We start from the raw sequence: 51,973 nt of genomic DNA on the forward strand, positions 1-51,973 counted from the left end.
TGGAAGGTCGCCTGCGAGCTGTAGATTTTTTTATTATTTTTTTTTCAGTTTTTAAGTGAAAGGCAGTTTGAAGATATTTGGAATCTTAATCTACATATTGTATTTTTCTCTAAGAAGTAAAAGCGTTTGGGTACTTCACATCGTACACTTAAACACTGCCAACTTCCCCCCCCGCCAAACCTTCATAATGACGTTTGTTCCCCTTTGAAATGTGGATTGTTTTGCACGGAAGCACCATTAAAGACCGTTTTTAGAATACAGCCTCTCTGTGATCAGCACTGCTATTCGAGGAAATTGGAATTGAGGGAAGCGTATTGCCTTGTATAACAATATACAGTGGCACCATCAGCATCAATATTTACACTGTAACATACAAACCCAAATTTAAAATACACACTCTTAAAGACCTTCATATTAAGCAACTTCTCACAAATGTAGAAAACTTGGGGTGTGAAAGAGCATCTGGACCAACCGTAAATACAGCATTATAATTAAACACAATTGTCCTTGTTGTTAATGTAGAAATCTTAACCATTATCAGATTACCTCATATTTCAGATTCCTTTCTCTTTCTCTCATTTTGCAGCGATGGACTGAAGCTTGAAACTGAAATCCTGGATGGAAAGCCTAGGCTAATTTTAGCTGCTTCTGGTATTTTTTTAATCATTTATCTCAAGTAATCTTTAAAGCTTCTTGAAGTTAAACCTAAGATCCAAGCAACATGAAGCACAGCATTAATGAAATACATTTCAGATTAGGAAGAATATCAGTACATTGTTACTTACAAGTCCTCTTACTCAGCAGCTTGATATGGAACAGTGGGTTGATAATGAATCTCTGAATAGTCTGTCCACTGGTGAACAGCTGGCAAATAGTCTTGTCTTAATTCTAACTTGTCTCTCCATTCCTGTAAAAAAAAAAGTTAAGTACCATTATATGTTGACTGGCATAACTTGATAATTTTCGCAACTTTATAGCACCTTCATTACAAAGGAAAAAGAGGTCGAATAACTCTGCTTAATTTACAGATAATTACATCATTGTAGTCATATTTCTGACTTTAAAGCAACTTTAATATTTGGCAGTTGACATTTGTGATTTTTCAGTAAGCAGTTTATTTAGGCCAGATCTCATTACTACCATCTGAGATAGACTGTTCCAGTAGATACTCATAATTAAGCATTAATAAATTCTCATTTTGTGATTTGTCAGATGTATGTTTCCATACAAGCACAAGTCCACTTTCCCTAAGCGTTCTACATAGTATTCAGGGTACAGAAATTTTCCATTTAATGCCCTCTAAATTACATTTAATTTTCTGCATTTATCAGACAGTTGTCTAGTGAGGTGTTACAGGGTATTTTGAGTCAGTAAGGAACATCAGGAAACAAAACCTTGCAAAACCTCTGAAATGGCAGTGCTGCAGCTTCAACGTTTTACACCCATAGTTAGCATCATTGGCTGGATAGGGCCAGTGTACTTCCAGAGTGCTCTGAAATAAATCATTACCTTTGACTTGGAACTAGCCTTGAACACAGCCTTCTCCAGGAATTAACATGTTTATACATCTGATATAAACAGCACTTCCTTGAATTGAATTGTGGTTTAAAATGTTCATCTAGGTTGGCAACTACTAATAGGGTGGTTTTGCAGAACAGTTACTGTTCTCTAGAGTCTTTAATTGGTAATAGACAAAAAAGGTATAGGTGTCACCCGTGCAAAACGTGCAGCCACCACCGCCAGAGCAGCAGGTGCACAGTGCAACAGAAGAAGCCTTGTTTCTGAGAGATGTGTTCCACTAAAATATCATCGCTACCATTTTCTCCCCCTTTTCCATTAGCCAAATGTGAAGAATTTATTGTGTTGTGTATCATATTACTTCTATTAATACAAGACTTTATTAATAACTATTATATTAACATATATTTTACTTAATATTATTTTTGAGATCGCTGTGCCTCTAAGCATCCTCTAGGATTTGGGTGAAAAGACTGAAGAGTATTTTGGGGCATAGGTAATGAGAACAATAATGGTGTGATTATGCAGGGGAGGATCAGACTGGCACAATATTTTTATTACAGCTCTATAAAACTGGAAATGGTTACTAGAATATATCTTTTTTTTCCCAACACACTTTTGAACTATGTATGCTGAAATAAAAAAACCTCACAGCAATAAAATAATGTAATTGGGGCAGATGTCATGGGGAAGCTACTTTCCCTCTGCCTTACAAAAATTGGATGAATTTAAGAGTTTACTGATTTCTCAAGATTGTTTTTCAGGAGGAAGTTGTTACTAAGTATTTCTCTCATATGTTTATGTTTGTTTCCCAAAAGATAAATCAAAGCCTGCAATGAAGGTAAGTGTTAAAAATTACTTTTTTTAGAGTATACAAATTAAGTAGTGATTTTTTTAATACAGAAAGTTGAGAATACATTTGAACTGTCTAAACATCTGTAATCGGTGGTATTTATGAAAAATATGTACTTGGGGGTCCCTTCCAACTTGAGATAGTCTATGATTCCTCAAGTTCATAACAGATGTTTAAAAGGATGAACTAAAAGTTTTATGACTAGTTCTACCTTTGCAAAATCCTTTAGTTTACTTTGGCAAGTAGTTACAGCAGCACAGGGAATGGTCTAAAACAGAACTTTCAGAGACCTTAAAGAGATTCTCTTAGAATAGAGAACTGAAGTGTGGTAATGTTCCGAGTTGTACAGGTGGCCTGTGAGTAAAGTGGAATGCACTGGCTTGGGGAAGGAAAGCAAACAGAAAAACACCTCAGTACATAGGGGATAATTACAAGCGTACATAAGCACCTTGAAAAGGATAAAACTTTACTACAGAGTGGAAACATCAAGACTGAAATAATATTGGTTATATGGTAAAAACATACCTGTTTGAAACAAGGCTTCAGAAACACCAAAGAAAAGCAGAATTAATGTTTATTAATTCTTTTAAATGTTATGCTACATAAACTTATTTTTCATATTGTTGCTTTTCAATATTCAAATTTAGGTGCTGTATTCTTCTCCAAAGTATTCCTAGTACTCATGGAGATATTTCATTAGTTTATACTGAGTTAGTTTCTAGTTTATACTAGTTAGTTTCTATCGATGTAACAGAGAAGAAAAATGACACTTATTTTACTTATTCCTTCAATCTTTTTTTTTGTTTGTTACCCATGCAGTTTTATTTCCTTATTTAACATATGATGAAATGTTACTGCTTTAACAGATTAGTAATAAAGCCAGATCACCTAAACAGGCATTGAGAATAAGGCATACAGGACACGTTACAAGGTCCACACAAAATGCTTGTATCAAGCAGGAAAACTTCACAAAATTAAGGAGTGAATCAAGCTTGTCAATAACAGCAGGTGAAAAACTGCAAGTTGCTAAACACTCCTCACATGAAGCCACAACTAAAGATCACTCCTGGATTATCCAAAGAGAGAGCACAAACAGATATCCTGATTCAGAGAATACGAACACTGTTAAAAAAACTAAACAGAAACCTCAAAAGCCATGTGTATCAGCTAAAGACCTGAGAAGTTTGGTGTGTCTAACACAAGAACAGCTTCAACAGATTTTGATGACTGTAAAAGAAGGAACCAGAAGCATCTCTGAGCTTCATAATGAAAAGCAAGAGGAAACGGGTAAGATACCAGTAGCTGAATGTTAGTTTCACAGAAACAGCAAAACATGAAAGTTTATCTTTGAGTTCATAATTAAAGTTTATTTGCAGGCTGCAGAGATTGGTCTTGCACAAAATACAGTTTACAATTATGGATGTGAAATTGCCTGTTGCTGTTAGAAACAAGCATTTGATAATTTTAACACTAAAAACTAAGGATTGCTTAACAGTATTCCAGTACTTTGAGAAGCAAAACAGCAAGCAATTCTGTCAATATTTCATGCAAAAAATTATCCATTTTACATTGGAGAAAAACCATCAAAAGTGTTACAAGTTTGAAAAAACACAACCCAGCACCTCTAAGAGACAGACCCGTCTGGTTTTGTGAATACTTTGGGTTTTGCTCTATGTCTCGAGAGCAGTAGTGCCATTTTCCTCTCGCCCAAAGATATAAATGTATCTTGCATAACTCCTATTACTGTTGAATAGTTATGTGGTGGGTTTTTTCAGTTCTTCCAGGGACCATAAGAACTATTGCACATTGTCCTCTTTTACACTCTTACTCCTGTTTGTGGACCTCAGAGGATGGTCACCTCTGCTACCAAGAGTAAGAGATAAGTCCCAAAGTCTGAGCTCTTAGCCAATAGCATCTGAGCCCAGCATTCTAGAAACCTACTGTGAAGTCATAACTTACATGCCTTAACTGTACAAGCAGGGCTGAAAACAGTCTTGTTAAACAGTGGGGAATTTGCAAGTTTCTGCTGTTCTCAAAGTATTTACTCAATGCTGAAGAAAGGTTATTGGTCATATATATATATTTATATATAATTTTATATATTTACATTTTACCACAGCTACTAATGAGACATCAGAGGAAAACATTACAGCGTTGTTCCAAAAACCTGGTGAAGTTTCACCTGTTCCAGCTGAAGCTAATTCTGATTCAAGAAGGAAACAAGAAGCAGATTTACAGCCAGAACAGAAAGTTATGTGCGTAGATCTGTTATTGTCTACAAATATTGTATGTGCCATAAAGATTTGTATTGTAGTTCCAAATCCCAGTAAGATTCTTTACAAACACAAATTTAAGAGTTACCTTAAAAATTATCAGATTAGCTTTTTAGGTAATGTTTTTTTCCCCTTCCTTTTCTCTAGGAAGGATTTGTGGAAACCTGCTGACATGTTTAGTACCTTGGGTGAAAGAGAAGGGGAGAAAGCCTTATTGGAATTTAAAAAGACCCAATGGAAGAAGGAATTAGGTACTTATGATACACAAAATATATTTTTGATGCCTTTATTACACTTAGGATGCCAAGCAAATTTGTGTTCCTTATGCTCTTTTATATTTACTTGCATCAGTGCAGTTGCTACAAATTAGACAGTACATAGTTTTATTAGTCTCCAAGACAGATCAAGATTCTTGAATTTCAGAATTTTGTGGAAAGATTATCTATAAATCCTTGCAAAAATGCTTCTTAACCAAATAAATATTATCACAAATATATTCAGTTATGCTTCATATTTTAGGAGTAACTTGCTACTGATTTTGTCACATTCTGCCAGTAGTTGATAGCCATTATCATTAACAAATTCATTTGGCTTTTAGTATAGGTATCATCCTAATCTACAAGCACGACCGAGTGTATCAGTTTGCAATTTGAACTTGAAACAGTTTGCAGTCCTGCCCCATCAGCAACCAAAGGGAATCTCTGTAATAAAAATACAAATGTTTAACACAGTTGTGTTAAATTTCTGTCTGCAAAATTAAGCTCTTTATGATTCACGTGCAGGAGCGTTGTGTTTTGTTTTCAAGTTGAGTGTAGACTCTAGTTTGAGTCTACATTGCCAGTAGCTTCCGTGTGTAGCTCCATTGGGTTTAATATTATTCCAGTAATCCAAATGGAGATAATTTACATACTTTGTTATTTTTCCCCTCTTTTCCTGGGACACTGTTAAGCCTTTGTAGTCTTCACAGAGAGATTCCCCAATTACCTCTACATCTCTGGGGACAGACTCAGCCATGATCCTCTTAAAAGCAAAGTCATGACTGATTGTTCACAGGCAGCGGTGACTTACTCTTGCAACCAGAATTGCAGGATAGACATTCATGGCTGGTTTGGGGATTTTTTTGCTTGTTTGGTTTGGTTTTATGTTGTTATTTGGTTTATTTTGTTGGGGGTTTGTGTGTGTTTGTTTTTTTTTTTAAACATTGCTGCACATCTGTATTAGGAACTCTTACTAGAGTTTGTTTTTTCAAAGATGAACAGGTAGCACTGAAGAAGAAACTGAAAGAAACTTTAGAGGGAGAGGTGGGTTATTTCTGGGCAAAACCTGGCAATAATCAAATCCGTAAAGAGAAAGTGGAAACAGCTGAGCCAGATAAGGTAAGGCTAACAAAAGAACACACAGTTTCCACAGCTGTGTTCCAAAACAGTTGAACTTTTAATTCATACAAGAATCTTTTCTGTACAAATCCGGTAAAATCCAATCTCAGTGGTCCCTTCAAATTATTTCATGGCATAAATTACTGCAATTTCCTGTTTCAAACTTATCTGTTACTCCAATGTGTAGCTTCAAAAAATTAAAATCTTTGTAGCATGAACAACCCATTCCTGCCCTTCCATGTTGATTCCTAACTAAAAATACATAGATCTTTTCTGTTTCTGACAAGTAGTCCAAAATGCAGTTCCTGGTTATATAATAATTTACATTGTTCATGAGCTTTCACATGTATTTAATTGATTATATAGTCATGAGTATAGCAATTTGACTGCTACTCAAACCCACCTTTTTAAAAGTCAGCTGTTCCTCTGAAAATGCTGTGTCACACGTATACTGTATTCAGATGAGGCTTCTCCAATGAAATTGAATGCTGTTAATAAAAGTTAGGGTTATACCTGCTATCACTTATTACAGCAAAAACATAGTCCTTCTTTTGGTGACATATTAAGCTTTCCTAGAAAAGTTACTCTCAGCTCCAAAAAATTTTGTTGCAATCTACATGGTTAAAAGATACGGGATATGAGAAGTTTAAAGTTTTGGCTGAAGTTCTAATGAATAGCAGCTTCTAGAACTATCATTTACTTGCTTATTATATGTTAAAAGCTATTTAATAGCAACAAAACAGGTGAGCTAACTGAATTGAGTGTTAAAGCAGTAACTTGAGTTGCAGACCATGGTTCCAGCCAGCTCAGTTATAACCTCAGAGGAAAACTGTGTCTGCACAACTGCTTTAACCACAGAGGCTAATCAAGTTCCACTGAATGAAGTGCTCCAGCTGGGCAGTCTTGTGATTTTGATTCTTCTGACTCCCCAGCTGTCAGTTCCACAGTCTTTGGTTTAGGGGTAAGCTTTAAAATTGCATGTATTTTTTAAACTTATTTATTGACAAAAGATGTATATCTTCAATATTTCTTTTAAACCAGAAGAATTCAGTAGACCCTTTTGCTCTATCTAAAGAATTGTGTCTAAACATTTAAATAGTGATTCCTTAATGACTGAGCATTTTCAAGGCTGATGTGAAGAACAGTACTAGAGGTGTGAGGTGAAGTGTTGATTAATTTTAAGTATACAAGGGCCAAGAAGTAATTTTTGAGTTACTGCTGGTAGGCACTGATTGAAGAGTGGTTTTTGTCACATAGTACTGAAAGTTCTCAGTGCCACTGGAGTTTGTTAAATGACGGAGATACCCATTAAGAAGCAGAAAGAGAAGAAAGAAAATGGTATCTAGAATTTACTTGAAAGAGATCACTATTAATTAGATCATGGTGCTGAATCTAGCTGGAACACAGACAGTGAACCATAAGAGGAAGGATTTTTATTCATGATAAGTAAGGTTGGAGTGAAAGACTGATGGTTCAAATTAGAATAATATTCAAAGGCTGATTTATTTAGCATCTTTGTAATAACTGAAGCATTTTGATGGAGCAATCAAACATTTGCTAGTTAAAACTTAACTTCCATTTATTTTGTGCAAGAGAACACCCCAGTTATGCCTAGCAACCAAGGGCAAAGTTTTCTGCCAAGTCTTTATTGTGTGACTAGATGAGGTACTAAATTTTTTGTACAAGGAAGAGGCTAACACTTTTCTTCTTTCAGGAAGCTGTGCCACAGGAACAGTCTTCTAGTGCTTTGAAACGTGAGCAACAGAAGAAGTGGCTTGAAGAGTTGGGCAAACAAAAGGAAGAAGCTAAGCTACGAAAAATAGAAGAAAAACTTTATTTATCAAAGGTACCTATGATTTAGAGGGACTTTTCAGAATAAGAGTTTTTCTCTACATGTTTGTTCTAAGAAATAAAAGATGAAATCATAGACCTAATGTCGTAGTGACAGAGATGTAATTTCCTGCAGCATGTCCAGATTTTTCACCATAAGTCCATAGGACAGTAATTGAACGTTCTGCCCGTAACTGTTCCAGTATTTCAGTGGCAAAGAACAGCGACACAACACACCATGTGTTTGGTGTGATGTGTTAGAGTGCTTGCTGCAAAGATGAAGACAGTAATATTATTATACTTTTTTTTTCTTTCCCACCATTGTGCAAAAGCACTAGTGTTTGGAAGGTGGTGTAGAGACACAGACTAGACACTTTGTAAAAGGAATTTTCCATAGACTACAGAAGGAGATGGAAAGAGAGAAAGAATTTATAGAGAGCTACAGTGTGTCACAGTGGTGTTCAAACCCTCTTTCTAGAAGTATTTTAATACACTTTTATGAAACATCTTTAAACGCTTCTCCAAAAAGCATTGAAAAAAATAGCCTTACCTTTTTTACCCTTTGGTTTTTCCAGGCTGTTCAATGTAGGTCTCTTAGGCTGGATGTAGAAGGAAACGGGCCAGTATAATTGCTTTGCAGGTGGAATACCTGAAGAGACACTTAATGATGTCACTATTGGCCAAGCTGGTTAATATATCTTTTGCCCCTGGAGGTTCTTCATATTAGAAGCTGACTTCTTTTCTTTACATATTACTGTTTCTACCAGTAGTAATTTTAAGGTCAGTGGAATACTCTGCATTCTTTTATAGCCCAATACTAACACACTCTTCCAAAGGCCTGTTGTCTTTTGAAGGGAAGAAACATGCAGTGAGATCGTACTATCGCTAGAATGCAGATTTCCACATTACTGTACATAGCTTTACACCCAGGATTATAGCTTTCATGCAGGGAACGTAGTCACATCACAAGACATTCTGTATTATGGGTGAACAAGAATATTGGTTACTAAAACTTGATTGATATGAATGTTCATGGTCTCTCACCTTCTGGATTAAAAGGCTACGCTTTTTACTCTGAACTGAAGCATTTATGGCAATTGCACAGTTCCTAGACAAAAGTTCTTCCTTTTAGTTCTACAGTTTGTAATACAAGAAGAGCACTTTCCTCCCCACCCTCCAAAAAAACTCTTACTGCTAAAGTTGGTTACATACCTACGCATGACACAAGTCTCTTCATTTCCTGAGTTGTTGAAGGGAGCAGACTTCCTTCGTCAATTGAGCTTTGTAACCGTGAAGGGAACACAGCTGTGAAAGGTTCCTTCATTAGCTGCCTTGTTTTTTAATTTGATAGGTGTGCTCAAGGTCGATAGTTGCAGTCACCAGTGAGGAACCTAACAGTAATCTCACTTCCAGCCTCTTTTTGAGAAGAAATGAATGTGCACTTAAGCTTGTTTTCTTCAATATTGTTTTTTCAAGTCTTGTGTTATGCTCTCAACCCTTCTGCATATTGCACATAGTCTTGCATAAAAATAAAGTAGATTTTCCAATTCCTTCAATTTGCTTCTACATCACAGAGTATTCAAAGGGAACAAAACTCAGGGAAAAGGTGGAAGAATAGTTTGGATTCTTATTATTTGGACTTTGACTTTCTTGCTTCTTTTAAAATCGGCATGCTTTTCTGACACAAGGGAATTTTTATTTAAGAAAAGGACTCCCAAAAAGTTTATTAGATTTCGTTAGGTTTCTTACTACAGAATGCAAGTTTTGAGACAGCCATTCTCCCATCCCTCGAGGGAAACATGTTTTTTTAAGTCAGAAGATAAAACCTTCCCAAGACCTATAGCAAAACCAAAGGCCTCTTAGATAAAAATCTTATTAGTGATACATTGGAATGTCCCAACTGCCAATACTGAGCCAAAAAGATCAGCATAAACTCAGTGTGTCACACGTAGAAATGTTTCGGGTACTTTGCTGGGATACCAGTGGTGGCTGCTGTGGGTGGAAGGGATTCTGAAAGGAGACTTCTTTTATAATAGGCCCACTTAGCTGAAAATAGAAAATTAGAGATTAATATCTCTGCCCAAAGCACATTAACTCTGCTACTGTCCAGAATTAAAATGGAGAGGGTAAATGTAGGATAGTGTAAAAGATGCCATTTGTTCATGTTACTAGAGAGAATGTGCACAACAAGAGGAGGATGTGACAGAGTGCACAGGGTACTGATGTCTCAATCAAGCAGCTCCCAGTACTGTTAGAAAAATTAAGGAATGGAATAGTAATATAAAAAAAACAGTACTAAAAGGCCTGAATCCATGTTAATTTCTTTCTTTTTCAAACAGATTTTTTCACTTTCTAGTTTTTGGGATATTTTTTTTCTGAAAATGTAATAACAATATGTTCTTCTTGACCGAGTATATGGATCAGCAGTTAATTTCTGATCTGACTTGCATTTTAAACTGCAGAGACACGTCTGTTTTCCCATGCAGTGAATTAACTACTGTCTGTATTGTAGCTCTGTAACAGAGCTTTTCAAATGTTCCCGTTGCACAAAATGTGTATTGTCTGTCTTCTTAACTGTACTTTATAAAAACAGTGTAATTGAGCGTGTTTCCATTTTTTTGTCATTGCCTCATATTTATTTAGGCTGAAGAGCATGAAAGATGGGCAATGCATTTTGATTCTTTAAAGAACCACCTTAACACTAATGCACAACAGCCCTTAAATGGAATGTACCAAAACAAGCCTGAAAGTCTTTGCGTGTCACCTGAACCTAAGGAGCTGACTGCTTTTATTCACCCTTTTTCACCTGCAGCTTTAGGCGACTGCATGCCCTTAAAGGCAGAAAATGCAGAAAAAGCTGCTAAAAACAGTACATTGGAGCCCAGTCAGAATGTCAGGTGAGTGACCTTTGTAAGACCAATCATCTTCCCAGCCGGTACAGTTATGATACCTCCTCAGAAATTGTCAAAAAAATCTGAATGACATTCTGTAAATCTTGTCTTTGGATCTTAGTCATTTTGCTTTTACTTTTTTCAGAAATACCTGTCTTATGTTTGAAAGACTCAAGTGCTTCCATTTCTCATTAATAAAATTTACTGTAAAGAGCCTTACTTTGTTCCTTAGTAAAATGAATTTCATAGTTGTAAATTAATACAGTGGGATAACCTCAATATGAAAATATTAGTTGAAATCCGATTTAATTAATTAAAGACATTTAACTAATTAAGGACGGCTTTAGGATTATGTTGTAATGATTAAAAACATGTTTCTTTATTCATAGTTTCCTTCGTTCTATGACAGCTCTCCTGGACCCTGCACAGATTGAAGAGAGAGGTAGGCGGCGGCAGAAGCAGTTAGAACATCAGGTAGACTTTTGTTTTCAAGTCTAACACTGTTTTAATGACAAGGAAGGATGAAAGGTAGAATTGTCTCATGAATAAAGCATGACATTTAATACCAGAATCCAGTGAGGCACTTGACTTTTATGCTTCAGGTTACATGTTTACGATTCTTTAACAGAATTTCATTCAGATAGGCTCTAGAGTATTCTTTTAGTATTTGTACAGAGATGACTGCATTTCTGTAACTGAATTCCTGCCTTGAAAAATTACAGTCTTTAGAGCTCTAGTAGGTTTGTGTGCATTTTTCTTCACGTTCCACACTCATCAGGAGGACTGATATTTACAGATACCCACTCCATGAATTTTAAAATTTTTATCTACTGTCATTTACGGTCCTTCAGTGGCATTCTAACAGGATGTGTATCTGCGTGACTCTGGCGTCATGCATTCTTCATAAGGAAAGCCGTAGTATAAATGTAAGGAGCCTGTTCTGGTCAAACTGTTATACTGCTAGTTCCAGACCACCATTTCTTTAAAAGAAAAATAAAAGCATTTTTAAAAACATAAAAAAACTACTTCTGTTTTTGTCTTGAGTATTTCAAACTGCTTTACTGGGCTTCTGGTTTCCGCCCCTCCCCAGAAGAGGCAACTACCTTTCTTGCGAGAAATGAAAAGAAACAAAAGTGTTTCAAATCAATTGTCTGGATTCTTTTTTAAATTATTCCAAATCTGATTTTTATACACATAAATGGAAGTATATGAATAAATAGCTTACACTGTGTTAATGTTACATCTTTTAATTTTCTTTTTTTTTTGTCATACTACTAGAAAGCCATAATGGCTCAGGTAGAAGAAAAACGAAAAAAGAAGCAGCTGGAGGAGGAGCAGAGAAAATGGGAAGAACAAGAGGAAGAAAGGCGCCTAGCACGAGAAAAAGAACAAATGCAGAAACAGTTTGAAGAAGATCTGCTGAGACAAAAACAAAAGGAGGTGGGGTTTTGCATTTTCTTTAGTGCAGATAGTCTGTAATAACACAGGGTTTTGAGGTAAATGGTTCTTGTTCTTCACCTTCAAAATTGTTTCACCCCATCATTTTGAAAATGAAAAAGTACCTGAAATTTAGACATTTGAAACCAAAATCTGTTTCCTCTAAATAAACTTATCACACCGTACAAGTTTAAGGCAAGTTTATTTTTTGGGATAAATGGTTTCTCAGGAAGAGAAATGATAAGAACTGGCAAAAATAGAATAAAAACTAACACAGAAACATATATTTTTAAATGCAGATTTAAAATAAAAATATACGTTATGTGACCTCATTATTGCTGTTAGTAAATTGATGCTTTTAAGATGCTTCATACTATAAAGTTTAGCTAACTGGATGTGCTTTCACTCTGGATTAAAGACTTTGCAGAATATATTCTGGAAAAGTAATTTTAAAATAAGTCAGTCACATCCTAGAGCTTCTCTATATCTATTGCTGAGCTTTACCTAGACGTTTCATACAAAAACCAAAAGTACATTTTGACCTTTGGTAAGTACAAATCTTGCATTTGTATACATTCTTATCTCTGGAGAAGGTTAAAAGCCTTGTCTCATGTTTTAGTCTTCCTTGTGGCACAGTAGCAGCTATTAGCTTTGCTTCCTATTTGGAACAGTAGCAGAATTCCATCAGGTCATAAGACAGGACGATTCCAAAAACACACCCTTCTCTAAAACCTGCAGAAATGTGGCTCACCAATTTCTCTGCATTTTCTGGATGGAAACATCTGCCTGTAGATGCTAGAACAAACGGGTGAAAAATTGGGAAAGTCCTCCTTGTAATAACTCCGCTCCTTCAAAACATGTTATGTTATGCTGCCAGTTTTTCTTCTTTTGCAGCAGGAAATGAGGCTAAGATGGAAATAGCAGTTTGGAAAGGAGATTTTCCTTGGCCCAGTCTTGGACCTGCTGAGTCTGGAAATTGTAACCCTCATATTTAGGAATGTTCGGCCTTTCTTGGGGAGGCTTCTACTCTCTCCTTTTGGTGGAAGTAGCAGGAAGGTGTTTTTTTAACTTATCTTTTTTTTAATTATTTCATTAAACCACATGAGATAGGAAGTCATAGATGGCTGAAATCAGATGGCATTTAGAAAAAGATTATCAGAAAGGAGATAAATATGCAGATAACTTTGGGAATCTAGAAGTTCGCTTTTTAGTGCTAGGACTGAATGTCTTTCATTAGCAAAGCAGAGATTCTGAATTTATAATCATAAAAGTTTTAGATCACCTGTTGCATGTACTCAGCTAGTTTTGGTTTTTTTAAAAAAAAAAGCTTTACCGAAAATAAGAATTGAGTGTAAATCTGCAGAATTTAATAATCCTATTAATTTTTTTAAAAAATAAATGATTGCTTATTTTTTTAAAGGAACTTGTGACTCGTAGAACAAATGAGCTCTATGAGACAATGCAGAAAGCTCAGGAATTAGCACAAAAATTAAAACAAGAAAAGCGCATTCAAGACTTGGCTCAGAAGGCACATGACATTTCAAAGCTTCAGAAGAATCTTGGTGGTGGCAAGTACAAGTCTTTTCACATTCAGTTTGCCTATTCCTTTGGTGTTTGTGTGCAAGTTGTTTGTGGGGTTTGGTTTTTTTAACCTGTCTGCATTTGGGTCAGAAATTGCTCCTTCAGGAACAAAAATTTCATTTCAAGTTGTTTGCCTTCTCAACAAATAACAGTATTAACTAATATGAAGAATATTGTATTCTAGTAAGCTTCAAATACTACATTACATAAAGGAATAAATATAAAGATATTACCAGGAATGTACAGGGAATATTCAGACCTGTGTGCTGTTGATTAGATTTCCAGTGAAAATGGGGAAGTATTGAGATCTGAACCAGAGTTCTCAGTCCTGCTTAGAGTTCTAAACCACAGTAGTCTGATAACTTCATAGCATAGCTTAAACGGAACATATGTTACTAACTTGAACAATTTTATTTGCTCCTTTTTAGATGATAAAGAATTTGAAAATTGTGATACTGCAATTTCACATCAAAGTCATAATTTTTCTGACAACAGTAAGAGTCACACGGAGCAGCAGACTTCTCCTCGGAAGGACACTGCTGTACAGACAGGTACGTTTACAACCCTTACATTAACTACTCTTATGTACTTCAAGAAAGACAGTAGAACTGCATATCTGTGAAACTGAACCAAATTACTGTCATTCAGAATGGAACAAAACTAAAAAAGAAATACTTAGGCAGACACAGGCATGTTGGTATATTACAGTATATCACTATATTTTTCTAAATAAATGGTAATTCTATGTAGTTGTCACTTACCAGTCACAGATTCAAATCATGCGGTCTGACACACAGCGTTGACTTGGATCACAGTCACAAGCCACATAGGACTAAATGTATTACGCCACTCAAATATTTGTAGTAGTCTTCAGAGTGAATGTTCACAGGTTCATGCACCGTGGTTTGGTATCGAGCAGGGCTGGGCTCCTAACGAATCCCTGGAAATATTGGCAGATACATTGTCAATAATTCTGGAATTAGAAAACCAGACTCATTAGAAATTGAGAGCTTACATTGAAATGTTGAAAAAAGCTTTCTATAATTCTTGCTAAATCCCTAGACAGAATTGTGGGTCCATCTAGATAGATGAAATACTTTCCAGTCTTTATCTTGATTTCGTATCACCCCATTAAAAAATCCAGCTCAAACTTAGTCTGCATTTATTAATGTTGTAGATGAGATGCAAATGAGCAGAGTTGGTGGAAACTTACTTTTTGCCTTGTATTTCAAAATTTATTAACTTACCACATGTGAAGTGGAAGCTTTGTTTAATTTCTGTTTACTTAAACAACAATTATTTTTGATTTTGACAGTGCTGGTAGAGATTTTACTGTGAGTTTAGAGAGTTTACAAATTAAATAATGTTTCTGCCTATGCCCCTTAGTAAAGAAAAAAGCCAGATTGTCAGTAATTTAAAAATCGAACAAAATATTTCTATTGGAATATGAGAATTAGGAAAGTGAGTTATTCCCAGTAGTGCTGTGAATGTGACTAAACAATCAGCATGCTGAAAAACTAAAGAGAAGCTCAGTTTTGCTCTTTACCTTTGTGTACCATGACAGAAATAGAATGGTACTTTTAAAATAATGTAGTTTCATTTTTCATCGATCTTGCTTTGCAGTGACTTGATTTCATTCTCCAGTCTTATAATCCTTGCCGAGTTTGACTTCTACTGGTCCTAGCTATCTGCTACGTCAAAAAGAACAAAAATCATTGTAAAACTGTAACAACTAATTTTTTATTAAAATCGGTAATGGTAGATATGCATGGAAAAGTCAAACCATTTGAGTAGCTTATATTTCGAGTTAAAATACAGGAATTTATTTTTTTGTAGATTACTTTAATACTTCAGTATACACTGAGGAAAGAACTGCGTGTTGCGGATCACCCAATATTTCCATTGAGTATAAAGAAACCGTCAACAAAAAAAAATACCAGAAGGAAATGCAGTATATAGATAAAAATAAAATTTCAAGAAAAGAAACTGGTGGCATTTGCAGTGATCTATATGAACAATATGCCAAAAAAGAAAGACAAATTAAATCTTCACACAAATATGACAAAAGACCTGACTGGAACATAAACAAGCCTGAAAAAAGATACATTCCAGCATCAGAAAGATACCCTAAACCGCTACAGAAACAGAGGGAAGAAAACAAAGTAAGACGACAAATGGAGCTGCTGCAGTTGGTAGAAAGAAATACCCCTGGGAATCTCTGCCCTAAAAAGGGTGGTTATTCAGACAGGTCTCCTTCACCTCATGAAGGAATTAATCTGAAAAATAAGCGACATCGAGTCAGAAAGGTAACTGCTTGGTCTGCATGTTTTTCTCCGTGTTGTGTATTTTTTGCCTGGATGTTACTCAAGCACAGACGATTTTTCTATTCCCATCCTTTGTATAAAGAACAGTATCACAGCATTGCTTCCATCATCGTGATGAGAAGAACATATTCAGATTTTGTGACTTGGTGTTTCCTGTTATTTCAGTCTTACAAGGTCTTGATTCTCTTCATTATCACTGATTCTTTATGTAAACAAGGATCTTGAATGAAATCAGTGTGCAAGGATCTTGAATGAAATCAGTGTGATGAATGAAATCACTGATTTGCCTTTTTTTTGTCCAGTCATGGTGTTGTGATCATAGCTGAGGTACAGGAATACCTGTTCAAGGAAACAGTTTTTGTTTATGCAAAAAATACGGATTTCTGAGGCTCTGTTGTATTCTGTTGTCATAGAAATGCATCCTTAGTGGAGTCATTTCTTCTCCATTTGCAGTCAGCATGTAGCAGTTTCCCAGCTTGTGGCTGGGAAAAAAAAAACATTTTCATTTAAAGAAAATATTATCAAATCTGTTCATGCCTTCTCTCTCCACCCCATGTCTTGCTGGCTCTATGTACATGTGCCTATCTATAGGGGTGCATAAAGCCCCTCACTTTCTCACTCCTTCCAACAGAAAAAATATGGTGGTATTTGTTTACGATGGCTACATACACGTGTATTAGAAGCTTTGGGTATTAAAAAAAACAAAGTGTGAAACTCTGTAGCTGTTCACAGTATCTTTAAAGATTTCTTCATTTGTTAAACTGAGTTTGCTGGTTTATTTCAGGTTAATAGTAAATTTAAGTTTTGTCCTTACATGATTGAAGTGTAGACATTCAAGCGTTTTGTACCTGAGAAATGGGGCAAGGAACTTTAAGCAGGTTTTTAAGATTAGTAAATACTGATACCATAAGAAGCATGGGATACATTAATATTTTTCATTTAAATAGCTGACTTATACTGACTGTATCTAGAAACATGACCTTTCTTGGGCTGAACCTCTCAGGTTTATAAATGCAGTTTACTAAGGCCATATACAGGAAAATATATATAGTATTTTTGGTAGTGCTTAGAGCTGCCAAAGACATAGAAAACTGGAGCAAGTCCTCCTGTAATTTGTTTAATTTAGTTCATCTAGCATTTAGTGGGCGGCCCAGCCCTAACCGTGGACATAGACACTACAAGTGTCTTTCCTGCAAGTCTTTGATAAATACCTTCCTCCTGAACCCAGGTCAGGCAGTCCTTTTAGAATTTCAGAACAAACTTATCTTGAAAAGTGAAAGTGTTTAATATAAAAAACGTGGAGCTTTTTATTTTACTTTTTACTTTTTTGTTTTTCTCCTAGGAAGAACAATTACATAAGAATCATTTGAATAAAGAAAGGTATGTCAATACTTTGCATTAATGAAATTTAGAACTATGTTAATAATGAAATGTAAATGCTTTTCTTTTCCTTTTTTTTTTTAAGAATTTAAATGCATCTAGTTGTCTACTATTAAAAATACACAAGGCCAGACAAACTGCAGGTATAAAAGCAGAGTAAATGAGGAAAAGTCCAGTACTTTGAGGATTCTTTGTCTCTACTATTTGAGAAAATTAATCACATTGCTTAAGTATTGTTTGGCTTTGGTTTTTTTTTTAACTGAAATTGTTTCATACAGATCTGAATCACCACCTGTTCCAGCAGTCAAGAACAGATTACACCAGGTACAACAAAAACAGATACATGCTTCTGATTTCCTGGTGCATAACAGTAGTAGAAGAGAGAAAAGACTCAAGACAGAGCCACAGCCGAGGAACTCCCCTCCTCCTGGTACAGAAGCTGGAAGACCTCCCTCGTCGCAATTCATTCCCTATGTTCGAACAAATGAAGTGTATTATCTAGATCCAGATGCTCCAGTGAGCAGACCTTCAACACACGACCCACAGTATCGACAGTTTAATGGTACTGAAACGTATTGTGAACTGATTCATGGAGAAGGGAAGAAATGTTACAGTGATTTAGTTCAGAGTACTACAATTAGTTCAATTTGGTATTTGTTTTTACTGAATTTTGCAGAAGCCCATGGGAGTCCCAGCACTGTACAGAAAGCCTTATGCAACAAAATGATATTCTGTGTATTAAAAAAAAAAAAAAAAAGTCAGCAGAAAAAGTTTTTTTAAAAAAGCATCAGAATTTCTTTTTATTTTGTCTGCTTGTTTTGTCTGTTTACCTTTAATGATTGCACTTCTCTGGTATTATTGTATGGGGATTTGGGTTTAGGAATCTAAGTGATTGTAATCTGATGGCAGCCAATACCTAGTTTTCATAAGCTGTGAAGATCTACTAGAAATTAAATGAAAAATGATAAAGAGTGTTGTTAACTAATTTGATATACTTTTACTTTTAGATTCTTATCAAAAGCCACGACAAATTTTTAGCTCTGATCATGTTAGAGATCCTCTTCTAAACCCTGATGTAGTTAAAAGCAGAGAGAGACAACAAGCAATTCTCAAAGGATTGTCAGAATTACGCCAGGTAAGCAAAGAGTAGTTGGATAAACGCGTGTATAGACACACATACTAAAGTCAAAGTGAACATTGCAAACTATTACATAGTAATAAGCATTAGTTTTCAATTGTTTTTTCCATCATATGTGATTAAGTTTTGGGCCCTGTACTCTACTTTTGCTCCGCCTTCCTAATTTTGCTTTTCATGTGTTACTTCCACCTTTGGACCGTCCTTTAAGAGTGACTGTGGACTCTTTAGTCCTTAGATTAGTTGTGAAGCAGTGGAGTACGTGAGAATACTTGAACCAAGAGGAATCGGTTTATGTAATCTCCAGGTTTTTATAGTAGGAATGTTCCAATTTCAAGGGAAAAAGGACAGTATTCTAACAAAACACTAGAACTCCTACTAATGAAATTTCACTTCTGCGTTTCATGGGTTAGCCGGTCACGACAGAGCAGTGTGGTTGGTGCAGAAGAGTTACTGGGGTGATACTCATGTCAGTCCTGGAAAAATAATTTGCAAATTTCAAGTCTGCTTGTAAAATCCTTCCAAGCTAGTTATTCATTAACATGTAAAGTTCAGAATTTGTTGATCAGCCATATTTAGTGAGTGAATATAAAATTAAATTTAGCCTAATGCGGTACACACACGAGCTCCTGAGACAAAAGCTGGTGTATGTTTGTAAACACTGTTCTATTTGTAGTAAGTTACTGGTAAAGATTACATGTACAGGATTGCTGGAAGCATTTTGAATGTGGTGAGACTCGCCGTTAAGGATCCACGTTGCAGTAGATTGAAGAAGCACAAAAGAACTATAGCTGCTAACTAGTTGCATGTTTCCTGGAGCTGGAATACCAGGAAAAACACTGTCAGGCATCAAGTTATTAAAACACGAGTGAATTTGATACTCTACCTGTTCCTGTAGCAGATTGAACCCGCAGGTCTGGATGATCACACAAACAGCTTCCTTTTATGCTTCTAAATGGCCCAACTGGACTGCAAGACAAAAAAAAAAAATTCGCTTCTAGGTTTTCATTTTCTTCTTGAAGATCACTGAAGATAAACATGCATCAGTATGTTCCCTTGTTTTTTGAATGGCTCCATACTAAAAGAACTGTATTGCCAGCAGCATTTTTTTTTTTTTACCTTAAGGGAGGAAAAATACATTCTCAAAATAAAGGGAAGAAAATCTGACAGATTTAAATACAACAAAACTAACAGTAGTTAATGCTGTTAAATTACCTGCTGTACTTTAGAAAGACAGATGTTCTGCCATGCGTACATCGTGCTTCAGGAGTAGGGACATTCCTTCTGTGAGTGAAGGGTCACGGCTCTCCCCCAGTTCTCAAGAAAAGTTGAGCCAAGAGCACTGAAAGATCACCAATTTCTGAAGGCTTCCAGATAGGTTTGACTGGATCTGGTCTTCCCCCGTGCCCACTGACATTTTTATTCTATATCTGCAACTGTTAAGAATTTTGTATCTAGGCTTTATTTGTTTAGTATTTTGGTTAAGAGCGAAGCCAGCTTCAAAGCACAATTTGATCCTTGTGCTTGCTGAAGTGAACAAAAGCCAGAATATTTAAAGAGATATAAGGTGAGACTATCCTTGTTGGCAAAGTTAGGAAACAAGAGCTTGGGGACATTTTTTTGAGGTATAGCATACATTCCGTTCTTAACAGTGGCTAAATGCTAAGGTTAGTCTTTCAGTGGACCTTGGTTATGGAAGAGTTGACTTAAAACACGTAGAGGTCTTTTTTTAAATATCTACCAGCTGCAGAACGTATTTAGGACATTAGTTGTTGAACCTGGGTATATCCTGCATACCTGAATATTGTCTACTACTACAGACACCACCTGTTTTGCGTACGTTATGTCACTGAGAAAGGCAAAGTGGTGCAGTATGAAATACAATTTAGACAAAGAGCAGAATTTACTTCTCTGCCACCATAATTAGTCTTGTGTTTTAAATTTATATATACATATGTATATATACACACCAATAGGAACTATCAAAAGACTTCTTGTTTTCCTCACTGAAATCAAAGTGGATTAAGCCCGAGTTTATTCACTCAGCAAAGGAAATTAAGTATTTGTGAAAAAGAAGGGCCAAAGTTTAAGATGAAGGACAAAAATGCCTGCTACAGTAGTACAAGTACTACTTGGTACCACATTACTCCTGACAGATCCAAAATGGCTCAAGACGAAAGGCCCAGATGTATCAATATAACCCATTAATTACAGCAAAGACATTTTAAAGAACATACCTGACATAGTTGTATCATGTGCTGCTGATCACAGAGCCAAGGATACGCTTCCAGAAGTTCTTTAGTACAGGTTTTCTCCATTGCCTAGTACTTAGGAGAGCCATTAGCGAAGCAGGAACCTGTTACCTTGTGAGAGTAAATGTGCATAGCCTAAAATGTGCGGTACTCATCTAGTTCCAGTGGGAACGCTGTCCTTTACCTTGGAGTGTAAGGCAAGACTAAAAGCTGGGACCCATCAAGGTTTTGGGTTCAGCTTCCTACAAGAATATGCAGAGATACCACAAACGTAGTAACAATGCACACAGGAGTGAGCAAGTTGAATTTAATACAATGGAAAAGTCCTTCTTCTTCTGCAGAGTCATCCCTGGAAAGTAGGCTGGCTTCCACTTCAGGTCTTTTGCAGAAGACCAAAACCTGCAGTTCCCTCTCTACCAAATACTTTATGTTGTACTAAAACATTGAGCTTTAACAAGTAGATTGAAAATATTAAACAGTGACACTTTAGGCTGCATGAGGAAGACGGAACATTCACATTTATATTTCCTTTGTTTCAGGGCCTCCTCCAGAAGCAGAAGGAGTTGGAGACTGCTCTGATTCCTCCCATAGTGCAAGAAGAGAACTTTATTTCACTATTTTGAGAGGTACATAAAGTTCTGAATTCTTAAAATGTAAATGCACAGCACTTTGTTTGGCACTGTAATTAACTATGAACCATCTCTTTTTTATGAAAGATTTAAATTATGTGGATTTTGATAGATTCCAGGGTTTTGTTCCTTTTCATATTGAAGTTACACTAAACTAGTAATGGTGTATCTGTTTAGAATGGTCTTCATACTACCTGAAGACAAGGTCCATTTAATATAAACCACTAAATCATAGAATAAAAATATTGGTTTCTTTTTTTAGAATTCTATATGCATTTTGATAAATAAAAAATCTTAAAATGGACTCTGAATGGCTTGGGTAGACTTTGTTGGTTTTTTTAACTCTTTAAAACTGCTTTTACTTAACTAAGTATTTAGACTTAGACAATGCATAATAACTCAAGTACTCTGAGCTGTTACGACCACGTAAGTACCAACCATCAACTTTTTTCCCCTACTCAGTTAAACCAGGATATTAAAATAGGCTATGCCTAAACTCCGAGAAGTTTTCTTATAAACGAGGTCTGAACAGATCAGCATGCAATGCTTCTAGTCAGATTTCAATGTTTACTGCAGTTTGATTTGTTTAGTATTCACAAGGTAGGCTAAGCTGGGGTAACACCGCTTCTCTTCTAGATCTCTGCAGAAGATGCACAGCCGGAATGTGTGAGTTGTTCTGTGATACAACATGAGCAGTGGCACAGAACCTCCAAAAGGAGACTCCGCCCAGCAGCAGCTGTTGTCAGACATAATGTGAGTGTGAAGGTCTCTCACAGCAGTAGCTAAGGGAATCAAGGCGTCCTCTCCTGCGTGTGCCGAGTCAGGCAGGAGATGAGAATCGTCACTTGGTGGACTAGGTGCTAGAACAGTTAGTTCTTCACAAAATCTATTCAAGGTGATTGTTTTTTAAAAGCTACCCTTTTTTGACTAATAAGATGTGTTGCAACTCATTTTGTAAGAGTTTAGAGTTATGTAGTTTCAAACACCATCATCTGGTACTAAACTGCACATCCTACATAAACGCATTAAAGTCAAATTAGAAGGAGGGGAAAAACCCCCAAACCTCTGTTTAGACACCTTGAAGACGTGAGCAGGAACTGTACAAGGCACTGCAGAACCAGCAGAGTGGTAACGAGGGCAGTCTTGAGGTGCCACAGCTGCTGTACAAAATGAGCCAATTAAGAACAAATCACTGAGGAAAAGTACGTTTATAACTCAGGAGATGTGAAATTAAAAAGGACTAGATTAAGAAACAGGTAAAATTCTATTTAAAAAAAAGAGAAAAAAAAAAAAGAAGCTTCAGTAATCATTATGCCAAAATGCAAGAGGATTGAGGTTCTTCTAATGCAAATTGAATGACCACAGTCATTAAAGCCAGGTTTGCTCTTCTCTCATTACAGTAATTGCAGTGGCAAGATAAAAGTTGCAAGAGCACTCTGTGGTGCCAGGTATCAACATTAGACGCAAAGATAATTGCTAGTCATGAAATAAAGTTCGGGTATATTTCCCACATAATTTGAAAACAATATAAAAACCACAGACAATGCAATATGTTAGCAAGTCCCTTGTGCATTAAGAGTTTATTTAATTTTTGTAATGGAACTGCACCATTGGTTACTCTAATTGAGGTATTTAGCCAAAATCCAGTATATAATCATGAAAATAACTACACTGCTTTATAGTTATGTAAAAACATTTGTACAAAATTTGTGTCCAATGTCAAATAAATACAGAAGTTTTGATACTTATGTAAAGAAGAGTGATTTGGATACTCTTACATTTAAAAAAACATCTTACTGTTTCACATATTTTAGGCAAACATTCAGTTTTACATTAAAACAGACCTCAAACTGAAGCCCAGGTACAGGTCAAATACAAATGTAGAAACTTAAAAGTGCCAACAAACAAGATAATTCAAGTACAGTAAATGTTAAAAAATATATATTTATTTCAATTTTCAGATGCTTCTAACAGGTACAGGCCGTCAGGATTTAAATAAGACAAGAAAACATTTGAGATAAAGACAAGAAACATTTTTGTTCCAGAATAAAATAGAAATTGTTAATCCACCATTTAGAAACAGAAAAGTCCACTGCAACTTAGAAAAAGACTTAGGAGTTTATTTCTGGTTTGAATATGGCCTGGAAGAATCACAATTTATATCCCAGCCACCAGGCAACGATGACTTTTCTGTAACCATGCTCTGACTGTACGCAGATAGAAAATAATTGCCCCCTTCTTGGTTTTGACTTGCGGAAGAAATGGGGTATGTTGCTCCCAGAAAAGTCTGATGAGTGAGTACATTAAAGTGACTGAACTGATGGGACATGTTTAATTGGCTACCGTAAACTTGGAAGTTACTGAAAGGAGCTTGGTCAACAGAGTTGTGTTTTTCTCCTTCAGCAGAGCATGCTGTAGAAACTGGAGGAATGGGCTGTATCTCTTCCAAGCCAGTTTTAGAAGTCTTTTCCATCAAGCCAATTTGTGCTTCAGGAGATAACTCTGTAACTGATAAGCAGCTTGCTTTTGCATCTGCTCCATGTGAGCCCTTGGCCTCTGTGTGCAAAGCTTCCAAGTGAGTATCATACTTAGAGGCATCACTGCAGATTTCTATTTGTGATGTTTCATCCCCTGAATCCAGAGACATGTCCTCCTCATCCTTTTCATCGTTTTCTACAAGAACTACATTAAAAAAGAGAGAAAGTCCTATTCTACTGAAATACAAGCTTTGGTTAGAAAAGCTATACGCTACTCACAGAGTGTTATGCCTCGGGTCTGTAAGTCCAATATCATTTAAGTCTTGGTCTTCCGCCACTCTTGTTCACTTACTCAACATACACACTTAACCCCCTGTGTGAGTGTCCAGTTATTCCGATGCTAAAAGCTTCTGCGCATTGGTTTCATGTTTAGTGTTGGGAAACCCCAACTCCCAGCTCCAAAGGGGTTAATGTCAAAACAGCATCTAAAGTTACACAGTAGGTGAGTATTTGATCAGACAATTCAAGGAGTACAATTACTGACATCTCAGTCCTGTCCTTATGGTTTCTAGAAGCTATCACTAAGTTTACCCTTCTCCCGCGAACCGGCAGTTACACCACTGGGGCATACGCCTACTCTCCTGAACACCGCCTTAGGCTGTAGTTCTGTCCTTAAGATCTCCTTTGGTGCTCCAGCCCAGCTGCTTGGCCCCCATCATTTAATATACAAAAAGCAGCTTGAGAGTTGGGTTTTCCTTGCCATCTGTAGCGTTCCTTTACAAGAGTAAAGGCACGATCTCTCAAGGACCTCCACCCCACACATCTAACTGGGTAAAGAAAGTATAAGCGTCTTTACCTGATTGTCTCTTGTGAGCAGCATCTGAGGGAGGGAGGCTGTTCTCTTCAGTAACTGAGTTGTGATACCCAACGAGACTTTTAAAATTTTGCATAAAGTCATCAACAGTAGCCACCACTATTCCATTATCAATGTAATCTGAAAGGGTCTTGAGATTCTTCTCTAAACACATAAAAGGAGATTTAGTAGTAATATTTAGCACCTATTATCAAAGGGGGGAGAGAAGTATTCATAGATTTGGGGTGTACCTGTTAAGAAGACAATGTGTCTCTGTTGTATGTTTTGAGCCTGAAGCCTGATGAGACAGTCTAATTCTGGAGCATTTCGGGTTTGAGAATCACAGTGATGGTAAGACAGAATCTCAACCAAGTGCTTCTTTTGATACGTGTTCAAGAGGGTCAGCAGACTCAGGGCATTAGCATTCATTCTGCAATTGGGGAATAAAGGGCAGTATTAAAAAGATGCTTGATTTAAGGTAAATCTAAATATTAAAATTGAGGCAAAGACAAACGTAAGAGTAAATTCTATTTAACTGTGTTTTGGAGAGCATCATTAAAGCTGCAACATTTTAACAACTGGTATTTGAAGAACACTACTTACCTCCCCAGCTCTTTCAGCTTTTTTTGTATTTTGCAGTGGACTTTCCACTGCCATTTCCCATCCGGGGTATTGAGATCCTCCAGAAACTTTAAGAACTGTTTTAATTTATCTGTTATGGAGATGTTGAATAAAAGTTAAATTTTGTGCTATATGCAAACTGAAAATACTGCTTCAATATATACATAAAGCTCCTATATGTTTTCATCCAAGTATAGTTACACAACTACTAACATTATCCTGGTACTTCAGGTTTTCTTCCTGGCAGATTAGCCAACAACAGTGTGCTAAAACTGAGCTGCTTTTTTTGTAGGTCAGATGCCTCACAGTGACAGCTGCTGAATTCAGTAAGTGCTCAATTCAGGCTTATGTGGTTTGCCTTGCTAAAATATGGTTTTTTTAAAACTTATTTTAAAAACTTCATTAACTATTCAATTTCCAGTAAAGTGGGGGGAAAAACAGTTTTTCAGTATTTTTTTAGCATATTTGTGGATGGAGTAGTAAGGAATACAAGGTTCCATATACGTAATTACACAATCTAACACGAACTCAAAAAGATCTCCGAGTTCACGTGCTCCCCAGAAACATGTTCTCCAAAAAGGGCAGTGAGGTAAGAAAGACACGACATTAGTTGAAAGATCTCAAAAAAACCCCAAGTTTTTAGAAGACTTGAAAATTGCAAGACTTGATTGTTCAATGCAACAAATACAGCATCTCTCATATACTGAAATGTAAATGTTAGGCTTCTGTTTTGTGTGTTTTAAAGCTTCAGAAAGCATCACACTTACCTGTAGTAATGGACTCTGGATTAAGCACAGATTCATCTGACACAACAAAACCACCTGACACAAACAGCTCATTGTAAGTGTGATTTTTCACGTCGTCCAAGCTATCGACACCGGCAAAGCTGACACAAGAAAGCCTCTTCAAAGTTACTAAGCCAGGTATCTGTTTAAAAGTGTTACAAATCAGAGATGCATACCAGAGATCATACAAATAAAAAAAGAAATACATAACTTTCCTACTTACTAATACCAAATATCAAACTTCAAAACTCATTTTCAAAGAATATTTTTTCTCTTGCCTTGGGAGGTGCTCTCTCAAACACGTTACAGGAAGGCGACAAAGGAAGTTGGGTGCTGGGAATGATCTGACTGTCCAGCACCAGTTCATAAACCGCAGCTGTGAGGAACCCCGGAGGTCACACGACAGCCACCTTCCCTTGCCCTCACAGCACCTCAGAACCAGCAGCAGAACCGCTCAGGCCTCTCTGCCACTCGACAGCTACTACGAATAAACATGCATGGGCACGTATGTGGAGGGGGAGGAAGTGACAGGTTTATGATGGAACAAGACTAGGTATTTACCACAATCAATTTTGTTTCTTGAAACAGCAGCTGAGCACAGGGCGTCACTCAAAAAAGCAGCCTTGCTCCACGTGAGCTTCTCTCACGATGCTTTACCAAGGCTTACCTGCATACACATCTACTCAGGTGAAATACCTTGTGGATGAGGTTGGCGATGTCCTCGTTTTGGATGATTATCAACAGTTTATCTAAAGCAGCTCTTCTTTTAAGGAACTGTTCTGGGTGGGACTCTGTATTACCTAACTTTGTAAGATATTCCTAAAACCACAGAAAGAGAAGATTGTGAAGAGAAAGTTAATACGTAGTTTGGCCAAAACAATCCCCACATGATGATGACATCAACTAAGTTTTCCACTCGAATCTCAGAGGCACTGGTTTCCTTGTCTTTTCGATACATCACGTGGAAGGATGTAGCAACAGAGAAATAGGCTGCTTCAGCGAGTCAGTCATTCTTACAGAATCCCATAGAAATGGCCAACTCACAATATCAAAACTACAAGAATTTTCAAGTAAAGCCAGAAGTTTTTGTCATTTCATAGAATCATAGACTGGCCTAGGCTGGAAGGGAGAGATCATTTAATCCAACCTCCCTGTCATGGGCAGGGACACCTCTCAACTAGATCAGGCAACACATCACTTTGAACTTTCATCTTAAACAGTTAAATATAGAAGAACTCCAAGTTACCTGTACTATGAACTGGAAGGGGAAAAAAAAAAAAGTCAGCCCAAACCACACACATCAGCTTCTCACATATTCTTTCTAAAATGGGAAGCTGTCACATTTTTGCCATTGTTAGCATTTTTCTGTAAAGGCCACCCCCCCATAGTATCTTCAGAAAGAACCAAACTACAGCCTGTTCCGCTTTCCAAAAGAGACATGTAAAAGCTAAATATAAGCAAGACTGCCTCAGAAGCTCAAACGAGAAATGGGACAGGACAGCCTATTTTCACAGTTCGCTTCCACAATTCAACATTTTTTGAAACAAATTTCAGACCACCTTGTATTTGCAAGTCCAGTTTTATACATTCTGATTTGAAAGGCACTCTATGTTAACACTACAGAGAGGTTGAACTGGAACATATTTACCTTGATTTCTTTGCAGAGAACACTTTCCTCCTCTTCATGAATATAAAATTTCACAGTGTTTTTCTGTATATCTTTAATAATTTTGACCAAACTGTTGAATTGTTCAGGTTTTAACTGGCTTATAAAATCAGAAAAGGCTGGTTGGGTCGAAATGTTTAAGTTCTCTGTGCATTTCTGTGTCTTGTCTGGTGGCTCCATCAGATCAGCACTGGCACAGGTCTGATCAGCTGGCAGCACATCCTCTGGTTTAGCACACGCATCATCCATTTCCTCCTTCACTGCAGGGACGCTTGACAAATGCTGCTCATTAGAATCCAGATCTTCCGTCACGTTATTACACAACTGCTCTGGTAACAGCGCTGTGTCGGAGTCCCGGCAAACAGGCAACGTGTCGGGTGGAGGATTCAGGGCGGCGTTACTAACCGCTTCCGCCGATTCAGGACTGGAATAAATAGGTGGCGTATGCCTAATGCACGAAGACGACAAAATAACACTAAACTTTTCACTCAGTGACTCTACATATTCTTGGACAGAAACCTCTGATGCCTGTAAGCATAAGTGTTCGGAAAGTCTCATTATCCTCTCTCGGGCAGAGAAGACTGGTGTGGACATACCACTAACATAAGCAATATTCTTTTGGTGCAAAATTTCTTGAATCTTTCTTGCAAAGAGATTATATTCTTCTAATAGTATAGTCTCTATTACTGCACTAATGGAATGCTTGGTTGTAAAAGGGAGATCTGCTAGCCCACACTGATCTTCAAGTTTCTCGACTTGTCTTGTATAAAGTCCATCTTCTGCTGTCCCCTTTTGTGTGTCTGAAAATGGAGAGTACGGAAACTGATAATCAGAACTTCTCTGTCTACTTATTACCCGGGGGTCATTAGGAAAGGCATCCTTTGGTGGTAAATACACCAGTGGTTCTTCTGGTGATTTCAGACCTATATAGGAAGAGTTAAGCATTATCAGCTCACGTTTGAAAGTCATATACAACTGATACAGTAAAACCTCCAAAACACAGTTTTAAAACAGCATTACCGTTATGCCTCCCCCTCCGCCCAATCATCCTAAATCCAAAGGACTCAAGCGTTAATGTCTGATGAGGTAGAGAAGCACAGAAAATTTTAACAGTTCTTAAGATAGCAGAACAATAAAGTCAAAGTTTGCTCAAAAAAGCAGAACACAAGTAATATTCCAGAGATAACATCTGATTAAACACTACAGGAATGTCCTGAATTACAAAAAAATAGAAAATCACATTAGAAATCAAGCAGGGTGACAAATTACTCAAGTATTTTTATTTGCTTCCAGTTTATAATCCTCAGATTTTCAAAAGGCTTGGTTTAGCCACACACTACCTTGTTGAGCTAGACCACAAACTACAAGCTGCGTTCTGATCTTGCAATTGAAAAAGGAAGTGGATTTTTGCTTGTTCATACATAGAATCAGTTATGCTGCAAGGAGTGCTGAAAGCCTCTCATAATCCAAACCTCACACAATCCACAGTCGAAACTGAGGGGTTTCTTGTTTTTAAACCAAATGTAACACTTTACATTTATGGCAATTAATGTTATGTGTGTATATACACACAGACATTTCAGGCACATACGGGTATTTCAGTATCTATCTCTGCCATAAACACTTCGAAGGAGTTGGATTTGGTTGGTTTTGTTTTAGGTTTTTTGTTTGGGTTTCTTGCGCTTTTGTTTTGCTTTTTTCTTAAGTGTTGTATTATTGTTAAAACTAATACAGTTGCAAGCAGAAAACCTGATTTCTGGAACAGCACCAATAACAAATAGTAAAAGCTATACAGTGGCTTAAAATTTGAGGCTATTTTTAGAACTTACTACATTTTAAAACAGCTAATCAGTTGCATACCAATTTTTAGCAATGGAGGTTTTTTCCTATAGCTCTCCTGTATGCAACCCCCCAAAGTTTCTGTAACAATTATATTATGAAAAAAGGCTTTAAAATATATATGATTAAGAACTAATCAGGTTATTATTCAAAGATTATTTGAAGTTTTCCAGGAAGAAAGCAGCTTTGTTTCAAAAACCAAAAGTCTTTGTTTTTTAAAAGTTTTTTTTTTAAAAATATTAAGCAGAATTTAAACAGAAAGATGTACTGCTGAATATGAAATCCAAAATATTTTCTAACACGTAAAACCAGGATTATTATTTTTTTAAGTGTTTAAAGTTATTCTTATTTAAATGATTCTCTGAAAGCATCATCCTTCATAGACGTACACCTTTGGGTCACAAGTCTTCAGAAGAAACATATGCATGAACAAGGAGAAACACCTAAATAAAACACTTTGACAACTATTCAAGTAAGATTTATGATTTCAAAAATACCCTTCATTGGTAATATCTTGTAGCTGGGTATGTCAAAGCAAAAAAGAGAACTGCCTGAACACAGTCTTAGACCAGCTATTTAAGAGCCGCTGCAGTAGTCACCCCTGCAGATTAGAATTTTTCGCTGCTTAAGAAAGGTCCTTCTACAGTGACTCCAGAAAGAGGATGCTTGAGTAGATTTTGGAATCAGAAATTCAAACACCACCTGCCCAAGAAAGCCTGTAACATTGTTCTTTCATATCCAAGATGAATGTCATCAAAAGCCATCACTTAAGAATGTTTATTAATGCATTAATCTTCCCTTACAAGACCAGAAAGAATAGGCAAGAACAAACACTATTTTTGTGCCTTATGTCTAAAGCCAGAGAGTCTCAAATTCAGACCAGAAGTGAGTGAGGATGGATGTGTTAAAACACACGTGTGCCCAAGTTAGCTTTCAAAAATAAGACTCGGGTTTGCTTACCAATGTCCTAACTTTAGATTATGTAAAGATGAAGAAATGAACAATAACATGATACAGAAGTAGTCCAGATGAGCTGAGGGCTTATGAACAAGTATCTCCCCCAACACTTTCTGATGCCATCACGGAAGAAGCAAGACGACCTCCCCCTTCCTCAAATCACCAACTACAACAAGTTACTTTTTTACCTGTATCAAAAGCAAAACACATTTTTGTTTAAAACGAAAATACAAGAGACTGCTAATTTGCCTTCCTGCAATTGCGCAGAGATGAAAAAGAAAGATTGATGTTCCCTAAATTCTGTTCTTGCAGCTACCTTGCTATAAAAATGAGACATGGAGAAGCCATGAGATTTGGAAAGCGATCAGTTTCAGAAGAGAACAAAGCTTCCTTTAAATTGTATTACTGCATTGATCTTAATTTCCTAGAATAAAAATTCAAAGCCCTCTAGAAGATACTATGCAGGAAGATATGCCCGTTGAAAATTGAGTGCCAGTAGCCCAAAACACTGAAGGCTCTTCTGACTCTCTACAGCCTTCTTGATGTACTTCAGTAAAATGAGTCCACTTGCTGAACATCATATTACTAATCTAATTTTATGATGGAAATTCAATACCCACTGAGAAGAAGAGCTGCTCAGTAGTTCAGGCCATAATGACATATGCAAACTGCCCCAGCCACTCTTCTCACATGCTTATCCTCCTGTTTTTATAATGATCCTCTTGAACTCTTCCAGCCCCTCTTCCTATTTATATAGCACCTTTTACACCATCCTACTGCAGAGCTCATCAATACTTACTGCAGCAGGAGTTAATACAAAGAACTGACCTCACAGGATCTCAAGAAATCCAGTGATGCTCAGGGCAAGTTTTTTTTCATCTCTAGAAGACTTCAGAGAAATTTTTTTCTAGTAAAATTTGTGCTCCTTTTGTATCAATTGACAAACCTTTGCATGAACTCACACATCCAGCATCTATAATGAATTACCGTTTTCAGATGCTTAATCATCCACTTAACAAGTTATCTCAGCAACCATATCCTCATCTATTATATGCACAGTGGCCATTTCCTCCAGGAGTAAAATAACATCCTATCCAAACTTCACAGTCTCCATACTCCATAACTTAGCAAAATAAACCGATTTTTGATGTTTGGCCCTTAAAAAAAGCACAGAAAACATTACCCAGTTACCCCATCATTTTGTTGAAAGGCCAGTCAACACTGTGAAGGGAAACCTCCCTTCTCAGCCACGAAAACAAAAAAGAGCTGCTGAACTAGATAGGTAGCAGAAGTGTCTAAGAGACAGATTCCAGCATTCCTTTGACCCAAGGGAATGCAGTTAAATTCTGCCTTGATTTAGTCGTAAGACTTGACTTGTGGCCTTCAACTTAGAGCTCTAGACTATTCCTACAGCCCAGTTTTCCCATCCTTCAAATCCACACTTTTATACTCTCCCAAGAGTAGACACTGCTGACTCATTGAGAAGTGGAACAAGAAGCTTCTTCTGTAAGATTTAAGATTTAAATGTTTAGATAAGGACAAAGACTTCAAAGAAGCACTTCCACTAGAAGAGCTTGATGCAATAAGAAGTAGATGACTTACTATAAGGACACATTTTTCATTAGCTTTCTGGATTACTAGTTGCAATTATCCACCCACCCAATCTTTTAGCAGAACCTAGCAAGTTCAAACACAGAATTCTAAAGTTATGTACCTCACCACATAAATACTCAAGCATACACATTTCTGAATTGTCAGTACTCTCCATCAGTATGTTTTCATCCAGCAGATTTCTGTATTAACCAAATATCAGAAACACCTGCATAGCCTACATATATATATGCTCATGTACCAACAAGTGACCCAAAAATGGGATCTATGAAAGATACAAACCTTTAGAACATCTTTTCATTCACTATTTGTGGCAACATAAGAGTTAAGCCCATCTTACCTGTAATTGGAATAAGTTTCCAGTGCATTCCAACTTCTCCTATATTATTTGAGTTGGAATGTTGCCTGCGATAAACATGTTCTATAGGTGTACTAGGACAGGCATTGTAATCTTCAAAACTACTTATACTTCCAGTGCTTGCTTCCTAAAAAACAATACAAATTATCAGTTCAAACCTTTTTTTTTTTTAGTAGCTACTAAGCTTTTACATTCTGGACAGCTGACAGTAACAACATACCTGAGATCACCACCATATTTTGCCTTCAATGAAGTCAAACTTGGAAATGCTTACATGAGGTACTTACATATTTAATCTACCTGGTTGATAGTTTCTGAGACAGATGTCTTTGCTGATTGTCTATCACTATGTAAACCAGGCAGTCCTGAGCACGTGCCTTAGAGTACAGAAGCTGGGTGGGGCAGGTAGGAAAAGAGGAAAAGAGGGCAGAAAAAAGCCAGCAAGCTGTCTTCTCAGCCTTTTTCAGGCTGTTGTCTTGATAGCTGACTAAAACCCTGAGATGTTGGCATTACTGAAGAACTGCCTGCAACTAGTATTAAGCCCTTGAACTATCCACTTTCATGTCACATTCCAGATGGTTAGAAGCAGAACAGCACAGAGATTACAGGCAGGACAAACTCCCTAACTTAGAAACTGGACTTCATGTTGAAGTACCAGTAACAGAGATCATAGAACAACCACTCTGTAGAGCAACGTGACTGTGCAAGCAGCCGGGGCACACAAACCTGAAGCACGAGAGCGTTCTTCAGTGAGTGTTCTGCCAGTTATGTGCTGTTCTGAAAACCATGCACGGAATATGTACACACCACTGCACTACGAAGGCACACAGAGCTAGGCATGCATTTAAGTCCTTGGAATTTTTCAACTGCTGCCACTAAAATCCAATGCAGCCAATTCCCCAACCATCCTTAATATCTGTAGCTCATTTCAGGCGTTTCTTAGCACTTGCTCATTCTGATGCTGCCAGAGAGACAAAAAGAGGCCCATCATCTTTTCCACAGTACAAGACCAAAGGTGAGGGCTGCAGGCCTATCACTTGTGCACGCAAGCGAGGGGCATTTTCCTGCCCTATAAAACACCTGCTACTATTAAGACAGAGGGAGAATACACTTTGAAGAGGCTGAACCAAGACTGATTCCCAGAACTGGAGCAGTAACTACAACAAGAGCAAAAGGATGCCTGATGATTGTAAAGTGGTAACAATCACTGTATTAAGCCTGAGGTACTGCCACTTGAAAAGGTCATTAAGGCACAGAAACAGTCAGCTATTGCCATTGGTGTTTTTGTTTGCTTTTAAGGTAACAGTTCAGAACCCATAAAAGCATATTTAGTTCCTGAACACAATCAGACTAGTTTTGCCAATTTGTTCTAACAAGATGATAGAGAAAGCTATCATTAAAAGGAAACAGCTCTCATTCTGCTTCTCTACAGTAACTATTGATCATCTGTGGATTAACATTCTTGTTTAAGATACCTGACCAAACTCTACAGATCAAATACAGACTGCAATTTGACTTCTTTCACTTCCTTGCTTATGACAAGAAAACGACAGGCTGAAAAAAGTCTTCAAATTACGCAGCCTGCAACTGATATATTTATTTTTGGTTTGCATTTGGGGAAGAACAGGAAAGATTCTGGGTGCAGAAGCTTTGAAAGAAATTGTTTCAACTTAGGTCTGGGAGGAGCCTAGTCAAAAAAGAGGCTCGTTTCCATGCCCGAGATGGAATTTCATAATCGTGACAAGTTGTGACATCCAAAACACTTATCAGGTCTATAAGGTTAAAGCCTAAGTAGAACACAATCATTAACCGCCTGCCATGCAACCACTGCGGAGAGAGGGCTCACATGGAACAGAAACTATGGCCTCACAACCTACTTCTGGGAAGAGTAACAGCTAGGCAGCAATGATGGTGAGGAACTCTCAAAGCTCTCCTTACCATGCTTCAGGTTCAACAAACCTCAATGCCCTAACCAGACCAACAACCTCCCCCAAAGCAGGAGGAAGACGAAGGGCAGTAAGCAAGCTGTTACATTAACAACACTCACTCCACACAACAACTTCAGATTGCTAAAAAAGGCCACCACCATAACCAAAGTGAGAACCAGAAAAGAGCATCTTTTTTCTACAAGAGATAGAAGACAACTGCACAGCTTTGGTCTCAGCAAACATGAAAAAACACCCTCGTATACCACAGTCAGCAAGAGTGACCGAAGTTTTGCTGTCTACTGCTGGAGTAGCTGCATATGATATTTATTGTAAAGCTAGTGAGGAAGACTGACTATGGCTGCTTTCTGTCATTCAGGTATTCTTAATTATAATTTTAGTACAGGAATAGCAGACAAAGAACCAGAAGCATACATAGAACCATCTTACAGTTAACAAAATTTTTATATATGCTCTAACAAACAGAAAAGTCAGTGCTATATAAAAAAACAGAACTTTTTTCCTTCAGTCTCGTAATATTTATGAAAACAGTACAGTCATTATCAGCTTCTACCTACACGGCAGTTTCACTTACTTTTAAATGCAGCGTGTGTTCAAGGCTTGCTCCATTAGCTGAAAGCCGTAGATCAACATCAACAGGGTAAGGTAAGCACGCCGCATCTGTTTCCAGTATCACTGGGCTCTGTGGGTCCTTAAAGTTAACATTTTCAGCTTGAGCAGTATTAGGAAGCTCATGATCATCTTTGTCCTGTGCTGGAATGGATTCATATTCATATTTTTGTCTCATATCCTCTTCAATTTCATCAGTGCTTAATCCTAAAGCTTGATTTACAGACTGTGCCAACGATGAATCCACGTGTCCTGCACTAGCTAGTGTATCTAAAAGCAGTTTAATGAGGCCTTGTGTGTCACTAACAGCGGGGTCAGGAACATCTTGCTGCCTCAGGTCAGTATCGTGTCCACCAAGACCAGTGTTAACTGGGAAAACACAGTGCGACGAATCCGAGGTTCTGCCCCCTTTAGAGTAGGGGGAGGAGGGGAAAAGTAATTCATTACTAAGTTTTCAAATAAAAGCAAACCCAGACAACCCTCCCCAAACACCTGCCACATACCCACAGTCTCACTCTTTAGCATCAATTCGTACAGTACACATGAATTTGTTTTCTTAACAAAAATTTAAACAGATAGATGTTGATAAAAGGGCAGTTTCTAAAGCAAACAGTCTCCCTCAGATAAACAATTACCATTTTTCAGGTCACTCAATACCACACTATTTTATGTTTTAATAGAAATCACATGCTATGATTTATGTATTTTATGGAAACCTTGTAGAATTCTCCATCGCTTGTTGAGACAAAAAGATTAGTTTGAGCAAGATATTTACTTTTGTCCATCTGTCCACTGTTGCTCCAGAAGGCGGTAAGTATCTTAACACTTAATGCCATAAGTTATCTTATGTTTTGTGCCTCTCAGAAAGGAAACTTATTCCCCAAATCAGCCATTTCATCTTCCAAAGCACTTTGTGCACATGAGAATGGCTGGTGCTTGATGTAAATTCCCCTCTTCTTTGTGCCACCCTTCTCCCAAATTTTCCTCCTTCTGAAGGAGTCAGAAAAGGGTCAGAGAAACAGAAATGAAAGGGGTTTTTTTGGCAGGTCAGATAATTGGCAGTATCAAGATAACTATGTGAGGTTTGGATATAGATTATTTCATGTAAAGAATAATTCAATCTTAATGCTATTGGATCGCTTCCTTTGTCCCGCTACACACGTTAGTGCCTATTTCAACAACCACGTTCATGCTTTCAAGTTTACTTCCCCACTTTGATCTAAATTTATCAGGTATTATACAGGGCACTGGAGCCACACAGGATTACAGCAATACCTAAATTCTGCAAAAGGCATGATAATACCAAGGCTGCTTAGTACTGTGTATTAGAAACTCTTTGGACGGTTCCAGAGCAAAGTCACCTCTGGAAGTCCGCCTTCTCTGCAAAGAGGCGGAACAAAAGCAGCTTTCAGGTCAAGTCCTGTTAAACTGTCTCCAAGAAAGAGGCAATCTGCATAAAAATAAAACTTGATCTCCATTGCCAGATCTCAGACCAATGTTTAAATGAACGACCATGCATTAAGATATCCACAGAATGCAATAAATATTGAACCTGTAAAGATTAAATGTTAAATATGCTTTGAATTACAATGTTTACAGAGGAACTCCAAACAAAGACTTTCTTACCTTCATACTGATAACTATTCTCTGAAGGTTCACTCATTTTTAAGTATTTCCGCAAATTTTCAGACTGTTTTTCCAGCTTCCTTTTCAGACCGCTTTTATTTCTAAGGTCTTCAGAATCAGAATCTCCACCTACATTTTTTTTCCTACACTGGATTAGATTAATAAGTTCTTTGAGTCTGTCAGGATCATAATCTCCAGAATGAGGCAGTTTCTGCTTGGCAGCAGTGGCTTCGTATTTTGCACGGATTCTTTTCCCACTTTTTGCGTTGGCAAAATCAGAGTCTTCTATGGCTTCATAATCTGAGATGGGACTGAACTGCTGGGGTTTCCGATTTCCCTCCATCAATTCCTTAGCTCTAGAAACAGGTAGTTGATATGCCTCACAACCAAAAATATAGTTTTGCAAGGAGCTGTCAATATGAGATTTATTTTTTGGAGCAGCATAAAGAAATTTTTTGTCATCCAACCGTGATGCATACCGATATAATACAAATTCTCTATGTTTTCCAGAGCCACTATAGCATCTTTTCAAATACTCATTTATATACTTTTCCACAACAGCATTGAAATCTGCAGTAGCGTCTTTACGAGACTGGATTAAAGCAAAATGTAGAGACTGAATAAACTTTGTGAATTCTGGAATGATTTCCTGATTTTCGTGCAAAACCATGGTAGTTGAATTTTTCTGTGTTCCAAACGGAACACTTTTTTGTGCTGCCATAGGAGAAAAGGGAATTCACAATTACAATCAAATCATAAAGCTATCAATAAACGATGACTAGTTAGCAATATTCTGTATTACAAATATTTGGTGAAACATAGTTTGGAAGGACTGTGGAGAAATAACCCAAAAACTGAGAAGGTCATTGTTTTTGTGTGAATTAACCAGCTTTAAAGCCTACTTAAAAGCCAATCTACTCATAGTCATGATGAATTGCTCATTTTCATAGCTTTGTAGTAACCTGTATCCTAGATACACATATAATTTCCACTTTTCTGACCCTCCCAGGAGGCAGACACTTCAAAGGCTTACTGAAGTTTACTAAGCTGCAACCTAAAAACTCCTTGAAAAAAGCGGAGGAAGCATTTCTCCTTCCTGTGCAGTCCCGATGCATTCCTTCTGCTGCTTCTAAGCTCACTGGACCCTTATAAAATGATTCAGCTTAGCAACCCAGCAGAAACCTATACAGGTTTTTCCATTCCTTCACAAAGCAATACAACTCGCTAAATCAAGGAGACGCAATAGGAGAGTGTGCTAAGAGCAGGATTTCCCTGTCCTGGGAAGCTATAGATACTTTTACCACATCCTTGAAACAGCAGCTCAAGGAAACTTAGTTATATCCTTTTTAAATTTTATTTATGTATTCACACTCTTCCCCATCACAGACTGAAATTTTTCTCCATTCAACCAATTAAGCACCCTGAAGACTCAAATCAGTGATTAACCTTGTGTCTGACCGAAATCAGAACATACAAGTCTTCAAAATGGCACAGAGCAAGAACTGCAGTATTTTTAAGGAACTGGAAGACAGACACTTACAATGTCACCTTATACCCAGTCTCCTCTTACCCAATCTATAACTGCTTGGATTTTCACAATTATTACTCAAATAAGAAAAATGTAAAGGGATTATTAATAAAGAAATATAGAGATAAGAATCTAGGAAGCTGCCAAGACTTAAGAATTTCTTTGCAGAAATGAAATGCCTGGAAGGTGCTGTGTTTTGCTAATACCACTCCTATTCACAGCAGGCCAAAACGACTGCACCCTGCTGCTAGTGCTACTTACTGCAAGCTTCAATTGCAAGGGATTAACGTCTCACCCCTAATCATGGAAGTTCTACTGAAGTCAAGTCCTTACATTCATCTTTTATTACCTGGTTCTATCAATATGTTCTTTGCTCATTTAATCAGTTTTTGATGTGTATCCCAAACGCAAAAAAGAATAAAAATTACAGCCATGTTAAAGAGTTTCATATGTTTTGTCCCTAACGTTTTCACAGTTAAAGAAAGCCCTCAAACCTCTGAAGTGCGATGTTTTTACTAATGCATAGATCTCTTGGAATATTGATGCTCTGTTCCACCAGAATATACAACCAAGTAACTTAAGGAAAAAGTTTTACTTTTTAAAATACTAACAAACTAACCTAAAACATGCAGTGTGATCACTACTTTTGTGATGAAATAAGCACTTTTTCCCAACACTGTAATCATGACCATAACTAATGCAAACTGTTACACCAAGTTTACACTGACAGGCTACAACACTACAATGTCTTCAGCTGAATAGAAACCATATTTGAGTAAGTGCATACACAACATTCTCAGTGGTGAGCAAACTTACTTGAGCTTGTTACACCTCTAGGTTCTGGAAACAGAAACAATGCATGTAGCATGCGGGGCCGTCCAGTTTGGTGGTCTAGAATACAAGAACATAAGAACAGCTGAGAAGACCAGATGTCTCAAAAGACAATCTGGTACTCAAAACCCATCCCCCTAGAAAACCACAAAACTAAAACCAACTCCAAACTGAAGAACCCAGAGTATGCATACCGTAAGGGGACATCATTTGCCAAGGTGAAAGAAGAAAAAGAAACCCTCTGTCCAGAAGTGGCTTTACAAGAACCTGTTGGTAAGCAAAAAAAAGTATCCCATTTCAAACAATCCAAGATATTTGCTCATTATGAATACTCTTACATGTCTGTAAGCTAAATTCCATCATGGGTAGAAGTGCCCTGATACAACACTGATGCATACACCGGCTATGGAATTCCAGCAAGATCACAGGCCTTGCAGTACACCTCAACTACCAGTTAGTAACATTAAAAAACAGGAATAGCCATATCTGTTGCACTTACAAGTTTCTCCTTCTCTAGTTTTTGAAGTAAACCCTCCAAGTGACTACCAGAACGAGTCTTCTCCACAACTTCATAAAGGCTACAGTACATACCGTTCTTCAACACTGACATGGTACAAGGGTAGAAAGAGAAGGTAAGAAAAAAAAAGAAACAAAATTGTAATTCAGAACACTTACAAAATTCTGGAATAAAGAAAAAAAAAAAGCTAAAATTACTTACCTTCTTTTGCTCCTAGGTAAGTTTCTTTATAGAACAATGCTGGTGTAATTTTTTTCTTCAATTGATCAATGCTCACAACTTTTTCAACCTCAAGCTTCTCAGGACTGTAGATGAAGGGTGGAGGAAAAAAAAAAAAGAAAAAAAAAGAGACCTCTTTTTCCCTCACATGAGATGAAATAGAGAAATAAAGTCTTACTCTAATTGACCAAATAAGATTTTTTAAATACATGCTCTTAAAAATAAGTTCCTTGGACTACTGCGTGAGCCAAAGGTGTTTACTCCAGCAAAGGAGTGTGTTTCACTTCAAAGGCAAAAAAACCCAAGCAAACAAAAAACCCACACCAGTAACAAAACAAACAAGTGCACGAACAAAAAGCAACTCTGGACATGCACAACTCGAGAGGCTACTCTGACATACTCAAAGAGTCTAATCAATGTATATTTTAGATTTTGATCCGAATATACCCAAAATTCACCAGTTGCTACTAGCAAGAGTTTTAACACAGCACTATTTTAAAAATATTCTGTGATTCTGTAAATGGTAATACTCACAGCTTGCATGGAAGGAAAGGACGTGCTGCTGACTTTAAGGAAACATGGCACAGAAGTTTGCCTTTATTCCAAAGCTGTCCCCTCCATAACGTATAGTTAGATCTGTCTAAATTAAGACGGAGAAAGACAGATTAAAGTGAAACCACTTGCTAGGTGGGACTGAAAGGAAATGGCAGAAAAAAGGCTACTTAATCTCCAAAAGCACTTTAGGAAAAATTTGTAGTAATGGCAGACCAGACAATAACAAGTTAAATAGTAAGTTAAAAGGTAACAGAAAAGGTGTTTACAATCCTATCTTGTTTGGATCTGCTCTGAGCAAAGGAGGTTGCCATGTTACCTGTCCCTGTCTATACCAGCACGCCCTTGAAGCCGCCACCTGTGCAATGATATCCCCTCTCCTCCCCTTAACTGTCAACCTCTTTCATACATGTTTTGCTTGAATGAGGTTCAAAAGAAAAGCAGGACAGATGATCATATTATTTCAAGTGCCATTGAACAGGAGATTCAGGAACAGAAGGTAAGGTCTTACTATGCCATAAGCAGAAAAGGATGGGGAAAAAAAGACTTGATATTGTTGAATTCTGGTTTGTTCTGGCAAAAGATGATACACATTAAAGCGTCTGTTCGATCACCCAGTATCAGGAAGAGATGCCTGTAATCAGCAGATTGCATACTACTGACTTTATCGTACAGGACAATACTCAGGTACGCAGGCAGCGTAACTATAATTGTTAAAGACAAAGAAAAATAACACAGGGCAAAAAAAAGTCCAAAACCTTCCCTGTTTATACTATAAAAGCAATATGTATCAATTAATTCTTACCTGTACTTCTATCTGTGTTAAAGCTGTTTGATCTAACAAAAAGAAAAAGAGACAGAATGACTAGGTTGGTACAAATTTCTGGCTACTAAATTTTACATTAATGACACTTTATTAGTCTAATGAAATAGCAACACTGATAATTCACTCTCTAACCTCAAGCTACTGACGCTGCAGCATCTTGTGCTATTTTAAATATCTTGGTAACTAATTTTAGCGCTACACAGTACAGTTCCCACATCTGGATGCCTTCCTGCCAGCACAGGTATCCTACTTTAGCTGTAATCAACTCTCCACAAGTAAGGCGACACCAGTGAAAAGGTGAGTGACAAAGCATACAGAATATTTTCTTTAGAATACCAAGGAGAATCATGCTGTAAACATTTTTATGTCATTGGATTTCCTCAGTTAGGCAAAAAGAGCCTACCCTATATGGCTTCCACCTAGGCAGAAGGCAGGTAGGTGAAAAGAGGAGCAGAACTGCTTCCGGCAGGGGCCAGCCTGCTGCTCAAAACTAATTTTGCCACCTCGTGCTTTGCATTCAAAGCATTTATTATGTTAAGTCCCTGTGACATGTCCATTCATTTCAGCATTGTTTTTCTAAATCAATTCTAAGCTGCCGCCAAGAGCTACGAACTCTTCATGCCGCCTGCTGTCTTCCCAAAACTCAATTCTTAGCTTACCTCGACGGGGGCAAGAATTTTGGTACTTGTGCCATTTCATCTTTATAAATAAATGAAACAACAGCGTAAGGACAAACATGTCTTGGTCTTCGTCTTATTTCATCAAAGCCATATTCATAGAAATAGTACTAGAAAAAGAAGTTAACACAATGGTAAATTAAAAGTCTGGTAAATCGTATTCTGCAAATATACCAATATCCGTGACCTTTCTTCACCGAAAGTGAAACAAAAGAAAGAAAAAACAAACAGGGAAAAAAACCCAAACCCCCAATGCAAAATGCTGTTCATTCCTAGCCACTATTTTCCCTTTTAGGAGCCTCACTTAATGCCCACTGGCCAGTTCTACTTTACTCTTTAAACTCCAGATACTACCTCCTCTCCTCCCTCTCTGGCCAACATTCCAGTCCAGCCCTGGCTATTTCCTGTTCCCCCTACACCCTCACCTGAAGGAGATCTCCATCAGGTGCAGCTATAAGCAAGGCAAATAGGATGATGCGCTGTTCGGTAATTTCTAATACAGGCACGTGTGGGCAACTGCTACACATATGCCAGACTGCAGCTTTACAGGACCTGCTCAGTATTCACTATACCTTCAGTAATTTTATCTCCATCATTTCAGAAGTTCTGTTGATAATGTTCTTAAATAATAAAAAGCTAATGCATGCTCAACTTTCCTTTACCTGAGTAAGTTCGTAGGCTCGATAAGCCAACAAGGATGTTACTTTATTTGCATTCTTTGAAACATGACACTCGTGCTTTGGTGTTGGATCTAACGCACTCTTTACTGTTGATTCCATTGCTTTCATACCGATGTGGTCATATATGCTTTTCATTTTTCCCTGTAATAAAGCAGAAGAACTGTAAGCATTAGCTTTTTCCTGGAAACTGTCAAATTGCTTCAAGCACCAAAGGAGGTAAGAGCAGAAAAATGAACACAGGCCAATTAAAAAGCCATTTATAGAAGTACATTACTTTCATACTTTCAAAGAAAAAAGACATTTTTGTCTTTCATAAAAATCTATCATGCTTTATTTAAGCTCAACGTCAATATCAGATTTTAAACCTGCTAATGTTCTAGTTTCTCTATAAGCCCGTAATTGTGTAAATGGAAGTTCATTAAGTTGAAATGAACTTTGTTTTATCAGTGAGCAATATAATCCTTCAAGAATAAGCACTATAAATTTACCTTTATTACTTTAAAAACAATCACATCTCCAGTTGCTCCAGCTTCTAGAGGATTAGGCTGCAACAAATCAGCATACCTGGAGATGTATACACCTGAGAGAAGTATTAAAAAAAACAAAACCACAATGTTATGCTGAATGTTAAAACATTATTGCAAGTTTAAGAAGCATTACATGGTATTAAAGCTCAACGTATACCAATATATATATGGTGTATATATATACACACCGTATATATATGCTCATATAAGGAGCATATATGTTCTCTCCTCCTCACATCTGTTCTGCTTTCAACATTCATATTGTCACCTTCGCATCATGTTACTGGTACAGAGGACAACAAAATTATTTCTTTTCTATTTAAAAGGCTTTGCAGAAGGAACTTTGCAGCTCACACTTTCCTGTCTCTTAACACCTTGTGACACTTCCAAGTCTCAAATTTATCTGGGCTCTTCTTGGATCTGTGGATTCAAGAACTTCAGCTCTACCTACCTCGGTACTGAGCTGAGCTCCCATCTCCATCGGGTATTTCTGAACACACCTGCATGTACGTACAGAGAGAGGCACACGGCCATAGACCGGCACTGGAGCTCTGGCTTCCCGGTTTTAGTGGGAAGACACTGGTTTGACTTAAGCTAAAATGTGAATAAGTTCCTCCCTTTGAGAAAGTAATTTAAATGAACTAGTGAAAAACAGAGTTATGAAATAATGTTCTGATGTCAATTTACTTTGCTAAAAACACCTGGCTGCGATGTTTCTGCAGTGAATGACAGGAAAAGGACTGAAAGTTTATACGACTGCATCCCATTCTCTGCCCACTCATACTGAATAACATTAGCACATATAACCAAAAGATAGTTACCCATGGAAGGGCTGCCAAGAATTGTTATTTTGGAGTGGCCCACCTGCAGTCCCTTTTCACATATGCTTTGGATCTGAAGAGAACAGACAATTTTTAGGCAAGTCTATCAGGAAAGCCAGAATATGAACATTACAAACAGCGAAAAACAATAATTTCAGAATTTTGATTGAGCTAAGAAAAACCCCAAAGCCAAACCAAAAACAAATCCCAAAAACCCCTTATGAACAAAAGCCCCCCAGAGGTAAGACCAACTTCAATTGCTATCTAAACTGTTCAACCATGCAAGTCACTCGCTAGCAAGTGGTTACACAGACTCACACAGATCTTTACCAACCAGCCTCCCTGTACATTAAACACACAAAGCAAAAGTAAACATGCCAAATGGTTCAATGCTTAAGAAATAAAGTAATTAAGAAATTAAGTAGTTAATTAAGTAATTAAGAAATTCCCTTTTCATCACTTTCACTAAAAACATATGATCAAAGAAGAGACAGAGAAGATAAGGTCCATTTTCTAGTCATCACAGGTTACCTTCTCCTTAATGTAACTTCTTGATGCAAAACCACACAACATTCCTTTTCAATTGATAAAAACCCAAAAAACAAAACCAATAAAAACTCACATGCCATCCGGAAAATCTATCCTTTTATTTATAAAACAGAGCCTAAACCGGAGAAGATAGTTTATAGAGACATGTAAATATAGCACCTTAAATAGCAGAGAAAAAAAGAATATGAATGACGACAAAGTATCATATCCCTCCTACCTGCTACACCTTCCAGCACTGAACTTTTTTAAAATAACTTAAAGATTAATAAGTGTATCAATAAAAACACTCAGTTTAAAAAAAAAACCAAACTAAAATTTCTAATTGAAAAATAAGAGCAAGCATTTTATACACAGTTGTTTTCTTACCCGAGATCGATCAACCATCAGAAACGCGTAGCTTTCATAAAGCTCTTTTTCTAGGCGACCATCAAATTTCAGCTCTCTACGTTTCTCTGTAAACTATTATTACAAAAAGTTCTTAGAATATGCAGACAGACTGCTGTCACATTCAAGTGTCAATGTTTTAAGTCCTCACATGTTAGCAGATCCAAGTGCACCAAAATAAGCAGAAGATAATTTGAATGAGACTATAGTATGCTAAAATGAAATTTGAGAAACATTGTACCTGTGGGAAATATCATTGGCTCAATCTGCCCAAAGATTTGTTTGTCTAAGGAAAAGCCACTCTTCAAACAAACCTGTGCAGCAATGTTTCCGTGTTATTTTGTAGCTTAACTATTTAGAAGCATCCGGCTCAATGCTCCCCGTATCATCTTTGAAATGCCAGAAATAAGCCTTTTTCCCTTTTTAGGAGACAGACCGTTATTTCTTACATCGTGCATGCACTTTTGCAGTTGCACCTCACTGCTTCTGAGGTGCTTTTCCTGAGCTGCAATACTCCTTAGCTGTAGCTATGAATCACGTATCAGGGGAGGCAAAAAAAAAGCCAAAAAAAAAAAAAGAAATTCAGAGTTTCCCTCACAGAAAACCACTTACATATTCTATTACTCCATATGTGAAGCTTTTCAGCAACAGGACTGAAAACTTATTTCACAGTCATGAAAGAAAGTCAAGGACGGATTTAAGAGACAGCAGATAAGGTACAGCAGAAGTGCTTCAACCAAGCTGCTCCACTTAATAGTTCAAATAAATAACTCTTTTAGGTACTTCTTCTTGCAAGTATCACAAAATTATGAAGACTATGAAAGCTTAAGATGAAAGTATTTTCACAAGAAGCATCAGGCCTTTCAAATAAGAGACTGTAACATCTTTCCAGGTTATTAAAATTACATAAAATTTTAAAAAGTTTTAAAAACTAAAAATGTAGAGACAAGTAGTGCCAAATATAATTTCTCTTTTGGTCTTTGTTGAGTACCCGGCAGACAGAATTCTATGTATATTCAGTAATAAACTTGCCTGAAAAACAGCTGTTTACATTTTTGGGGATATGAGTTTGACTCCAGGTTCAGAAAAAAACCATTGTTTCATTTTACTTGTACCTTATTCATAAAGAGAAGCCACAAATATACTCACTTCCTTTTCCAACAGTTCGCTATGAACTAAGCTGGCTCTCTTGTAATTAAAATTGCCCACTGAACTTGGTTCCAAGTAGGATGAATGCAGAATCTTCACAACATCCTCAAATTCTCGAGAGCCTAGAGCTACCGGCTGAAAGAGTGCTACAAAAGAGGAAAATAAAATAAGCTCCAGTACATAGTTGAGAAAAGTCCAGAATTTTCCAGTTCATGGGCAGTTTATGCATAAAGAAAAATGAATTTTCCTTCAGATTAGAATACAAAACACCTGAAATATCTGGAAAAGATGGAATTTAGGCTAGAAAGTTTAAGTTGCTTAGAATTACAGCATCTTTAAAAAAAAAAACCAAACATTTCTTTATGCTTTTTTATTACTCTTGAATAGCTCATCCTTGGAAGCACCTCCAGTCTGAACTTACCCTTTGAAACATCTGATACGTATTGCAAAACACTGTAATTAAACTTTTAGCACTTTAATGAAACTAATTAGCTCTTTTAATTAAGAGTGAGGAACAAATTGTTCTAACAAAAACCTCAACAGTTTCATAACTTCGGCTCTCTTTAGAATCGTTACAGGGGTTTTTGTTTGTTTATGGTAATTAACCTAAATATTAATACATTCAATACTGTGTTTTAAGAAGTCAAACTCCTACTAAAAAACCCCACACTGTCTGTGTTGATGCTTTATGATCACAGTAACTGCTTTAAAAGGAGCCTTTCTTTTGTTGGACCGATTCACCTCCTGGGCAAACCTTTGCCTCAGTTCGCACAGGGAAGCGTTCATCTCCCCGGGCTTCTTTATCTGTGTTTGGGTACCCAAAGTGACAAACCAGTCTCACATGAAAGACAATCCACTTTTCCTCTTACAGCGTATTAGATTTAATTACATCTTTAGACGATATCTCTACGGTAGCAGATCTAAACAGTAATCTTTTCCTCATTTGCAAGAAGTATTTACAGCATTGGCCTCAATATAAACCAAATGTTCCAAATGAAAACTGAACTGTTTTGTGTTATCTCGTAAAAGCTGCATTTACACTCACACTTTATAATTTAATACCACATCTGCAAACTAAACCAGTGACTCCAACCACCAGTGAATAAGTGATTTTTTTAAAGGCATAAATTATGAAAGCGATTAAGAAACTGTTCTTATGTAATAACCTTTTTAGTAACAACACTTTCATTCTTGAAATGCTGACAGCAATATGGAGGGAAAGATTAACTGGAAGTGAATAAAACTGTCTACTTAGTATTTACTAAGACTGCATATCCACGCTTCAAAAGAAGGGGTCAAGGCAGAAGGTCACCATCGCCCGCTGCTTGTCCAAATCTCGTGTCCTTAACAGCAATTACTGCACCTCACCCCTGCTCCCTCCTTCCCCCTAGAAAGGCAAGCTCCAGCAAACCCGGCCCAGTTCTTCCACCTCAAGTCCAGGCAAGCAGAAAACTCTACCGGCAAAGAACGAGCGACCACAAACCGTAGCGCCATCACACTGTCCTGCCTACTTCCCCGATGCAAATCTAGGAAGAGGCACATTGTCACATCAAGATCCTGTCATTCATCCAAATACTGTCAAGTACGTTCCTATTTCTTTTTAAACATTTCCTGCTTGGGGAAGTTCCAAGAAGCGAGCTGAGACAGCTTTGCCCAAGAACAGCAAGGATCCTGCTCTTCAGCTAGGGGAGAGAACCTGCATAAACTACTATTCCGTTAGCTCGCAACGCATTTATGGAACAGCTCTACCTCACGCCTTAACTAGAGATTTTTTTTTTTTAAAGACTACTGCTTTTTTTTCATCAATTTCTTAAAGGAGTTCAGAAGGAAAAAAACCAAGTACTAAACTGGACTTCCTACACCACTCACCAAATCCAACGTTTACAGGCAAAGGATGAGATTACTAAGCTTATGTCCAGCCCTACATCACTTCAAAGGCCAGAAGTGCACATACACACATTTCTCAGGCCCACTGGACAAACCTGATGGGAGTATGCCACACCTTTATTGACCTGTGTAAATTAAACAGTAATTTCTGTAAGGACTAAGTTACAGTATCCTTAACACATACAAGTCAATTATTGTGGGGTTTGCTGGCTTGTTCTGCACAAGTGAAAACAAGTAAATAAGTACTGACACTTGTTGCAGTTTCTACCCAAAGTACTGGTACAAACATAAGTACTTTTAGGTGGAAAGTCAGTTTACGTAACATAGTGCCTGGTTTAGGGACAGACATCAGACTGGATGTTTGCAATTCCCTAGAGGCTTTACATTTTTTTCACAGCTGTCTGATGCTTCAACTTGAGAAATCTGAGTTTGGAGTTAGAAGGTCTGTTTGGTTGTTTGTGGTTTCTTTTGTTAAGTCACAACATGAAAAAGAAGACAGAGACATTCTCTCAAAGAAACCCTGAAATAACTTTTAAGTGAAGGTAAGTAACTACTTACTTTATTTTCAGATAAGCTGGCAGAATGCTACCACTGCTCACAAAGAAGCGTTCCTGCCACAAGAACTCCACTGAGAAGCACAACTTTTGTTACGTCTTCATTTTTTTAAGACTAAGATCAAAATATCTGCGGTGTTAATGAACCATGACATTGTTACTTACATGATTTTTTCCACCCAAAATGTCTTTTGTTCTCAAGAGATCTAAGTATTATTAAGGACTGCTTAATGAAATCTCCCGGTAGAAATATCAAGTAGCAAATGGCAGATGTGCATCTCTACCAACAGTATGTAAAATCAGAAGACAAAAGGTAAAAAAGGGGTAACCCAGGCCTTCAAGCTAAGACCCTCATGGATAACAGCAAGACCTTTTTTTGCCACTCACCCTGAGAAACAGCAGTCAGTTGTTAACTTGGGATACTACAGAAAAAAAAGTCCAACTTTAATCAACAAGCAACCCCTGAAGTCATTGGCTGCTACTTAAGCACGTTCCGTGGAATTGTCTTTTGGCATGTGGAGCGTGCACAGAGTTAGTTCAGTAAGCTAAAAAAAATGCTCTTCCAGGGCTTTATCTTGAAAATTTGTTTTCCTCATCCTACTGAACAAAGATCTTTGACGTTTCAGACAGACTTGGAAATCTGAGAAGATCTGACGATCAAATTAGAAAAAGCTATGGCAATGGGATTGAAAAAAATTTAAAAAAATAAAAGCTACTCGAGAGCGTAACACCATTACTAAACTGCATGTAGCACGGAAACAGAAAATTTCAAGGCAGTTCTGAGGAGGAAACCAAATGCACGAACATCTTAAAAAAATAAATCTCACAGCCAACTTTTCACAGTTTGGTTTCCTGAATTCTTCCACTAGGGGGAAAAAAAAAAAACCCAAAACACAAACCAAAACAGGAAATCAGCAGAAAGATTCTCTGTGACAACTAACCACAGTTAGTTTTAAGAAGTATGTTTCCTCCAGATGCATTTCTCTACATTAACAATGTTCCTTCTGTCGACTTTCAGTCGCTTGTGAGTCTCCATATAGATGTGGAGATAAATTCCAGACAGACTAATAAATAAGCACCTAAATCATAAGTTTTCTAGGACTTTTCCCTTACATTCTTGCTTTGCAGAATCAATTTTTAATTGCTTCACAATCAAAATTGTTCCCAAAATACATGTCGGTGGTTAGAAAAACCCCAAATAATTAAAAAAAAAAAAAAATTCCACCCAAATAACAAAGTCATCCTGGACAGATTCTACAGTTTTTACAGGACAGATTGGTCTTCACAACCGATAGAGCAGGTATCACTCTGGATGGCGTGCCCAAGAATAAAATGGAGATTTCAAAAGCAAGACAAGGACAATTCCAATATAAATAGATATAGATGAAGCTTCCATGTGTATTGTTTCATGCTGGAATTTAGAATCTAGCCAAGAGACCTCTTTTGAGGGGAACAGATGACATTCTGATTATTTTACAATTTAACAAGATGTATCGAAACCCACTGTAAGCACATGCCACTACAATGTCAGACGATCAATGCTCTGCTCATCTTCTAGTTTAGTTCCAGAACTGAATTAATTGCATCACACCTCAAATGCCAATACTGACTCCAACAGCAACGTGATTGTCCTCAGAGATGATGTTGGCAGTTTTCGTCCCAGCTCGCTTTTGCTGGTCTCCCCTACGACCCACTCGCTCGCAGCTCCTGGCGTTACCCGTCACGTGGTGCAGGACCAACAGCAGTGGCCAGAACCAGCAGCGAGACCACAAGAACCACGCACAGAACAGAGAAAGGCCTGCTCTGAAAATTCTGGAAACCCTAAGTCATCAGCATGCTTTAAATGCCCAAGAAGCTTTCTGCAAGCTGAAAGGGAAAGAAAAAAAGGCAAGTAGACCGAAGGCAAGCCCTTGAGAATGGGTCGAACTACCTCAAAATTACTGAGTGAATTTTACAAGCAGGGCAAGAATGGCTTCCCCTTCCGCCCTAGAAGTCAGAGAAATCTCACATTCGAAGCACGTATTCTAGAATTCTGTTGCACACCATAAGAGATGGTTCTGCATAGCCAAATAATGAATTAGATGACCCAAAAAAGCATTTTGCAGGTTTTCATTCACATGGAGACCAAAAGCTGGAGAGGAACTTCAAATGTCTGTGGTTAAATACTAAATATTTCTGAGATAAAAAGGTATTCAAATATAACCACACTCAGGTCTGACATATGGAAGTGCATGAGGCACTATTTTATCCAGACATCTTTCTTTCAGATGAATAATGAGACTTTTTTTCATCCAAATCAACCCCGTCGCTTTTTACAATGAATTTCTGCCAGACTTGTATCCCTCCTTGGGGGTGGCAATGGGAATGGGAAGAAAAGAAATAAGGGGACGCTACTGCCAAAGACAAAAGGAGAGAAAGGGAAAGACTGGATAATGAAACAAACCTACCTTCATCTCTTCCTTACAGAAGAAAGCATTTCAGAAAGTTAGATGTTAGATTCTTCTCTGAAGAACTAGAAGCCTACGTGAACGGTAATTTTTGTGATACGTACTAAGCTACTGAGGCCAGGTTGCAAAAGGTCAAGAACTGAAATAACTTTCAGGAAGGAAATAAGACACGTCTTCAATGCCTCTTAACAAAATCAAAGATGAGCAGAAGCCAATGAAGTCTCAAGAAAAACAAGAAATACCACAGACTTTTAGAGAAAGAGTTACTTGAAAAAACAAACCACGGATGCTTGGAAGAGGAACGCTTCCAAGGCGAAGCACGTGAATAGGAGATGCTCGCTTCCTTCCCGCAAAGTAAGGAACTTTCACTGGAGAAGGACAGTCTTCTGCGTATCATCAATGAAGGCCAACTCCAGTCAGCGTCTGCCAGCCTACCCTGAACAGGATTACACCCCTCTCCTGCAGAGGGGAGCTCAGGGGGAAGAGATAAGCAAACCATCTTCTCTGCATGTCTGTGTCCCAGAGAAACACCTTCTCTGCATCTCCAGAAGCTCAGCCAGGATCAACATTCAAGCCCACCCTGATCGCATCGAGCTTTTCCATCCTTTTAAAGCATCCGTCTGAAATTCAAGCCGAGTTTGGGGTTTGTTTGGTTTTTTTCTCCTCCTTGTGACAAAATAAAAACGAAAGATAAAAGAGGGAGAGGCAGGGAAAGAATGTAAAAGCCTGACGCTAAAAATCCTATCCCCAGCTGCCTCACTAGTCTGAGCCATGCCACAGCCTCCTCCACACCCGCAGGATTTTGCATGCAGCTGTGTGAGGTGCATAAAGAGCCTGCCTGATGAATAAGATGAAGAGAGGAGTGAGGGAGAGAAAGGAGGGAAAGGGAAGGAACAACCTTTCTTTTCTCTGCTCTTCCTGGGGATCTGAAAGTTCCTCCTAACAGGCAGGTCTTCTGGGGGCTTAGGGAGAGGGGGCGGCCCCCCCAACACGCCGCT

General features: G+C 37.5%; 2 protein-coding genes across 2 annotated transcripts; one reads left to right on the forward strand and one right to left on the reverse strand.

Moving 5' to 3' along the window:
• Positions 1 to 586: 586 nt before the first annotated feature.
• Positions 587 to 21,473, forward strand: CCDC66 (coiled-coil domain containing 66; the record flags this gene model as incomplete). The annotated part of the gene is given in 19 exon segments (XM_009874853.1): positions 587 to 651; positions 2,337 to 2,359; positions 3,238 to 3,658; positions 4,491 to 4,626; positions 4,792 to 4,895; positions 5,896 to 6,020; positions 6,809 to 6,899; positions 6,902 to 6,981; positions 7,735 to 7,866; positions 10,494 to 10,747; positions 11,131 to 11,215; positions 12,020 to 12,181; positions 13,599 to 13,746; positions 14,188 to 14,310; positions 15,596 to 16,065; positions 17,426 to 17,463; positions 17,742 to 18,025; positions 18,471 to 18,598; positions 21,390 to 21,473. Coding segments are annotated over 19 exon segments (2,953 nt in total), but the record flags the coding sequence as incomplete, so codon positions are not given.
• Positions 21,474 to 23,373: 1,900 nt separating this feature from the next.
• FAM208A (family with sequence similarity 208, member A) lies at positions 23,374 to 45,007 on the reverse strand. The gene is made up of 21 exons (XM_009874842.1): positions 44,921 to 45,007; positions 44,006 to 44,078; positions 43,146 to 43,237; positions 42,640 to 42,798; positions 41,960 to 42,087; positions 41,280 to 41,311; positions 40,457 to 40,562; positions 39,905 to 40,008; positions 39,686 to 39,789; positions 39,381 to 39,453; positions 39,168 to 39,246; positions 36,828 to 37,531; positions 35,167 to 35,609; positions 32,629 to 32,773; positions 27,864 to 28,804; positions 26,912 to 27,034; positions 26,198 to 26,357; positions 25,413 to 25,521; positions 25,061 to 25,239; positions 24,813 to 24,974; positions 23,374 to 24,161 (listed from the first exon to the last, which is right to left on the reverse strand). Exons 1-21 carry the CDS (start codon positions 44,936 to 44,938, stop codon positions 23,599 to 23,601), a joined length of 4,497 nt encoding a protein of 1,498 aa, XP_009873144.1. The 5' UTR covers positions 44,939 to 45,007; the 3' UTR covers positions 23,374 to 23,598.
• Positions 45,008 to 51,973: the final 6,966 nt, after the last annotated feature.

The sequence above is a fragment of the Apaloderma vittatum genome, unplaced genomic scaffold, assembly GCF_000703405.1.
Source record: "Apaloderma vittatum isolate BGI_N311 unplaced genomic scaffold, ASM70340v1 scaffold19030, whole genome shotgun sequence".
In the NCBI taxonomy this organism is placed as follows: Eukaryota; Metazoa; Chordata; class Aves; order Trogoniformes; family Trogonidae; genus Apaloderma; species Apaloderma vittatum.

Coding starts and splice junctions, on each gene's coding strand:
- FAM208A (XM_009874842.1), bottom strand. Junction 39,790..39,904: donor TTACCTAGGAGCAAAAGAAG/GTAAGTAATTTT, acceptor GTACCATGTCAG/TGTTGAAGAACGGTATGTAC. Junction 28,805..32,628: donor GAAACTTATTCCAATTACAG/GTAAGATGGGCT, acceptor CTTCCTATATAG/GTCTGAAATCACCAGAAGAA.